Raw genomic sequence first — 71,579 nt, 5'->3', positions numbered from 1 at the left:
CATGTGGATATTTAAAAGTATTAACTAAGGTCAGATTTACTAACTCAGATTTCTGGCTTCACCACTGGTGCATTGTACAATATGCGGTTTTGACACTGTAAAACCATGCATACGTTGTATGGTCCATGTATTTTCCCCCTCTAGACTTGATTATAATTGTTAAAAGTATATATATCATTTAATACTTTATTAGGCGGTAATTCAAATATATCTTAAAATTATTAAAGCAAATCATTAACAATAAGAAAGCCATGAGTAAACTGATGCAAATAAATATTTAATAATAAAAATTCAAACATACACTGAAAGACATGAGTTCTGCTAAATTGTTGCAAACTATTTACAAGTTGAATTTAAACAAATTAAATTTAGTAACGTTCAACTTAATTTGTTTAAATTTAGCCCAAATAAATGGTTTATAACCCCTTAACATAAGAAATGAGTAAATCCAAGGAGTAGTGTGTGAATCCTTTTTTTTTCAGCGAATTTGGTTGATTTAAGGGTGAGTTGTATCAAGTGACATACCTCCAATCCTGACCTTGAATGTGAAAATAAATAAATGAGAAATGCAGACTTGAACTTTCTGAGAATATTCTCAGAAGTAGTAACCACTCTATAAACAAGGTTCATACAACATGACAAGGAGTAAATGAAGCATTTATCCAACGTTAATGCTCAATTAAGAAATATGACAAACGCAATCTCTGTTTACAAACACACTTCAGTTAGGAAGTTGAATCTGGTCAGACTGTTTAAATTGAAAGTTGATAACAGCAAACTGTCACGAAGTCAAAGCTTTATGTGACAAAGTCTGCAAGAGCCACTTGTGATTCAGAGAGAAACAAGGTGTGGTTAACAGACTGATAAACGTAAGACCTGAAGAATGTGAGAGGGGAAGTATTTCCAGCTGTATGAGTGCGAGTAAGAAAAGTGGGAGGGACACTGGATATAACTAGGAGGAGGTGTGCTCAGCTCAGTGTGTCACTCTACTGGATTTGGTTCAGTGTTAACACTCTGCCTCCTCAAATGATTAAACAGCAGCTAAAGAAGTCATCCCGAAATTTTCATTGGCAAAAGAGGAAGCTTTGATGGGAAGTCATGTGACATCTTTGTCATTGAACACTAGAACAACAGTTACTAAATAATCTTCAAGAATAGTTAGCAAAAATCTAGACTTAAGGTGAAGGTTACAAAACTTAAGGTTATTAAACAGCTTTGGATCTCTGGTGGGGCTGAGGAATTTCAGACACTTCTTCCCTCAAGATCAAGTCTGGGCGAGTCTGTAAGTACAGAGAGCTTCAGTTTCAACAACTGGCTCAAAATATCATGCTTTTCACCTCTTCCTTCAACATTATTGTCTTTCTCAGGGCAGACTGTACATTGCTGAGATTTTAGATTACGGTCTCATTGTGACAGTCTACTCCTGTATTTGTAATTCAGAAATTGGTAAAGATGTGGCTTTTCATACAGTTAAAATAAAAAGCAAAAGATAATAAAGCTTGGGGGGGGATTTAATTAACAGTGCAGTCTGTCATTACTCAATACGGTTGCCAGTTTCTGTCATAACATGACCATCTCTGTCCATACTAGTTTTTCAAGCTCCAAAACAATGAGAGATAATAGAAAGTCACTTCTCATGAAATTCTTTGAGGGGACTTCAGGAAATCCCTGTTCAGCCGTTTATTTATTTATTTTATTCGCACTCGTCATTATATATAAACGTCTTTCTTTTTTTACCTCGAATTAAAACTGAAAGTAAAAGGAATAAATCAGTGCTAAGAATCTGTTCATGTTACAAGCTCATCAAGTGTGTGTTAAACATTTGGTTAAGTTGAATTAAAGCACAAGTGGAACGATTTTTTAAATAGGAAGAAAATAAATACTCAATTTTATCTTAATTATTTAGCAAAAAGATTACATTTATAACAAAATGTGCTTTTTTACTATCACATTGTTTTAAATAAATAAGTACATAGAACTAAATAAATCACAATATAGTTTACATTGATTGCAAGATAACCAGTTATTAATATTTCACAAATAAGCTATTGAAATGTAAAGCACATACAAGCATTTAAAAAAAAAAATTATAAATTGCAAAACAAGACCATCGGTTGACCACCAATTAATCTGGAAGAGATCGCCTTTTGGAGACTGCTGCAGTGTAAAAAGCAATTAGTTGACTCTACTAAAAAAAAAAAAAAAAAAAAAAAGTGAGTAAACCCGTTGCCCTTAAATTCGTTAATGAGACAGTTCACCCTTAAATTTAAATTGTCAGAATTCTCACCCTTGACTTTTAAACATATTTATCTTTCTTTCTTCTGCTGAACTCAAAAGAAGATATTTCTGAAGAAAGCTGAAAACCTGTAACCATTGACTTCATGGTATCTGTTGTATGGAAGTCGACGGTTTCATGTTTTCAGCTTTCTTTAAAATATCTTCCTTTTGAGTTCAACAGATGAAAGAAACTCACAAAGGTTTGGAACCAATTGAGTGAGAAAATGGCAAGTAAACTATCCCTTTAAGTAAATGAACTGTGTGCAGAATAAAAAAATTTAAAAAGTCAATTTAATCATTCCAAGTTACAACAGGTTTACTCAATGTTTAAATTGAACTTGTTACTTTTAATGCAAAAGGTTTACTTATTTAAAATAAAATAACTAATCGCTTTTAACAGTGTGTATATATGGTGAAGTACACACACAAAAAATTATTACTTCCATGTCCATGTTCCAAGTCCCCTACATTCACTGCAAAAAGTGAAAACAAATTACTTTGACCTGTTAGAATTAAATGAATTAAGTTTGACAAACTTAATTTATGAGTTTTCAGTAATAAATTAATTTAGTTTTTTTTTTAGGTGTAACAACTTTTAGTAATTTATTTAAGAAAACAATAATAAAACAGTACATACAGTACAAATCATTCAATATATTATTGTTAATATAATAATAATAATAATAATAATAATAATAATACTTTTATTACAGTACAAACAAAAATACTTCTGTTTTGTGGCAAGTGCAAGTATTGCTCACTATTAATAGCGAAAAATACACTGTACAACCCAACAGTCAACTTTATCAAATGAAATGTGTAGTTAACTCAAAATTAATCCTACTCATTTAAAAAGAGTTTTGAACTCCGTGTTGAAGGTAATGAGTTCATTAAATACTTCATTACTTTAACTTAAATGGAGTAAGTTCACAGTACTCAAATAGATGAGGTTTTTTTTTTTACTCAAATAGTTTGTAGCATTCGGTTTCCTCAAACAGTTTGAGTTGCCTTAACCTATTGGGTTTTACAGTACTCAGTTGGTTTAAGTTGTCTTCATTTATTGGGTTTTACTGTGCTCAAATTGCTTCATTTACTCAAATTGATTAAGTTTAAAGTACTCATTAGGATTAGTTTTTGAATTAAATGGTTTGTTGCAAATGGTTTCCTCAAAACGGATTGAGTTACCTTAACATTGGGTTTTACAGTGTACTTATACTTGCCGTAAATATATTACTAAAACTTGTTGCACCTAAAATAAATAACTTAATTTATTAAGTTTGTCAAACTTAAATTATTTAATTGTAACAAGTCAAAGTAATTTGTTTAAGTTTTCACTTTTTACGGTTGGAAAAAAAAATGTTGGGTTCCACACAATCACTTTGTTGAGACAACTTGAAGGAATTAAGTTAACTTATTAGTTTTTACAAATTTAAGTGGATTGAATGTAAAACAATTACACTGTTCCCACCCCCCAAAAAAAATGCTCAATAATTGTGTTGTTTCATATCATATTAAATAAGAAGTTTGTATGAACTGACTTTGTATATTTTTATATTCTGAACAGAGATGACTGCAAACGCAGTAGAAAGAGGGGAGGTTGGCGGGCCTTTTATTAACCAGACTGAGGAGAGAACTGACACCTATCCTGGTCTGACAGCGATCTGTAAAGACACAGACCACCGCAAATTAGCAATATGCAGCATCATATGTGGCCTCTCCTGCTGTGGAATTATGTCCCTTATGTACTCTGTTAAGGTAACTATGGCTTAGTTATTACTGTAATGAAATATCAGTATTGTATCTTTGTATTGTAGCATTCCTATTGTTCATTATCTATTAATGTTGGATCTACAAGTTAAACTACATTTAATATATGCAATCTCACAAAAAATAGGAAGTATAGACAAAACACAAGTTATGCAATGAAAATAAACACTTTGTATATCTTTATAGCAAGTTTGTGCGAATCTAATTTAATTATGAACAGATTCTCATATATACAGTGCAGCTATCCAGTAAACTGATCTGTGTCCAATAGCAAAGATACTGTTGGTACAGACGAAACAAAAACGAACACCATGAAATTTTAGAAGTGTAGTCAGGGAAGAAAGAAATGTATAATGTAATCTAGCAATCTGAAAAACACCTTGAAACCTGACACTGCCTTTTCTCATTTTTTCAGGCTCGAGAGACGAGAAAAATGCTTCAACATGAAAGCAGCAGAGAAACACAAGCAAAGGCGGAAAAATACTCTGAAAAAGCTTGTAAATGGGGAATTGGGGCGATTGTAGCCTGGGTGTTTTTAATTCTCATCTTTCCATTTCTGGTGGTATGTTTTTCCTATTTTGTAACCTTCATAGATTGACTGTGAAACTGTTTACAGTTAATAAGAGTGTAGACTTTTAATGCATACACTGGATGTTACATCTAAATGACTCAAAAAAAGGGCCGTTTTTAGAGAGAGATGGTCATTATTTTAACTTACAGGGGGTGTTAAATGGTGCTCGCTGCCACATTCTGTAAATGTACAACATTTTAAATTTGTATACACTTGTATGGTTTTAACAGAAAATACTGGATGGTTTTGATAAGCAAAACCACACGTAAAGACTGGTAAATGACTTTTAAACCCACTACTGCAGAGCAGAAGGGCCAGTGCAGGTAGTTCAAAAGTGGTAAAGCAACTATCAGGAACTTGTTACATATATTAAAGCCAAACACACAAGAAACTAACAAACTATTTTTAATATCCAGCAAGCTGTTTTTATTTAGGCTCTTAGTGAAAACGAAACACTCACAGAGAGCATGGCAGTCAAATGTTGAATGCGGTTACATTATTATCATCATCATTCTGTTCTTGTAAATAAGTTATTTTGATATGTTGTGCTTTTGATGTTTTGTACAATGCGTGTCTTTCAGCCTTTGTAATAAAATGTGTAACAGTCAAAATATACCTGTTCATTATGAACTTCTTACAACAACTTGACAAAGCACTACATACAAAAAGAGCTCGATCATATACTAATAGAAATACAGAACCCACACGTCTATACATATCAAACAATTTTATACACAAACCATTCAACATACTCAAACGCCACGAGCGGGAGGCTATTACAAATCACTACATCAAAGAGAAGCAGAAGCCTATGAATTGAACGGACTATATTTGGAGTACCTGAGTAAAAGCACAGAATGCACCGAAACCTTTAAATCTTTTGTGTTTATAGTCGAGAAGCACAAAAACATCATTTAAAAGTGAACAATGCAAACTTTTGTCTTTCTGGTAACTCGGTGTTTTCAATGCTGCCACAATGACTTTGTAAAGGCCTTTTGTGCTGTTTGCTTTATGAATGAAACACATGGGCCATCCTGAGAGTATTAAGGCATTCATTTAAACCAATGAAATTTGAATGTGGATTAGATTGAGAGGAATGGTTTAATGTTCTTTGAGACAGAGATGTGGTAAGCAGGAATTAGAGAAATCTTACTCCACAGACTGATGTAAACAAGTGCTCTTCTTTTGATTGGTTATAAAAAGGAAAAAACAGAGCGCATCAACCCCTTTTCAAGGGTGTTTCTTGTTTATCGGTAGCACATTACCTTGCGAATTATATAAACAATGTGGTGCGTTTTAAAATCTTTACAGTACATTAGCAATCGAAACCAGATTTTATATATATCTGCGAATATTTATTGTTTCTTTAATAAATTTACAGTTAATTTTAACATAAAACACACAAAGGCTATTGTTTGGTACAGAACAAACAAGACCTCTGCTTTACCCTGTGACCTGCTGAAGTGCCATCCAGGTGTCCAGCTCCTCAAGCTTAGAGCAGAGCAACGACTCCAGTTCCTGCAAGGTGAGGCCCTCCTCCACTTTAGAGGAGCCCCCGACTCCTCGTCTGGTCCTACAGACCCCAGAGTTTCCTGCGGTCTTCCTCTGAGCTCCACCTCCTGCCACCAAACCAACTAGGGGCTTCTTGGGCTTCCTGGCAACGCCCAGTTCAGGGAACTCCACAAAGCGCTTCAACTTTTTTGGGCCCACAACAGCCTGAGAGCCATCACGGCGATTAAGGGGCACCTCAAATATTGTTTCCAGACGTCTGAAAAAGTTTGAGATAGTAGCTTCATTGACCAAATGGAGTAACCAAATCTCACAAAACAAACAGCATGCACTCTAGGTACATTCAAGTCCTGATATGTGCAACAGTAATTTGCATTTAAAGCACAGTACAATTTTTCAGAAAGATTAGCTGCATCCCAAATGCCACACTATACTCTTATCCACTATGTACTTATGCATGTACCCACTCAACAGCAGAGTATATGTATGTAGTGTCATCCCAAATGAAACACTAATGTTTTTTATTAAGCGAAAAATCAAACCGCTTATAAGATGGCTTTTAATGGTTGCCAAATTTATCGAAATAAATGACCTAACTACCAAATAACACCTACCATGAGTCAGGGTTCATACACACTTTACTACTAAAATTCCATGACTTTTCCAAAACTTTCAGGTAAATATTTATGATCTTGTTTCGTCTTAATGTAATGTCTACGCGTGGTAAATAAGAAACAAAATGCACGTTTAAATTTATTACAGCATATAAAGAAATATGTGACAATCCATGTATTTTATATTTATTTTTTCATCTGTAAAATAATTTTCAGAAAGTATTTTGCTGTCTGTGTGAAAATTTTAGAAAATGTTGGCTTGTGGTTTCACAAAACTTATAAGACTAGTACAAATGAGCCCTTTGCACCTCCAGTATTCTACATCTGCAGTAAGAGATTGTTTCTTGACACGATACTCAAAATGCATCTTGAACTACGGTGAAAGCGAGTGAAAGAGAGGCGAAGCTGAAACTGCTTTTGATTTTTTAAGTTACTGCTTTTGTAACTGAAGTTTGCAAAGTTTACCCCACACAGAGAACGCCACTTAAAGGGACAGACAGCTCAATTTCATTTTATTTAAAATGTACCCAATTTGATCATCTCAAATATATTCAAGTCCACAGATAATTGTTAAACAAATTTCAAGACTACTTTTCCAAAACATCTTGGGTTTATTTGTTTTTCCAAAACTTTTCCAGGCCTGATGAGTATAACTGCATTCACCTTCGGGATGTATAGTATAATCCAGTATAATAACTCCTGTAGGAGAATTTTGCTTTCACAATCCAAAATAAATAAAGTAATCCAGCATCATTGCCTAAAAGCTCAGCCACTTTCTCTACGTGAGCAAAGCAGCGGTTGGGTGTGCATGTCCATCATTCCACACTTATTTTTAATGATTTAATAAGTGCATCATCTGAGTATTTAAAGTGCACTTATTCTGTTTAGAGTTTTCAGTGTGAATGCACTACTTGCACTATTTCTACTACAAAATGGCGTAGAATAGTGCATAAGTACGTGATTTGGGATGCACCTTCTGTAAGCGTAGCAAATATTCACAGCTCATATCGCTATTAAGCTCTTATGAGAGAGAGAGTTAGAGAAGAGGGGGTCTGAGGCAATGTCTTCCTCTGTACATGTTTTTGGTGTGAAATTTCATGCGATTACTTCATACGTACCAGGTAATAAAATCCTGTTGTAGATCACCGCATCTGAATAATTTGCACACAAACCTACTTTTTGAAGTGTGCATGCACATAAAAGCATCAAAATTTGAACAGCTACACTCACTTTAAGGGTGTTTTGTGGGCATTGAGTGATTATCTGTGATATTTGGCATAACAAAAATAAACAGAAAAAAAATCTCATTCTTTAATACAAGGTTTTTATTCTGTCAAACGTACTGTAAAAACAGAACCAGTAGCTTTGAGTAAAGAAATTCTGAAAAATCAGTTAAAACTGCAACCAGCCTAAAGAGAGCCCTAACCACTGAAACATTTAGGACTCAAATGATACAAAACATTTCATTTTCATGTGTTTGAAACTTATTTTATATTTTGTGTTATCCACTGCAACTGCATGCATCCCCGTGTTAAGGTTAATGTTTTTCAAATACCCGGTTTCCACAGTAACTGGAAGCAGAAACTGAATAAATATGGCTTCATGGTGTAGACACTCAAATGCATTTAAACAAAAAAGGCACCTACTCTCTTCGTACTGACATAAAACATGATCACAATGGGACAGCTTGTGGGGAAAGTACACTAAAAGCAAGGTATTCATATTAACTGCTCAATACCAAAAACACAAATTGCAATGAATTGTGATCAGATGTGGTCTCTGGCTCAAAAGTCAATCAAGTTGTTGAGTGTTTTCTAAATTGACTTGAAATAGGAGTAATAATAAAAGTCTTACCTATCAGGAGGTTTGCAGAAGTTTTTGTTTGTGTAGATTTCCTCCAAGCTGAAATCCTTCTTCTTTATTCTGTAGAGCACAAACAAGAAACACTTTTTTTCTACAGATGCGCATAAGCTAGGGACAAATGAAAAAGGCATCTTCTGTATATATACACACACCTGATGACCTTAGGAAGTCCCATTGGGGTGAGATTATTCTGAGGCTTCGGAATATTTTTACGGATCCGAATGGAGGAGACCTTTCCTCTGTGACCGTCCTTTGTGTCTGTCTGCTTACAAAGAAAGCAAAGGCCCAGTGAAGATTAAATTAAACTATACATTTTACACCTCAAACTAAAGTCATGAGAAAATGAACACCTTGATTTCAGAGTCAGACAGAGCTTTCTCCTCTGAGATTGATGCAGAAAGCTTAAAGTCAAAGTCGGATCTCTCTTCTTCTTCAGCTATTGCCTCCTCACACTCCATCTGAAGCACATTGTCTCCCTCCAAAGAGCTTTGTGAAAACACACTTGAGAAGAACGAGAATGTTTATTACTGATTTTTGTCTATTTTGGAAAATGTCTGATCTTGTTAAAAATTATACATTATAAAAAAAAATGGGTAAATAATAAAAGGCAAGCATACTCGGTGAGGGAGGCTGGGAATCTGATAAATTACCTGCAGAGTGATGACACAGAGGCAGAAGGTGTCTCGGGGCTGGGAGTGATAACAGAGGATTGGCTGGTAAAAGCATGACAGGACGTGAGGGTGGAGGTAAAAGGGGAACTGAAGGACGGTGATGATGATGCTACAAAACTGGAGGCAGCTGAAATGCTGCCAGAGCTGGCATCGCTAGCATGGCTACGCCCTTGGCATGAGCTTTTAGACAAGAACGCTAAAGGACTCGACAAAAAACATGAGGCAAGGACTGTGAGAGAGGAGGAGGGAGAATAAGGGGATGAAGGGCACAACGGGCTACCCCGACTAGCAGGGTACACCTCCTTACGGAGACACAAAGGAGCAATCTCTCGCTCAATCTCCACACTGCAGACAGTGTGCCGACGAGTGCGCTTGGACGGTGAGTGATTGTGGATGGGAAGTGGAGCGGGTAAGCTCTTTCTGCTGCGTGAGGTAGTGCTGCTGTCATGTGTGTGGCACCGGGGTAAATGATAGTCATTGAATTCTATGGACGGGATTTCAGGGCAGGAGTAGCTGCGCTTGAGGTGGATGGAGCCGCTACCTGTCGACGACACTACTGGAACATCTTCTGTCGCCTTTTCTGGGCTCCCTGCATCAACCTCGCCCCTTATGGCACCATTCCTAGTTTGAACGAAAGTGTCTTTTCTGCTTGGACATTTTACATTCTTTGTAGGTTTCCTATGTTTTGTTTCAGGTGACAATAGTGGTTTTACTTTTTCTCTTGGTCCAAAATGAGATGCACCCTGCTCCTTAGCTGCAGAGTGTTCACTGGGCAGTAGTTTTCTTTTTGAAGGTTTACTTGGTCCTGCTGGATCAACCACTGAATTCATGCTGTAACCCTTACGGCTGGTCAATCGAAGGTTTCTCTTCTGTAAAACATCAGTTGAACTTCTAAGATATCGTCTTGTCTTTGGAGGTTCAATTGTCTTGTCTGGCTCTTTTGGGAGGACATGTTCCAATGATCCATTACTGGTACTGTCATTTTGTGTGCCGTTTTGTGAAGACACACTAACGGTGGCATGCCTTAAATTGATGGAACTCAATGATGGCTTACATTTTAGATTTTTTCTCAACCGACTTCTCATAATCTGCTCCTGTCTCATTTCCTCTGAAGCTTCTACAGAATTTCTCCTATCAACTTCTTCAGATTGACAAGTATCAACAGGCAAATTTGGGTCTTTGAGTGGTTGCATTGAAGAAACACTTTTTGTCTTTTTTCTATCCTGGTCATAAGTTTCATCCTGCTTGTTTACTTCCAGAGTGATGCCATTGTCTCTGTAATACTTATTCCCTACAGATCTTCCCACTCTAGCATTCGTCCTGTCACAGTCACTCTTTATCTGCAAGTCTTTCTTTGCCTGAGGAGCTTCTCTGCATCTCTTTGCTTTCTTTTGCGAGAGAGAAGTGTTCTTTGGGGGGTCTGATATTCCAGACAAGTAGTCTGCACGCTCTATGCTGTTTTCAGACCGTGATTCCTTCATCTCCACATCCAGAGTCTTTGATCTGGTTTCAAAATTTGCCAATTCGCCAGAAGCTGACACAGTAAACCCTGAGAAAAGTTTCTTTCGAGGGCTTTTCCTGGTGGCCATCCGTGAGTAGGCTGCGCGTGTTTCTTTATCTTTTATGTCAAAATCAGATGAGGTGCTAAAAGAGGGGGGTCCAGGATCAGGCTTGTTTGAGCAAGTTTTGTTTGTGCTACTGTTTGACTCTGACTTCAAAAGGACTGATCTCCTTCCTGAACCGCAGGACTCACATCTCTCACCTGACAGTGGATACAAAACAATTTTTGCATCTTGCAATGTTTGAACATTGATTTTACTAGACAAACGCCTGGCACTTGTAGAATCCAAAGGTTTGTCTATTGACAGATTTAGCCTACTCCTGAGGAATGGAGTCTGTGCTTTACAAGGACTTGTATCACATGTCTCATCTTGAAGGACGGCTTGTGACTGGCTTGAAGGACAGTTATTCTGATTTTCTTCATTTGATGCAACCTCACTGTGCATTTGAATATCATCTAATACTGCTTTGTGGTTGTTACTTATTGAAACTGTACAAAAATTCAGTCTTGGTGAAACTCTGTGGCGTTTCGGTGCAGTATTGCACTGTACCTTTTCCGAAGAAGGCCTTTTTGGAAACAGTCCATTTCTAAATGTTTCACTTTCAGTCTCAACCCCATGAGTACAGGTTGAATCCTCAATATTTGACTCAGTCATCAATGGTTCTTGATGGTCAGGAAGTGGAGCTGATGACAGAGGGTCACTGGGCTTAAAGAGCCGAACAGGGCTCATGACGATCTCCGTGAAGCTAGCCATCTTGGATTTGAACGACTGTAGAAGTGGACCAATCTCCCATCGTTTTATTGCTGAAAGGTTCTCTGGGGACTCCTTCTCCGCTGGCTTCTGATTATGGTTTGGCTTTTTTGCAGGGCTGCCACCTCCTAACTGTACAGTCACACAGGGTGCTGCCAGTTTGTGGCATTCATCCCTAAAACAAAGACACAAAAGACATATAAAACATGATTGCTGGCAAAGGATTTATTTTTATTGTCCGTTTGACTCAGAATCACTTACTCTGAATAATGCTCCTCCATCTCAGCTTCAACTGCAGAGCTTGTCTATATTAAGAAAAAAAAATGTAGAGAAAAAAAAAGACATTTAAAAGCGGTCCAATTATGCTTTTCCACTTTTGGATTTTAGTTAGTGTGTACAATTAGGCATGAAAATGTTACAAATCTCAATGTCCACCCCAGAGAAATATATATTTTTTTGAAATATAGTATAGTGTTAGTATAGTGTGCATACAGTCATAATAAAGTGATATAAACACAACAGGTCTCTCTTTTTTTCCTGACTTGATGATCGAAAAATAACACAAATTGTTGATAAACCTTTAATCAACAGATCTTTTTGAAAGTCGAGTGAGTAACTACAAGTAAATTTATTTGTTACTAGACCAAATGAGATAAACAGAGTTTCAGGGGATTCTCTGCCATCATGTAGAGAACAAAAATAACTGGAGTTAGGGCTGCACAATATGTTGTTTCAGCATCTATGTGAAAATGTGCCCACTGGCAATAAACACGTCACAGGATCTGGAATCTGGATTATAATTCATCATTTGCATGTGTTTTTGAGGCCTGTGACTGTATGAGGATCCTTAAAGCATTCCTGCATATGATAATGGTTTCTAACTTTAATAACTATTGGTTTATTTAATTATTTCTACAAAGATGACTATGCAGTGTTCGTTTACACTTTATTATTCAATTACTGTTTACCTGAATACTGTTAGACTCCTCAGAAAACAATCAAATGTTTATTTCATTTGTATCTTTTACTTTATCTATGCTAGTAAATTGTTTATTACAGTTTGTGCAAATGCACTTCTCTACAGAATCAAAGTTCAAATCTGTCTCAAAAAATTATATTTACAGAATTTAATTCATAAATACACAACACAATTTCTAAATTCAAAACAATTTACAAATGTGCAAATCCAAATCATAAATTCGAAACACTTAGTAAATTTACAAATATAATTCTTAAAATCCAAAACAATTTATAAATGGAAACATACAAATAATTTGAGGAAATTATCTATCTATCTATCTATCTATCTATCTATCTATCTATCTATCTATCTATATATATATATATGAATAAAATTTTGTTAATGTATTATTTTTGAGAGTGCTCTGGCTCCATACAAGTCATCTGCTGAAATTGTATTCATATTGCAATATATATTTAGCAGAACAACAAAATACTGCAATGTTAGACTTTTCTAATATCATGCAGCCCTAACTGGAGTCCTGTGATTCACAGAACCAGTGCGTCAACCAGAGGTAAAACTAACCCAAGCAAGATTACTACTGGCTTTTTGAGCAAACCTCACTGTCTACCTTTTTGCATTTTTTTTCTCTGAATGTCTCAAAAAGGTGTGTCCTGTCAGTTCTATTGTGTTTGTCTGACTCTTAAAACAGCAACACCAGAATATGAGTAATGCATTGGATGGTGTAGTAAACTGTATACTGCGAGCAACCCATTCTTTACTACTGCTGTGCAACATGTATCAGCTTGTGTAAATTCATTAAGACTTGCTTCTGAATTAATACAATAATTATGATTCAATGAAAAGTGAAAGACGTGCTGAAGAATGAAAAAAACAGCAGGACCTTACCATGTTTTTGTCTCTTGCATGGGAATGAACTCAAGTGTTGAGGCTGTGATGACTGAGTCTCATCTTTGAGTCTTTTTCTGGTTTCCTATAAAAAAATAAAGGTTGCTGCTTACATCCTATAATGTTGTAAATGATGTTCAGTTTCTTGCAAAGAACTTTATAAGACTTCAACGCATTGCAGTCATAAGTATTTATTTCTTTTGCCTGTATGTTTTTTGACTGCAGGTAGCCATTGACAGTTTATGAATCACTAAACACCAACTTTTACTCAGTTAAAATATTTTTATTATATCTGTAAATTAACAGTTTTCTGTATTTTGAGACTCATATTTTTATTTATTGTTTTATTATTTATGCTTTTGAAGCGCATTATGAGACCTTTCTTCTGACAACTTTTAACCTTAAAAAGTTAGAAAAAGTGACGTTTTATGAACATCTTTAATAGTTTAAAGTGCTATATTGTCTGGGTCGGTGTTGTATTTTATGCACCATAAACCTTGTAATAAGCTGCCAAAACATTTTCGGTTATTTTACAGATTTGTTTACATATTATACCTTATATTATTTCAAATTACTAAAATGTAAATAAGAGTCACTTTGTTAAACTGCAGAGTTGAATTTTCAACATCAAAAGTCGACAGAGCAGAGATCAAGGTCCCATAATGCAATTCACAACGGTAAATAAATGGAAAACACAAAATACAGAAACTTAATTAAGAGATTTTTATTACAGTTTACTGAATGTTCTCTTTTAGCTACAAAGCTATTATTTAATACTTAAATATGAACAAAACTGATGGTCTGATTAATTAGAGTTAAAAAAGGACATCCTTTTAAACTTAATTTAACAAACTTAAACTTAATAAACTAATAAGGTTGTGATCTTTTAGTAATTACATAGTGCAGTAACGGTCAAATCAAGTCCCTAGTAAGATGAAAGAAAGCCATTTTGCAAATTATCTTCATTTATTAACACCATACAGGACTGTAACAATATGAAGGTCTTAAATCGAGTCTCACACACACAAAACTCTGCAAAAAAACATTTAATCACATTTTGCTGCCCTTAAAGCTAGTTGTTACAGTTCACCGAAACCAATTAAACATATTGTAAATAACTGTTATTTTAAAATCAGTATGTCTCATTTTCCTTTAGTTTAACTTGACACATATAAACGCATTTAATTAATTTTAAACTATAAGCAAATTAGATATATATTTTTAAATAACATACACTCACACCCTTAAGATTAAAAATGAAAGAGAAGTCAAATCCAGAAGGGACATTGTACCAGAAACGTACATTTTCACTTGTAAAAAATGTGACAGAACCTAACTTAAGCTTGTCATCCTAAAAAAAATAATCATACAAAAACAAGCATAAAATCATACGATTCAATGACAGAACGCATCCTTGATCACTGTCAGCTTCTTCTCCATCAAATATTGTCACTTCCTTTGAGTCAAAGCCTTAAAGGTGTATTGCACTCATTGTACGTTAAATTTACTGCAAATGTGACAGGACTGACAGAAACATGGCGACAATTGTAAATTTATTTGTATTATATATTTGTACTGTTTATTTGTAGAATTTATGTATAATTTCAGGTTTTTGAACAATTGATGTGAATGATAACAACTTAAACTTGCTATTTCTTTAGTATTTTGCTTTAAATAACCGTTTTTAGCATAACAAAACTATTAAAGCTCTAGGTTCAATTTGGCTGAAGACAAGGACAATGCCAGAGTTTGTAAAGTGTTTAAAATAAAGAACAAAAATCTGAGAACCAAGTGAATGACATTCCTTCACAGAACAACTCAGAGAAATCATCAGTGCATTTTAGAAATTTGCGGGATGAAATACTTTTTATTCACTGTATTTATGTTTTTATTTCAGGGACAGATCATGTACGTTTCTGGTAGAATGTCCCAGATATTGATTATAACTAAACATGTACTTCAACGATAGTAAATTAACTATTAATTTAGGTAAAAAGGTTGGTGCTGTAATAAACGGTACTGATTCATTACCATCGTTCCTTCTGGACCACTGAATGGCATAAAAACAGATGAAAGCATATCATTCGGTGCAAGTATTTGAATCGCGTAATTTATTCACTTGCTGACTTGTCACTCAATGAGTCTCTCAATAATGAGCATCCAGACAAATTAGTAAACACATGTAGTAGAAAGGCAAATAAAGTGTTGTTTACACACAATATTAAAAACAGACCGAAAGAAAACAGAAACCCCTGGCTGCGTTTGATTAAAGTAAACAGTTCTGTTGTCATGGATTCGCGTTCAGTAGTACATCATATCAACATAGTTTATCAAGAGCCTTCGCATTATCGGTACAGCTGATATTCCCCTAATAATTAGCTTGCTATATGATAACTTAGTAACCATTAAGAAATATTTTAGATACAATGAAAACAAATGTAATCGTTTTTGCAACATGTAGGCTAATAGTTTGCTAATCGACCCGATATTGAGCACTTCTGTAACGCTACAGACAGAAGATCAAAAACAGCGGTCTCATATCGCCAAAATAGACTTCAGCAGAAAGATAAACCATAACTGCGGTTAAACGGATTCCCACCTGAAGTCTCAAAACGCTGAATATTGAAATATTTTAATTCCAGAGAGGTAACGGCACTGAAATGTGTTGCTCAGGCCCTTGTCTGGAAATATAAGTTTCCAGACACTGGTGTGGTTTTGTGTACGTCGTCGACGTAAATTGCGGCGGCTAACAGAGCTAAGCTGCTATCTACGCATAAACCAGTAAAAACATATTGCGTTAATATTTCATTTTACTCCCTCGCACTTTACACACAGACACATGATGTAAATAAACTACATACAAACCTAAAATCGTATGAGGGGAAACGTGCAGTGAAGCGGCGTAAACATCTCCTTTACGCGTTGTTTCCAAAACACCGATGTTTGTGTGACATTTCCATGCCGGACGGCGCCCGAGTTTCACCATTGCACCGAGAGTTCAGACCTATCATTCGGTGCGACCGTGTTCCCGGTCTGTCGAAGAACCAATCACAACCTCGCGTAGTATGTGCACGACCCGCCCGTCTGATAAAGTCTAAATTGACAGCAAATTACAAACGCGCAGCCACAACGTTCTGGCCAATCGAGATTCAGGAGGGAGAAATGCAACCAATAGCAATCCGCCAAACAGTCGTCTTTGTCCTGAAATGAACTGTAGTGTTTCCATTGGCTCATGTATATGCAGAGAGTCCGCGCGGTTTGCATATTGAATGCCACTGCTTAGTAAAATTGTAAACTGTAAAATCCACTGTACGTGTTATAAGTGCATGATTCAGAATAACTATATGGCATTGAACAACACACCAGATTGGATCCAGCCAGAAAAGACTTTATTTTAAAACACATCATCATGTATAAACACAGGTGCACATACTAATGTATGTGGGCACACAAGTCAATTATTGCAGAGTAAACAATTGCTCAGAAAAGCGGTCTCAAAAGGGCTGAAGAAATCAAATAAAACCAGTAAAAGTATTCATAGACAGTTCACATGTAAAGATCAAAGTCTATCCTCTTAGAGTTGTAGAATGGAGCGCCTTCTTGGTCAATCCTCCTACAGTAGACTCCATCATTGAAGTAGCCCTCATCCACCCAGTCCTGGAATAAAACAGAGCAAGGCTGCCAAATTAGATCAGCTTTCATAACCACTCTGCCTGTCTAATTATGATGATTATGCCATTGTTTTAACTAAATATTCTGTGCCAGACCATTTCATAATCAGAGAAATACAGAATCTGACACATTTGGTTACAGTTTGGTGGTAGTCAATTTTATCCATTAAATACCTTATCTCTTACAACACATACGAACACATAACATACATAACCCCCCCGTGTATATGTATGCGTGTGTGTGTGTGTGTGTGTATATATATATATATATATATATATATATATATATATATATATATATATATATATATATACACATATACATATACACACACACACACCATACATACATACATATACATGGGGGGGGGGTTATATATACATACATTTTGTCTTCAAAAACACGCAACATATAAGCCATATATATATATACACACACACACACATACACACATATATATATACACACACGTTTAATATATATATATATATATATATATATATATATATATATATATATATATATATATATATATATATATATATATATATACACACACACACACCATACATACATATACATGGGGGGGGGGTTATATATACATATATATACATACATTTTGTCTTCAAAAACACGCAACATATAAGCCAGAGTAACCTCTTATCTGTATCTTTAATCTTCACCAGCACATGTGACCTACATTAGAAAGTTATTACGTCATTCTGAGTTCATAATAGTCCAAAAGGTGATGATAATAGTTAAACATGGCAGTTTGTTCATGTTTTAGGTTGCTGAGAGAATTATTTGCTCCTTTGTTTTTTCCGGATTCTCCTTTGTTTTGTCGCGCGTCAGTCTCTGAAAGGATTGGATGTCAGAAGCACTTCAATAATCACGTGCACATTATTATCATCAGCTCAAAAAATTAGTTATTTCTCACCATAGACGCGCACGAGAAAGCGAAACCGCTCACGCTTTAGACAGCCTTGTAAATAACAACAGTGCACTGGGTAGATTCTGCTCTTCTTCTTGGTTTGTGGCTGTTCATCATGACTTGGGTTGACCATGGCTCGTTGTTATATGTATATATTATTATGGTGTAATGTCTCGGCTGTTTTTAAAAATGGCGGTTCCATTGTTTTCCTGGCCACGAGTTGTCTCTGATCTCTTACCTGCATTTGTTGGCTGCTGAAGGGTCCGTAGAGCTCAGAGTTTTCCTTATTTTCCCACTTGTACTCCCACATGACCTCATCACTCACTGGAAACAAACGCATACATTTTACAGAATTAGCCAGGAATCAAATAATCATAAAAAAAGAGTTTGCAACTGAACTGACTAGATTAACTGTTAGGTTTAAACCACAAAAACAATCAATGATGCAATATCCATTTAAAATATACCCAAACACGACGCTGTGAAAAACCAAACCTTCATCCAGTCCCTCACCTCTCCTGCTGTCTTTATCCTCATTCTTTTCTGCACCATGCTTCTCATCAAAGTCATCACCAAACATGTCAAGCTCATCTTTATCCTCCTCTTCATCCCCTAGTGTTTTGGCTGCTTTTCCTCTAGTCATCCCCTTCAGCTGGTAGGCCAGTTTTTCATACGTCTGCTGATAAATTTCAAACTCTCCAATGCCCACCAATCTATCTGCCAATGCTGTCAGTTTGTCTAGTTTATCGGCGTCTCTGTTTGAAGTCTCCTTTTTCTCTTCCTCTCCGTCTCTTTGTCTCCCTTTCTTCTTCTGTCTTCCAAGACCACCAAGTCTTCTTAGAGCGGCAGACACGGTTTCTCCGGGCAGCAGCAGCTCAATGATGGCTTCTGTGAGTTGATAATGGCTGTATGCAGCCAGAGGGTCTTCTGCTGGCTCTTTCTCTTTCTCTTCCTCCTCATCTTCACTGTCATTCCTCTGCTCCTCTCGTTTTATCTCCTCCTCAGCCTCATCTTCATCACCAACTCTTCTCTTCCGCTTAGCCGCAAGACCTTTCTTCTTTTTTACAGGCTGCTCTTTTACCTTAACCTGTGTGAGGACATAAAGAGCAATCAAGCTACTTCAATTTTAAGAAAAATGCACTTTAATTCCCCCCCTAATCAACAAAAACTCTTTAAATTTATTAATTTTCAGACCAAAAAGGAATGAAAGACAGAAGAACAAAACAAACAGAAGTTTCTGTGACATTCACTATTAACAACATTTAGTTTACCCATCAAGCTTAAACAATGCTATACAAATAATTACATGCTTCTCGTTTGGTGCAAAGCAAAATGTGTGCACTTTACACCTTTTGATTGCTTGTAACATAAGTCCTTTGGGAATTTAAGTCACAGAACATATTAACTGATAAAAATTCTTGCAATAAAATGTACCCAGTCAATGTTATCCAGCCAGTTGTCCCTGATATCTTTCTCTTTGTTGACAAAATAGTTTCCCTCTGAATCAAAGTGTCCCTCCTGCATTTCCTCATCAAGGTTAAAAGGGGTGATGCGCACACCCTCATCATAGTCAATGGTCGCCACTTCCTGACCTGCAAAAAATAAAATAAAAAAAGACCAATTTTATTTTCAATGATATACATACAGTTGAAGTCAGAATTATTAGCCCCCCCCTGTTAATTTTTCCCCCCAATTTCTGTTTAGGGGAGAGCAGATTTTTTCAACACATTTCTAAACATAATAGTTTAAGTAGATTTATTTAATCTTTGCCATGATGACAGTAAATAATATTTTACTAGATACTTCTATACTTTCAAGACACTTCTATACAGTTTAAAGTGCCATTTAAAGGCTTAACTAGGTTATTAGGTTAACTAGGCAGGTTTGGGTAATTAGGCAAGTTATTGTATAACGATGGTTTGTTCTGTAGACTGTCGAAAAAACTTAGCTTAAAAGAGCTAATAATTTTGACCTTAAAATGGATTTAAAAAAAATTTAAACTGCTTTTATTCTAGCCGAATATATATATTTGTAATTCAGCTTTTATTTCCAAAAATGAAAATATACAATTTTTAAAATCAGATTATATATCTTAAAATATTATAATATTTTAAACGCTATTACCCCATACATATTCTCAATTCCCCCACCCCATTATATGTACATCAGGAAACAAAGGATAACTCTAGTTTAGACCAAGCAAGCAAATAAATTACATTAAGTTTAAATTTCATATTATCATTTGATGGTTAAGTGTCTAAGATTTGTCACATACAAAGATTTTTCCACACCGTCAAAATGTCCAGTTTAGGATGGTTGATTTGTGCTGATGACAGTTCTAGGTACAGTATTTACAATAGTGAATGCAACCAGTGCTTAACAGCGAGATCATGAGGGGGTTTCTACCTCTGTACCAACATATTCTTTGTAGCAGTCGAAGCAGCTAACCACAATTTACGAACCTTTGCATTTAATGGAAATTGAGAGTTATCATTCAACAATAACAGTACAGGATCTTTGGGATTTTTGTAACTTTAAATAAAATGTCCAGCACAAAATCCCAAAGTTTTTGCACCTCCGGACATTCCCACATCATATGTAAAAATGTATCTGGATGCTCTGGTTCACAGAACTTACAATAAGGATGTGGAGATAAACCGTAGTTAATTATGCCCCAGTAATAATTTTCAAAATAACAGAATCAAAGCACTTTATTTAAGGCCCCAATATTCTTCAAGTGAAATTGTTACAAAAGTTCAAAGCAACTTGTCCAAGCAAAATTTCCAGGTCGCTTCATCTGGTCAACACCTTCATACTATCATTGTTACATATTTGGCAGTTGTGGCTCTGTATTTCTTTGACTTAAAAAAAACTCTGTTAAGTTTCTATATAAATTACTTCTCTATATATAAATTTTTAACATTATATAGAAATAATAAATATTATTATTTGGTCATTATTTTAGTTTTACATTTATTTTGTTAACAAGAGAAAAACACCCAACACATATGTTCATATTCCCAGTATACTGGGGTCTTTACAAACAAAACAAAAAAGGCATTACAAACCTATAGAAATAAAGGAAAAGAATGTGAAATAACCATTCAGTAACATGCAATAATTTCATAAACAACATGAGACTGTTTTATTTTTTCACTGACCTTCCACATCATCGCTGGCCAGGATGTCATATTTACTGCTATTGTCTACATCCTCTGCTTCATCTTCCTCATCACTGTCCAAAGAGTGTTTTTCCTTAAATCTGGATCCTGGGCCAGTCAAACCATCAACCATCTTTGCATAGTCATTGAATAAAGCCATGTGAAATGAGCATGTGAAATGTATATTAGCAAAACACAAACAACATATACCTAGATATATAGAGTTACATAGCACCAACCTTTTTCTTCGGAGCCTCTTCTTCCAAAGTAATCTCACTATCTCCATCCTGAAACGTCACTTTCCTTTTCGACATGCTAAGAGACACCATGAGCCAACATAGTTATGTTATGTGAACACATAGATAGTATAACTTGCACAGTACACAAACATTTAGTACTCTCACCATGATGCTACTAAATAATTGCAGACTGAAACACAGGAATAATTCTGACTTGAGGTCATTTAACTGCGTACCTACAGAGTTTGCTATGTACGATCAAATGTGCAGAAATAATAGGCCTAATTTGATTACATATAATACGTAGGGTACATGTTTTGGCAGTTGGTCAATGAGGGATTCATACAGACATGTTGGTCAAGTATCACATTTATTTGTTGAACAATTTCAGCAGTGCTAGAGACCGAGCTAATGTGAGCGTACGTGTGTCGCCTGTGGCAGTTAGTTAATGTACACAAAAGCTATACAAAACTAACTTTAGCTCGACCTAGACACCGTTCTTATACACTGCTCGGATATAATTCAGTGCTAATAAGTAAAACACATGGTGGAAAGAGGCAGCAAGTTACCTTTATGTTATTCTCCCCGCTGCGCCATTCAAGCAAAACTACAACCGGAACGACGTCATTCCTGTAAATCTAACAAATCCTCTATCGCCACCTAGAGGAGAACAAAGAGAATGACGTCCGACGCTTCTGTGACCTCACGTCCATCACTTGATCTGCTAGAAAATGCTGAAAATACTGTAGTACAGACATCTTCCTGATTTACGTCTCCAAATGTCTGTCTTGGTATTTTTAAACTAATTTTATTCTTATGCTTCACTTTAGACTTTGAGAGTGAAGCATTTCATTATAAAATACCATGCAAATATGAAATGCAGGAAACTACATTAAAGATGTAGGGCAAAACAACCTTCCAGCAGCCTCCACTAAGCAAATGCACTGTTGTCTGATATGATCTGTCCAGTAAATATTTGATCAGAGCCTAAATTAGAAACATTTATAAATGATGTACAGAGTATCTCTATTTATCCATAATTATTTACTTCCCTCTTATTTTAATTCATTATATCTGTTGTTAAACGCGCACATGTCTCTGTCGTTTCATCATGAAGTCTGAAGAGAATAGGGGATCGGCTTTTGTTACCAGGAAGTGGGTCGCGTTATTTATATTTCAACACTTGTGAGACCGGCGTGAGCGCGCGCGCTGGTAATACGAAACTTAGAATATCATCCTGTTCTTCATGCCATGATGAGCGGGACTGGGGCGCTTGACCCGAATTGATGTGTGTGCCACTAAGGTTGTATGGATACCAGGATTAAATCAACAGAAAGACACTGACAGAAGTAAGTTGGTGCACCTGACAAATATTGAGACGGTCTGTCACTGTTCCGGGTCGTCATTATTTGCCAGTTTTCTTGTCTGTCATTTTAGAAAGCATGCACAGATGTTTTGGTGGGATGCACACTATTTACGTGCCTATCTGACAGACTGCGTGAACCGGATAGACCGGTTTTTTTATGCATAGTCATAATTAGATTTATGTTTTGCTTTTGCTTAAAACTAAATATCTCGAATATATATTTAATTTTCATCTTAAATGATATATAAAACTATTAAAATGAGACTTGTATATCCTATAGTTGAATGTATGTTTCAACTCGCGTCCCTGTGCTTGCGCTAGGACACGGCTGCTCGCCAGGTGGCGGTGTAATGAAGATCCATAAGAAGATTCTAACCCATTACCTGTCCTGCACTTCACCTGTAGTTAAGGAGGGATACCTCTACAAAAAGGTAAGGAGCTGTTTACCCAGATCTTGGGTACATATATGAACAGATAATTTAAGGGCACTATTGTCATATGAAGTCGTCTGGAATACACGGGGCGAAGAAGTCAACGAAAGACGACTTATTTACTCGTTATCTTTACCTGCCACGATACCGTGACATGGCATGACGGCTGTGATTGATTGCTGTTATTATGTTGCAAATAAACCTACATTGCACGCGTGTATTATGATTAAAAAGATTTGTGTGTATATATTTTCTTCTCTGCGGTGTGTATAAAACTTATCTCCTCGTTTAGCTGTAAAAAGTGTCTTTCTATAGGCTATTAAACGCATTTCGCTCTTAAACTATCTTGAAAGGGATAACAATATACATGAATCGCGGACTTCATTCGGGTCAAATAACCTTAACCTTCATGAAGAGATTAAAATGTTTACTTTCATTTTATCCATATTGTCTATTGACATTCGTTAAGAAAATGGCTTCTTGTCTCTTTAACTGCATGCCAAAGTGTCACATTTTTGGCTAAAGGTTGCAGGTTTGCCTTCAACAGGCTGTGTACTTGATAATTAAAGACAGGTGTGTTTGTTCAGGGCTGGAACTAAACTTTGCAGGTTGGTAGATCTCCAGGAACAGGACTGAACATCCTCAATACGTTTAAAGCAGGCATGTCCAAGCTCGGTCCTGGAGGGCCGGTGTCCTGCAAAGTTTAGTTCCAACCCCAATCAGACACACCTGTGCTAGCTAATCAAGCACTTACTAGGCTTTCTAGAAACATCCGTGCAGGTGTGTTGAGGCAAGTTGGAGCTAAAATCTGCAGGACACCAGCCCTCCAGGACCGAGTTTGGACACCCCTGGTTTAAAGGGTACCTGAAGGGCCACTTTCTTTCAGAGTTTAGCTCCCTCTTATTCACACCTGTCGGTAATTTGAGCAAATCTGAAGACATTGGTTTTGTTTTTCTGGTATTTTTAATAAGGAATGAAGCTAAACTTTGCAGGACAGGAGCCTAGCCCTGCTCCAGAGCTTTAAATGAATAAAGGGGGGTTGGCAGGAGGAACATTGTACATTGGATTGGTTTCTATGTCATCTGTATCAAACAAGCATAAAGAAAAACAGGAGGGAAAAGTGTATTTCACTTACACTCACTGGTCACTTTATTAGGTACACCTAGTACCAGGTTGGACCCCCTTTTGCCTTCAAAACTGCCTTAATCCTTCGTGGCATGGATTCAACAAGGTACTGGAAATATTCCTCAGAGACTTTGGTTCAAATTGACATGATAGCATCAAGCAGTTGCTGCAGATTTGTCATCTGCACATCCTTCCTTCGTACCTCGCTTAATTGATTTAAGATGATTTGGCAGATCCTGGATCTGTTAATCTTGATAACTGATCTCAGGCTAATTTGGTTTTTAAATCAAGTTCTCGATTCAGATTAAAATGTCTCTATAAACTGATCTGAGATCGCTGTGTGTGTTGTGAAGGACAGATCTATCGATCCTCGAAATCATGATCAGCAATGCAATGATTGGCTGATGGTACAGCAGTGTAATGATATCATCCGATTAATATTCAATTATTCATGTGAGCAAAATTACATAAAAGTTGCAGTAAACAGATTGTTAAATGTGATGCGCAATAACTTTCCACATTTGTTTTGAGCTGCAGACTTTACACTTTCATGTGTCAAGAATATTTAGCGATTTTATTTATTTACATTTTAGAGCGGATTTTCTTTATTAGAGTAGCCTAGGCATATTTTAGTTTCTTAATCAGTGAATTTAATTTTGATATCGGTAAAGGTGTCTGCAACTTCTGTAAAGCATCCAATCACTGTCAAATTAGCTGTCAAAACATGTGCATGACTGCATAAATTATTATTCCTTTAAAAAACAAACAAATGAAAAACAGTCGAATATTGTGCATGTTGTCTATTATCGTACACAAATTGTAAAGCTGGGTTGGTACCTTAAAATAGTACGCGTTTCTATCTAAAAAATCAATGTTAATAAATGTTCTCAAGGATCCCCTTGTACTTTTATTCAGAGTGCAGATTACATAAGTTTTATTTATATATATATATTTTAAAACTTGTATGTATGTATATAAACATAAATATTATTAATTATTTAATAATAAATATTACTAATTATTATTCATTATAAATGTGTAAATATCTACTTTTTTTACTATTTTCCTGAGTGTATTTAACCTATAGGTTACTACTGTAAGAAAATATCAGCATTCAGTACATATTTTCAGTATTATCTTTGCTTGAACTGACCCGATCTAATCCTGTTTATATTAAATAAACCTGCTCCCGAGCAGGTTTGAGCTACCGGACCTGTTGCTATGACAACAACTCTCAGATGAGTTTTGAAGAACGAAACGATCCTGGATGGTGTTAAATCGTCAATAACCAAATCCAACTAATTAAGTAATCCACGTATGAAGAGCCGACCCCTGTTGTCTTCACAATGTATTTCAGGTTTCACTTACTATACTGCTCATACAGAACTCAAAAACTCAAATAGAAAAGCTATAGGTGTTAGATAGCTTTTAAAAATATTTATCTGTTCAATAAATTATGGTCTTTACAGTAGTGCAGTGCAAGTGTATGCAAAGCAAAACTAAACTACCCCAGTGTGACAGTAAATGCAGAACTTAAGATAATGGTGGTCAGCAAGACTACACGAACCTATAAGGAAATATCATAGCTGTAACTTATCTTGAATAAAAATCTCTTCAGTAATTCAGAACAGGTTTAAAATAAACCAGCCACCTTATCTGTAAATGGTACCACTGGAGAAACAGGGCCGTTACACTTTTCATTTAATATGTGCTTGTATATATTGCATCATTAAAAATACCCCCTCACCTCCTCAGTGCTACTTTGTCCTATACACGCTGTAGTCCATTTCTCTATCATTTAAATCAGAGGTGTCCATACTCGATCCTGGAGGGCCAGTGTCTAGCAGATTTCAGCTCCAACTTGCCACAACACATCTGCAAGGATGTTTCTAGAAAGAGCTTGATTAGCTAGCCCAGGTGTGTCTAATTGGGGTTGAAACTAAACTTTGCAGGACAGCGGCCCTCCAGGATCAAGTTTAAACAACCCTGGTTTAAATAATCATATCAAAAACAAATCTCTTTAAACATCATAATGGAGATGACTGTGTTTTACTTTCCTGCAGAGAGAGAGGAACACCACATACCTGCGCCGCTGGTTTGTGCTGAAGGGGAATCTGCTGTTTTATCAGGAGCGTCCGGGTGATCGCAACCTGCTGGGTGTGATTGTGCTGGAGGGCTGCATGGTGCAGGCATGTGAGACAGACGGTCAGTTCTGTTTCTCTCTGGTGTTCACTGGACCAGGCCTACGCACCTATAGACTAGCTGCTGATGACCATCTCAGCCAGGAGAGCTGGATCGCTGCTCTGTTCTGCGCTAGTCACATCTACCTCTCCATGATAGTAAGAGACCTGGAGAGACGATACAAAGGTATGTTTACATGCTCATAAAGGTTGTTTAATGCTTTTTCATAATCGTTAGAAGCCAAAATCGAAACCAAATTTTTGATTAACTGCACAGCCGTACTCAAGCATAGTTCAACTCTTATAAATAAAAACAACTAAACAGAAATTCATTAATAAATGCCTCTGGCCTAATTTTACCTAGAGGCTATTTTAGTAAATGGCAATTGCTTTTTTTCATTCATATATTTCTAAAAATGTACGAACTTAATATGTTTTGTTTCCCAGTGAGGGGTTTCAGCTGGAAGGGCATCCGCTGTGTAAAACATATGCTGGATAAGTTGCCGGTTCATTCTGCTGTGGCGACCCCAGATTAATAACGGGACAAAGCCGAAAAGAAAATGAATAAATGAATAATACATTTTGTCATTGTCCTCTTGTATGCTAGTACCATGGAAAACGTTTTAAGGAATTTTTGTTGACCTTTGGTGTGGCACGTATATTAAAAAGGAGTACGTTTACATGGACGCCAATAATCCATTTTTAATATGATTAAGACAATACTCTGGTTAAGAGTCTACCAGCAATTTTTTATTAATTTAATCCTACTAAAGTCTTAATCGAACTCAACAGGAATCGGATAAAGACATGTGTAGTATGCTGATTTTACATGTAAACACATTAATCATATCATTGTCTTATTCAGATTAAGGCAAGTAATTTGATTACTGATGTCCATGTAAACGTAGTCAATGTCCAACAAGCAGACAGGTCATGGAAAAAAGATTATTCATAATTTCATATAAAATAAATAGCAGTATATGGATATAAGTGTGCAACAATGAAGATAAATCGCTCGTACACTATCTGTATATGATTAAGAGTTCATTTTTGCTGTCGCACCGTATGACGTATTTTAGGTACAGTCCAAAAAATGTAAAAAATTAAATAAATAAATAAATTTAATTAGGTTAATAAAGTTAGTGACCCCTTATATTTGATCACAGACTTCAAACCAAACTACATAAACACACAATCTTTAAAGAAAATATATATTTTACAAAAAACAAAAAGCATTTTTACTCCCTATTTGTCAACTACCCATAGGTGTTTGGTGTGTGTATTGCTGGTTTCCATTGTAAGCATGTCTTTTTTCATGCTCCCAATAAAACAGAAGCCAAAAGAGACAAAGGCCTTTGTGTTTCCATCCAGACCTCTGAAGTGACTTCTGCACCCAACACGATAATGGCTTCTTGGTACACAGGACAACCGTATTTCATACAAGGGACTTCCATAGCGCCCAGAGATGGGCGGAGCTACAGCACCAGTTCAATAGCGCCTACATATGTGCCGAACAGGCCCAGCAACTACAGTCTTCATGCCCCTCCAGCTCAGTTCAAAGCTACTAACAAGAGATCTCCAAAGCTCTGGCCAAAGAGAAATGCTCACGTCACACCTTTAAATGGTCCGGCACCATCTTATAGTGAGTGGCCAATGATGGGCTTCGATCCTTTGGAGGAATTCAGCAAACTGCATGAACACTATGGAAATGAGGTTAAGCAGCTAAGAGCTGATTGGCTGAAGAAGAAGCGCAAGGAAACTGGATACGTAGAGGAGGACCTCATTGATCTTGGCTAGAGTGATCTCTGATTTGAGCTTCTTGTCTAAATAGTCGTTCCTGTAAACAGATTAATGAATGTATTATGAATGTGACCATATAATAGCATAATGTTCAGGCATTAGCACTGGTTTCTAATTTTGGTGGCATTTCTGATAAAAGATTTCTCATTTCCTCTCTGTGGGTAGGCTACTGCACATCTCAGCCTAGTTCCTTCTTGCCTGAATTGTCAAAAAACAACAACACCCAAACCACTGGTAGTTTTACACCCATATATGTGCAGACCTTTACTATGCAAAAGTCATTAATCATCCTTAACCGCTTGCTGGTCAGGGTATATACTTGGTTCAAGTTGTAATAATTATTACTGTTTTCTTTATTATAATAATTTTTCCACAATATAATTATTATTTAATAATTATAGTAATAATTTATTATTAATTTCTTGTTAAATCATCTCAATATAAACTGAACGAAAGCAACTGTGCAATTGAATAGGTTGGGATTTGTGCTTAAAAGGACAGTTCACCCAAATGGTCTAACTCTGTGGTCATTTACTCACCCTTAACTTGAGCTTCGTTCTTTTATTGAACAGAAAAACAAGCGTTTTTTTTTTTTTTGTTTTTTTTGATGAATGTTGAAAACTTGTAGCCACTGATTACTGCTGTATCATTTCTACTATAGATTCAGTGGCTACAGGTTTCAAACGTTCGTTAACCCTTGTCTATTGTTCAAATTGACTACCTTTTAATAATGTTAGTGGCTGTTGTTAGTGACAACATTTTTTGATTAGAAAGCTTTGACACCATATAGTCATGCATTCTTGATTGTTGATGGTTTGTCCTGTTGGGAAGAGGGAAAACTTTTATTTTTTACTGTTGATCCACTATTTACTTTTTAGATAGGCCTGTGCAAAAGCATTTTGGTTTTTATATGGAGTTCTATGGAGTATAACAGCAGTTTATAGTGTGTGTGAATAAATACACTTAATATTTTTACTGTGTTCTGAGAGCTGAGGTGCTTTTTTCTTTCTCAAAAACACCAAGGTAAGTGTACAAAGGTCTCTATTACACACATACACTCAATATAAAAGACAGAAACTAAGATTTTTTTGCGCTGTAACTGATCATCAACAATAAAATTTACAAATGTTACCCCCTTTCGTACAAGGAAATCAAGAATGCATGATTATTTGGAGTCATTATTTTGCAATCAAAAAATGTTGTTATAATGGACGTAAAATGGGGCAAAACAGCCACCAACAAAATGAAAAGGTAGTAAATTTCCCAAAATATGAATGAAAATAAGATTTGTCACCAAAAATCATTCCATTTGCACAAACACAGAGAAATTTGTTGCCAAATTAAACCTCAAAATCACCTCAGAGTGATGAAAACATTCCCTACGCCACACAAGGGTTAAAATATCACTTTAAGACACTTTTGGGCAGGGCTTCAGTAAAATGTTTGGGTATGTCATGTGTCACACTAATGTGATTTAGATCTGCCTTACGAAACTAGTTTAGCACAGTTCAGGCGGTTTCACAAACAAACTGAAACGCACACCCTGTCTGCTCTTCCTCTTTCACAGCACCTCAGTTCTTTGGGTATTTAGACATGCCTTTTTCCTGAAGTTTCTAGATCACTTTACAGTTCTGGAGTGCTAAACACAGTTAAAAGCAATAGTATTTATAGGTGCGACAGTCTTATCAGTAAACGCTGAACTGTACTGTTTGTATTAAGAGGTGCAGCTCCTTATGGGCTCACTAGAGGGCAGTGCACCTCACTAACAGTGCTACTTTATTCAGCCATGATTCAGACACCCAGGGCACTAGTGACTTCACAACTGATATTGTATCCAGGGTTTGTATGGGTGCAGGAATTTTAATGTGGTGTTTGAAAAGTGCTTCTGTTTTTGCATAAATTGCTTGAAAATATAATTATGTTGCTTTTATAATTACTTATCTTATTAAATAGGAATTAATGAACTATTTAAATTACAAAAAATAAACGTTTTGCATTTGCATAAGATAAAAAGTCTTTGCATGTGCTGACGGTGGTGATGTTGATCTGTGCTCTTTGATTAAGCAGTGAATGAAGACAATGCATTGAGATTACAGTTTCACCAGTGAACAATGCACAATATTAAAAAAGATGACATTTAAGATGAGTAAATGACAGTAATTCAGTGTTGTGCTTAGGGCAAATATGCTATCAAAATGTTCATAAAGAGCTTAAATTTGACTTTGGAAAAGGTTTAAGAAACCTTGTTTATCATATAAAGCCCTGAATTGTATAAGATATTTTATTGAATGTTTTATCAGTTTCTGTATCTAGCATGCTCAACGTGTTTTCTTAAACATAGATCTGTTTTGTTTCATAATAAATTTGATTTGATGGATTTTCATATTGATAATCATTCGGTATTTCGATATTGCAATGCAGCAAGGACATTATAATCAGTGTTGGTACTTTTTTTGTGCTTTCCTCAGCTTGTATCAATCAAATTATAATAAAAGTCCTAATAAACTGTTCTGTACATATTTATGTTTGTATGTGATCTACTGAAGTTCAAACATAGCATTAGAATGGGTTAGAAAAATGCTTTAGGTGACCTTAAATATGGCTTGTTTGTTGGTGCCGGCTGGGCTGAGTATTTCAGAAACTGCTGATCTACTGGGAATTCCACACACAGGCACCTGTAGGGTTTACAGAAACAAATAGAACGTATTCGAGGCAGATTTGTGGTCAGAAATGTCTTGCTGATACTAAAGCTCAAAGCTGATAGAATGGAAATAATAACACTTATTACAACTGAGGTCTACAGAATCTCTAAATGCAAACATTGAAGCAACAGCAGAACACACTGGTGGACTCTCATGACAGCTGAGAACAAGAAAATGAGACCAAAAAGGTTGTGTATTCTGACCTGTCTTCTTTTGTGCTGCAACATTCGGATGGTATTGTGGTCAGAATATGACTCATTAACCACACCTCTACAGATTTAGCTTCATAACAGATACATGACCTTTAATGTTAGATGCTACAAAGTTCCTCATTTCAACCATTACCTCTACACTAGTGGACGTGAGGTGTCAAACCCCTATAGTGATGGTGGTGTGGCCTTTTTCACCTCATCCGGATTCCAGTCATCTCTACCGTGATAAACAGCATTGCCAAAATATGTTAGACTATAGATCATGTTTCATGTAGCGTTCTGTATGTACAGACATTTACACTTTGAGAGTCCAGAAGCAAATATGATTGACACAGTGGCCTAGAAGTTTGCCACTGAAGATATCATACACAATTTGAGCAATCATGAGCTGAGCATGAAATATTTTTTAGATAGCACTTATAATACCTCAAATGAAGGCCCAAACTTCTGTTTACCCCCTCCCTTTCTCTTTCTCTCATGGACTCTTTGACTGCTGTTCCACCATATATAGTTAGAAGGAGTGTGTTAATATAGCATAGGCTATAGCATCTCATCTAAATTAAGAAAATGCGCGGTCATTAAGCTGCTCCTTTTTCTTTGAGAATTATCAACCTTCATGAAAACGATGCATTCCTCCAACAAATTTTTGCCCAAATGTGAGTTAATCCTGATAAAATCTCTCAAAACAAGCAGTGTAAAAAGCTTGCTAAGATGAGCTAATATTCATGGTTGGACTTAGTTAAGAGATTAAAATGCAGGGAAGTGTTCTCTGCTTATCTTAATTCTCTAAAAATAATGAAAAAGTATTCTCTAAAAATGTTAAATGACAAAATATTTTCAAACCAATCAACATTTGGAATAGCTAATGTTGACTAATACTAATCCAGATACCATTCAAGTAATGTTCTGAAGACAAATATTGAGTAAACAAATATCTATGCAACTATGTACTAATTGATGATTAGTTGAAACAGCATTTTTTTTACAATATAGGGTATATACTACGATGTAATAACGATATAAATTGTGAGCATGTACCAAAGCACTTAACAATTCCTCCATTAAATATCACTCCATATATACAGTGCTTAGCATATATAAGTATACACCTCACAAATCTGTCTTCATTCATTCATTCATTCATTTTCTTTTCAGCTTAGTCCCTTTATTAATCAGGGGTCGCCACAGCGGAATGAACCGCCAACATATCCAGCATATGTTTTACGCAGCGGATGCCTTTCCAGCCACAACCCATTACTGGGAAACACCCAAATCTCTCTTTTACATTCATATTTTTAATAGGAAGCTATACAATATTATATTTGTGCATATACATTAGATTAGTCAGTCCTGAAGCCAAATCTGGAGCTTACCTAACAAAATAACTTATGATAACAGACTAAAAACTAGTACACCCAAATTTATATGTTATAGAAAAATATTAAAAACTAATTTAAAAGGGGACGAATCAAGAGAAGCAAAATAATTGAAAAATTTAGCTGAAATTTTGTAGGTTATTATTTTTTTGCTTGAATTTAATTTTTATCTTTGAATTTCTAAATATGTTTGGTGACTAAAATATAATTTTAATAAATTTATTTGTTTAATAAATCTGTTTTTAAATGCACCAAAATACAAATATTTATTTTCAAAATGGGGTGGACTCAATTAAGCTGAGCACTGTAATGATCTGTTTTTGTAGGTAAAATAATGCTAACCTTAAACAATTTTGGAAGAGAAGGAACAAAACAAGTCAACAAACTCACAGGATATCAAATTAATCTAAAGAAAGAAGGGAATGCACAACAAACTCAAGGGGGACAAAACAGTGACTGATGAATTAGTCAAGAAAAGGAGAGAGCAAGGAGTGCTCAAGATTGTTTTTCTATTCTGGTCACTCTCAGCTGTTCCTTACGCCTGCCTTCTCCAAAAAAAAACTGTCTTAAGCCTCAAATTTCCCTTCATGAGGGTCCAACATCCACCACTCAGAGTGCTGTAGTGTGCTGACCATCTAAAATCTGGAAAAAGGGGTAATTACGTGCATGTCCACAGGGCAGCTTCCCACAAATGGCACCTCACAGTGACTGAAGTGACCGGGTGAGGTCATAGGTCGATTGGCAGAGAGAGAAAGAGAGAGAGTGTGTGCTGAATATGGGCATGGCCATGTGGACGGGTGAGGTGGGGGAACTTGAACCCAAATCTTACAGCATCACTATACTAGGAAAAGCATTAAATCCTATTTTCGATTAGGGCTGATTTGAAGTAAGGGTTAAGATACCAGAACGTCCTCTTATATATCAGCCGGGGGCGTGAACATATATGAACAACATAATCATTGGCTCAAGAAATCTCTGGATTGAAATCAGCCAAGATCTATCACTGCAACCCTCCCCATCCAACAAGTAATCCTATAAGAAAAGCCAGTATTGATCTGCTGCTAATCTAACTTTAGGGGAGGGAGCTGCGTCCCCTTTAGTCTGTGGTTACAGCTCATTCATTTCAAATTGAGTTATGTGATTGTATGAAGCTCAAACAGTCCCTTACGTCCCCATGTCCTTATTAGTCAACGCGAGACACGCAGGCCGCTGCCATCAGTATCAGATTCATCCCATTCCAAGACTCTAATAGCTATTTCTGAGCACTGTAAGATGATAGTGCATCCCAGCCGGTGTCCCTCCATCACTTTCCCCCTACCTCATAGTTTCCCCTCTTTCTCTCTCGGTCTGCTATTTCCCAAACCTCACTTAAGGTTGGGTCTATAATTAGCAAGGGGCCTTCGTCAGTATATAAGCCCCTCAAGTACAGGACACTACGCGGCTTCAGACTTCTCTTCTTGATCTTCTTAGACTTCACACATACCGTCTCGACATGGTGAGTAACCTGTACCTTACCTGTTACCTGGCCACACCATCTAGATGGACACATAGGAACCAAGGACATAATGCCTCACTCTAAGCAGGGTCACATGGAAGAGAGCTCGCACTTTGAGTCAGCATCAGATTTTTGGATAATTAAACTGTGGATTTTTAATACCTTAAACAGGATAATATTAATTGGACATTTTAATCTGAACCTGTGTTTTTGGAAGCAAGTTAGATCTTTGTTAGTTAGATCATTGATTAGTTTTGCCTTCACTTCCCATTAAAAACATATTTATTACATTTAACAATAATTAAAAATTAAGTTTGTTATAATAGCAGAAGTATTAGTTTTGATTCATAAAAAAAATCCAAAATTCACTAGAACATTAATTAATGAACCAATACGAACTAAATTATGCATATAAAATGCAATAAAAAACGGTATGTCTTTAATACTTAATTTCCAAACTGCTTTACAAAGATCTTTATTTGCATGTATATCAAGCATTAATGTTATTTTATGAAGATATGTAAGCCTTTTACCTGAACATGATTTTATTTGATCAAAAACAGAGGGCAAAATGTCCATTATATGTGTATGTATGTGCTAAATTATGAAAAAATGCCTTTTCTTGCCTATCTAGGCACCCAAGAAGGCCAAGAGGAGGGCAGGAGGAGGAGAGGGTTCCTCCAACGTCTTCTCCATGTTTGAGCAGAGCCAGATTCAGGAGTACAAAGAGGTAAATATTTCCAGATCTTATAATGAATACAACAGAATACGCAGCATGTACTGTCACGATATAATGTCATATTTTGATACGTTTTAGAAGTCAATTTTCTTCAATTTACTGTGAATTAACTAATCTGAATACATTTGGTTTGGGTAAATGTTAGCAGAAACCAGTTCAAACCAATAAATTACCACTGTGATTTGGCGCAGAGGTGGCTTCTGAAGCAGCAGGTTTATGCTAATGTGACACAATCCTGTTATTATGAGGAATAGGGTCTTTTTTTATCCCCCAAAGAGAGGAAGGTTGAACAGTATCTATATTAAGGCTTGTTTTATGGTCAGAACGGCAGCTGGGGTTGGTCAACAGAATAACTTAATCTATTCTTTTTATCTCATCTGCTAAAGTCAAAACCCACCTGTCAGACACTCCTGTTCTGATCCCAACGGGAGAGCAGCTGAAGATCACAGCACATGCCAGAGAAACAGAGAGATAATTAAATGTATGATGGTCATACTCGAGATAAAACAGAACATCACTGAACAGGTCTCAAACTTGGAAGTGTGATTAAAATATTTAAGATATTAAAATGACAAAAAAAAGGTTAATGATGTTTTATTGTAGGGCCCTAGGAGAAAGTGGTCCCAAAAAAGTGATACAACCAAAGTTTTGGAAAAAAAAGAGGGATTACCAGTAGTCACCCCTCTATATGATCCTCAAATATCACGATTAATCTGAATTAGCGTCATTATCTCAGACACCAAGTAAAAGAGCATGTGCACACATGTTGAAAGGGTGAGGCGACTGAATTTAGCATCAGGCTAGTGCGCTACTGAGCCAAGTAAGGATGTGAATGGTTTGGTAATACAGTCTTCTCAAGTGCCTCTTCAGGAATGTCTGACAGTACAGTTGGGTTTGACTTAACACATCTCCCAGATGGAAAGAAGGATCAGCAAGGGTCTCTGTGGGGGTCAGATAGGAGCCAGCAGCTGCCGTTGTGTAAATTAAACCCCTCTCTTTGAGTTTCATGAGATTGAAAAGGGCACTTCGCTTCATTGCTGTCAGGATAGAGATAAACACTGGAATTTTATATGATGAATTACTTTCCAGGAGTCTCATTGGTCTTTTTTTCTGTCTTGCACACAATAGGCTTTCACAATCATTGACCAGAACAGAGACGGTATCATCAGCAAAGACGACCTTAGGGACGTGTTGGCCTCAATGGGTGCGTCTTTTATCAATTGTGTCCTTCGCAAATATATCCATAATCCCATGTTGACCGTCCTCATCTGTCTACAGGCCAGCTGAATGTGAAGAATGAGGAGCTGGAGGCCATGATCAAGGAAGCCAGCGGCCCAATCAACTTCACCGTTTTCCTCACCATGTTCGGAGAGAAGTTGAAGGGTGTGCAAACGTCACTTTTTCTCTTTTATTCCTTTTGGTTTTCGGTTGGTAACCTGCGCTCTGTTTCTCTCAAAGGTGCTGACCCCGAAGACGTCATCGTGTCTGCCTTCAAGGTGCTGGACCCTGAGGCCACTGGATCCATCAAGAAAGAGTTGTAAGCCTATATATTCAATGACTCTTTTTTTTCCCATGCACACACAACACAATCAAGGTTTCCATGTCTGAGCACTGCTCTTTCTCTCTCTTTCAGCCTTGAGGAGCTTTTGACCACTCAGTGCGACAGGTTCACCGCAGAGGAGGTAAGATCAGATTAATGTCATCATGATTAGTGCATGTATTTATCTTATTGTGAACAATCCATCCATGCAGATTTAATTTCAGTTTTTTAATCTCCTAATTTTTAATCAAAATGTCAACTCCACTCTGGTGATGTACACCAGACCAGGGGCGGATTTTGTGATTTGGAGGTCCTAAGCAATACCAGCCATGGGGCCCAACAGTTCTAAAATAAACCCTTTCTACTTTTATTTGATTTTTATCAGAGCTTCAAAATAGGTCAATGTAATTATGAATCAACTCAATGTAATTAATGTGAATTATTATGTTATTTTCCCTACAAAACAAAGCATAATCTCAGAGATTATTTCTCTGCTGAAATATATTATAGGCACATAAAACATCTTTTCTGTGTTCTATTTAATGCAATCTCTACTTTTTAAATGATTAGTTTTCTTAAAATTATTATTTTAAATGTTTTAAAATAAGCTTCTCCTGCTCACCAAAGCTGCATTTATTTAATAATTTTGTTATTGTTAATGTCATTGCACTATAAAATAACTGCTCAAAAGTAGTTCATCATTTAATTTAATCATTTATTCCAGTAATTTTAACAGTGAATTTTCAGCTTCATTGCATCCAGTCTTCAGAGTCACATGATCCTTCAGAAAACAATCTAACATTAATTATTATTATTATTATTAACTCTAATAGTAATAAAATCAAATGACTGGACTAATAAATATTTAACAATAACATTTTTTTTTTTACATTTAATAAATGCCGCCTTCATGAACAGAATCATTTTCTTAAAAAAAAACATGAAAAAAAAACCCAACCCGTAGTATATATATTCTTATAAAGTTGACTGCTGGACTGCTCTATGATTGGGGTGGAGAACAAATTTGTCCACATGTAATGTTAATAATAATAATATTTTATTTTATGATATTATTATTATTACAGTTCTGTGTTGGGATGCAGCTGGAAGGGCATCCGCTGTGTACAACATATGCGGGATAAGTTAGCGGTTCATTCAGCTGTAGTGCCCCCTGATGAATAAATAAAATCAATGAATGAATACTACATAACATTAAATTATTCTAATAATATTATATTTTAATTTTTAATTTATTAGTTTGACTCTCACCATATAAAATATGACAGAAAACAATGTTATATATAGTTTATAAGAATAAATTATTCTTCTAGATATTTATTGGGAGCCTCAGATTTCCTGGGGCCCTAAGCAGCTGCTTACCTCACTTATTGGTTAAATCCGCCCCTGCACCAGACTTTTCTAAACATTTGGTTAGCAATAGCCCGTCCCTTTCTTCTAATCAGCTGTAAGCTTGCATTCACATCTACATCTATCCAACCAACAATGTATTGAGCCAACCACCCTCTACAATTATTATAGATAATCCATTTTACTTTATTTTCTTTTCCACTTCTGTTGAATGTACAGTTGAAGTCAGAATTATTAGCCCCCCGAATTATTAGCCCCCCTGTTTATTTTTTTCCCCAATTTCTGTTTAACGAAGAGCAGATTTTTTTTTCCAACACATTTCTAATCAATAGTTTTAATAACTCATCTCTAATAACTGATTTATTTTATCTTTGTCATGATGACAGTAAATAATATTTGACTAGAAATTTTTCAAGACTCTTCTATACAGCTTAAAGTGACATTTAAAGGCTTAACTAGGTTAATTAGGTTAACTAGGCAGGTTAGGGTAATTAGGTAAGTTAATGTATAATGATGGTTTGTTCTGTAGACAGTAAACAAATATATAGCTTAAAGGGGCTAAAAACATTGACCTTAAAATGGTTTTAAAAACATTTAAAACTGCTTTTATTCTAGCCGAAATAAAACAAATAAGACTTTCTCCAGAAGATAAAATATTATCAGACATACTGTGAAAATGTCCTTGCTCTGTTAAACATCATTTAGGAAATATTTAAAAAAGAAAAAAAAGTAAAAGGGGGGCTAATAACTAACTTCAACTGTATATTCATCTAACTTCATTCTTCCACCTTTAGATGAAGAATCTGTGGGCCGCCTTCCCCCCAGATGTGGCTGGCAATGTTGACTACAAGAACATCTGCTACGTCATCACACACGGAGAGGAGAAGGAGGAGTAAACAACCTTGGAATCAAGACAGAAAACGAAGAGAAGAACATGCATCCCTCACCGCTTTATCCTCCCAGTCTGTTGTCTGGCCTTCTCTAACTTTTGTTTTTCTTCCTCCCTTTCTTGCTTTCTACCATCGTTGTTACTCCAAGCACTTACACTCTCCATCTTACCAAAGACTTGTCTCGCAGGGGACTGAATTGGGAGGGTGGAGAGGAACACGACCACAGTGTCTGTCGAGTGGGGACATGGGATTGTTTTCAATAAAATGAACATCATTTCTGTATCTCTCACATACTCTCTTTCTCTCTGTTTCTCACTCATTACCTGCGACCACCTCTTTCATTTCAGTCAAGCTTGCATGTAAGTCGCTGCTTCTTCTGCTGCCGTCTTAAGAGTTGAAACGAAGGCATCTATAGTTTGGGGCTGAAACATCTCTCTAGATAAATGTGGAAGAGTGCTCACTCTGAGGGGGAAAGAAGCACGATGGAGTGATCTCGCTCTATAATAGAGGAACCAGTCATCATTCTCATTTCCTCCTCTGGTGGTTGACTAAGAAGAGAAAGAGAAAATGAGGGTTTTGTACTGAGTGAGTTTAGCCTCCTAAAAGCGATGCCGAGCTCATCACAGAGGGAGTGAGAGGGACAGACCATCCTAGGAAGAGAGGAGAGCAGGGACTGAAAGAAAACATAAGCTCTTCACTCCCCCTCTCCCCTCCTCTTCACTATTTCTCTGTCCATTTCTTTTTTCTTTTTCTTTTTTTTTTGCTTTCTGCATCTGGGCCTGCTTTGCTCTGCCAAACCTCTTCTGTAACCAATAAAAAGACACAAACTGTGAATAAAACATCTTTTTGTACTGCAGTGTCTGCTGGCTGTGTGTGATAGGCGAGTTGAAACTCTCTTGTCTCAGAAGTAATTACAGAGCTTATAGGTGGTAATGTAAAGGCGGGGAAGGGTTGCATAAGACTGCGGATCTACAATGCAGTAAATCACAAATATGACGGTGCATGTGAACAGCGCTATCTGCTGGATACTGATAGTACTACCATACTACAAACAATAGCAGAGCTGCTAACATCCAACCCACCTCAAGCTATTCTATAGGATTTAACTTACGTGTTTAATATGTCCACTTTCTAATCACGTGAACTAATAAATATTCACAAACATTAAAAAAAATCTCTGAAAAACACTTAAAACCGAAATGACCTATCAAAAAAAATTACAAATGTATATAATATTAATTAAAAACAGTTTATGCCCAACAAAGGTCGAGTATAATTATATAGGCTATTTATTCTAATAGTCATCATAGTAATAGTAGGCTGAGTGTAAAGTGCGGAATAATACAGTAACAGTCCGAATGACGATATCTCAAAATTACATATAACAAATAAATCTGTACTTAAGATTGTACGTCTTACCCTCATTTGGATGAAACTTTCATCGACATTCCCCCCCAAAAAAGACGAAATACGAGTCTTGAAAATTCCCACCTCAAAACTTCGCGCCATTTCTACTGGTCAAGGCGCCTTTATCAGGTCGCTAAGCAAACGTATTTTGGCACATTGCCATATAAGGTTAATATTCACATTAAAATAATAATAATAATAATAATAATAATAATAATAATAATAGCCCTACTAAATGTGTTTTATTCAACAGTCCCCTTACGAAATCCCAAGAAAAAAGTTTGAACGTTAATCGTGAAATACCCCAGATGGCAAGCCGACGTTAAATTAATAAACATTGATTCAATGTCAAAAGAAAAGTTGATCTTTGGTTGAAATTATGTAATTTTGCTATTTGGGACTTTTGGCTACCAATCATATAATGGCATAAAACTACACATTTGAATTCAAGTAACATTAAATGCAGCCCTGGATGGTGGATTTAGTGATTTGGGGGCCCTAAACAATTTGAGCCAATGGGGCCCAACAGTTTTTCCTTAAATCACTCAATCTATTTTTCTATATTTTATCTTAATGTTAAATAAAAATGACACGTAAAACATCTAAAAAATATATTTAAAAATATTAAACATCTGAAAATAATAAATGAACTCTTTCGTTTTTTTTACTTAATCTTTACAGATTTACAGACACATTTGCACAGATTTAATAATGACATTCAAATAATATTTTTATACCCTCCCCCTACAAACTATGATAGAAAACGATGTTATATATAATTGATAGGTATAATTTACACTTCTAGGTATTTATTTTGTGGCCCTCAGATTCCCTAAGCAGGCCCTTACCTTGTTGGGTAATCCGCCCCTGGTTAAATGACAATTTTGATTATTGCTGCTTCAGTGTAGCACAATAATTCCATGGCACTTAAAATACTTCATTAACAGAAAAAACACACTCTTGATGGAGCTTTTAATATATTATGATTTATTATTCATCACAACTGTAATTATTAAATACACTGTGAACTTCCTCTTCTGCAGTTTTAGAACAACTGTCTATGAATTATTTTATTCTCAACTGTAAAATAGTTTCATGTAAACTTAAAAACAAGCATGAGACATACAAAGAACAGGATGAGAGTGCTAACCTAAACAAACAGTAAAATGCAAAACTTAAATTATTTAAAATTAATTTTACAGCAATCCTACAACATACATTGGGGCATATTTACCAATGCAGAAATTCGCAAGACAAGTCAAGCTATTTTACACCCTGTCCCAGCTGTCTCAGAGTATTAGTAAACCAACACTGGATGGCCTAGCATTAATTATTGGTGAGCACAGCGTCCAAACATTTTAAGTCCACCTGTTGTACTCTTGGTTGGCGATACAAACAAGATGGAAGGTGTTAGTGAAGATGGCCTGACAGGTACAAAATCAGGTTTATGCTAGTGCTTGGAACTTAAAACGATTCTTCAGGTTATTAAATCTAGATCATCTTGGTGATCTGGATCTAACCATTTACATCCCACTCCACTTTTCCTTTAACAGTTCCTGCGTTTCAGTCAACAGTGAAGGTAGTTTGAGCCCCCTGCTGGCCACAACATTAATGATAATCGTTGTGCGGAAAGTTAAAAACAAAGTTTGCATAGACATAATTTGCTTGCTTTCCTTTTGAACAGTGGTGCCTTTAGAGGAAGCAATGACCATTGAGGTCAGTTAGGGCACCACTGACAGGTCAGGAGGAAAACGGACTTCCTGCAGTTGAGACTGAATGATGCAACAAGTCCAGAAAACACAGGAGACACCATTACAATATTAACATTGAGTATTTGGCTACTGTATTGTAACCCAGACACTACTTCAGATCTATTCTGCCTTGACAGAAAACACTATATGCTGAAAGTCCTAATAGCATGGTCCAATCACCTGGTGAATGCATCATATAATTCATAATACTGAGGGGTCAGCGGATTACAGTTCAATCGGTGTTCACTTCAAACAAGGAGTAACACTGTTTGGGTGGAGGTTTTGTTAAGGACGATATTTGATAAACACAAAGTTATTTCTCTCACAACTCTTTGGGCTAATTTCCCCCTTCAACGGGACACAATAATCATAACACACTCGAAAAAATAAAATAAAATAAACAATAATCAGTATTAAACCACCATCTCCCACACCACAAATACTGCAGACAAGCGAGTGATTATAAAACGTCTAAATAAATAATAACTGCTTAGATTTGTTCTCCAGGATGTTGAGAGAAGAAAAGTGCAAAAATAATTTTCAGCGCTTTTTAAAATAACAGAAATATCAATCCTGGGATTAAATACAACACTCTCGTAAAACAAAGCTCACTGCCATTCCAGTCTACCAGGCCTCCTGTGTAGAAAAATAAAAAATCTAATCCAAAAACAAGACAGCTGTAATAGATATTATATGGTTCCATTCGATTAAATTACGTTTTTACAAGTCAAAACATTACAACCTGAAGCAAAGGGCTTCAGAGGTCAAAGGGTAATGCTACAATGCTGCACCAAAACCTTCCCATTGAACAAGGTGCAGACTTAAGGAGTCGTGTGAGCTGGATTAGAGAGTGCCTACATTAATGAACCGATCAGTGGTGAAAATCAACAGGCCTCAGTGCATAAATTTGATAAGATCCTAGTCTGAACTGACACCCATATCAACATTAAGATAATTAACATCAAACCACACAGATACCTGGAGTGATCTACACGCTCGGCACATATTTTTAAAACATTTACTGCGGTTTATGTAATGCCATTAGTTCGGAAAAGAAAAAAAGACTTCGGAGTGAATTTCTGGACAGGCTGATATCCATTTTATGGTTTTGGGGTCTCTGAGTGGAGATAGACAAGTTTATTTTGATCTTTTATTTCTTAGGTTAACTGGGATATTTCAACTTTTGAAACTGATAGCTAAAAGTGTCTGTTTCCACTGTTAAGAAGAACGTACCTTTCCCACGCTGTTCAACCACTCCCAAAAACATACAAATCCTCCAATAGAGTGAGATTGGAAGGACTGGAGAGGTGGCGAGACCCGTCTGCAGCATGAGAATGTGACACGATTCACTACACTGCCAAGGCACAGACATACAAGAACACACAAACACACTAACAATCAACAGTACGATGAATAAATAGGTCCTCCAGAACACTCACAGATTATTAAGTTATTACTAGTCACCGCCGCCAGTGTCATGCAGCAGAAATGTTTTATTCAGGTATTCTGGTTTCGAGAACCCTCTCGGGTGAATGATGGACAGCAGGTGATTGAGGGGGGCAGGACTGGCACAGATGGCGCTAGAGGTCTCTGTATACCATGGCACCCAGTACTCTAGAAAGAACTAATCATACAGCTGATCTCATCAAGCAGGCATCCACCTTCGAAAACCATTTAATAACCCCTTCCTGTTTCGGCACTGGGTGAAAGCACTGTGCAGATGAGACGATGAGGGACGCAGGGCAGATGCAGTGATCTAGTTATCTTTGTGAAATGAGTTCTTGAGATGAAATGGATGTTACAGGAGATTGTTCATTTTCCCTCTCTGTTTCTCTCTCTTGGCCTGAAGACATTTAGATTCCTTGTCCTCCTTTGTCTTGCATTCTCCTGTTCTTATTCTTCTTCTTCTTGCTGAAGGAATGGCAAGAATTAGGCCAAATCTTTCGCTGCTGCGGCTCCATTCTTCTCTTCAGTCTCTCCCCCTGCTCCACTTTTGTCCTTTTTCTTACCCCCCTTCTCTTTTTTCTTCTCCTTCTCTGCCTTTTCCTTCTCCTTCTTCAGCCTTTCCTTCTCGTTCTTCTCCTTCTCTTTCTTCTCCCGTGATTTCTGCTTCTCCTCCTCTTTCTCCCGCTTCTTGTCCTCCTTGGTTTTCTTCTTCTTTTTCCCGTCTTCCTCCACTGCCGTTTTTGTGATCTCTGGGCAGGGTGGTAATGGTGCGTTGTTTGCAGTGGGTGATGGGATTGTGGGGGTGATGTGCTCAGACACAACTTTAGGTGAGGGCTGGAGCATGTGCGCAGTGGACGCATGTGCGGTTGGAGCGGGTGGTGTGGTAGTAGATGATGTCGTAGCTAGCGGACTAGGCCCATGTGGAGCTGGGGGACGCACACTGGCTCCCGTGTTAGTGGCATGTGGCATTGGAGGTTTTGAGGCCACTGTGCTGGTGCCACCACCAAGGGGCTGCAGTGGGACGATATCCTGACCCAAACTGCCAGAGATGGAGCCCTTCTTATTCTGTGAATGAAATGGCGTCTTGGACTTTCTAAGTCCAGGAAGCGACAGGAGGCTTGAAGAAGCACGTAAAGGCCCAGGTGGAGGGACATGAGCGCCCAGGAATGACAGGCTCCCACCTGAGCTGATTGCAGCAGCCCGCTGTTTCTGCTCATAGATGGCCCTTGTGCCATGCAAACGACGAACAGGCTGGTGAGTCAACTCTCCACGAGATTCCCGCCATTTACGCACCTGAATACTGCACTCCCTCTCGATGAGGGCCTCAGTCACAGACAGAGAGATCACCTGAAAACAGAAGAGAGAGTATGAGAAAGGATATTGCGGATACTACCACTGCTTCTCATACAGTAAATGAGTGTTAGTGCACACACCTCTTGCACCAGTATGTCCTCCTTGATAGATTCGGGCGGGATGTTCCTCAGACGCTCCATGGTCTCGTACATGCCCTGCAGTTCCCGGAGCTTATCCACAGACCCCAGCATCTGCTTGAGGAGCACCAAACCCACCCTAAACACGATCTTCACTCCTGACAGACAACACAAATATATGCCTTTAAACTTTCTATTTGGCACATAATGCTAAAACAAATCCATCAAAAATATTAAGCAGTTTCCAACACTGATAATAATACAGTTTTCCTGAGAAAATGACAACTTGTAAATTCAGCTATGCCATCAGAGGAATACATGGAAATTTAGGATACGTTCAAATGTTCAACGCAAATTTCTAATCAGCCAATCACATGGGAGAAACTCAATGCATTTAGGCATGTAGACATGCTCAACACGATTTTCTGCAGTTCAAACTGAGCATCAGAATGGGGAAGAAAGGTGATTTAAGTGACTTTGAACGCGGCATGATTGTTGGTGCCATGGTCTGCTGGTCTGAGTATTTCAGAAACTGCTGATCTACTGGGATTTTCAACCATCTTTGGGGTTTACAGAGAATGGTACTAAAAACAGAAAATATCTAGTGAGCGGCAGTTCTTTGGGTGCAAATGCCTTGTTGTTGCAAGAGGTCAGAGGAGAATGGCCAGACTGGTTCAAGCTAATGGAAAGGCAACAGTAACTCAAATAACCACTCGTTACAACTGAGGTATGCAGAAAAGCATCTCAGAACACACAACACATCCAACCTTGAGGCGGATGGGCTACAGCAGCAAAAGCCACTCCTGTCAGCTGAGAACAGGAAACTGAGGCTACAATTCGCACAGGTTCACCAAAATTAGATAATAAAAGATTGAAAAAACGTTGCCTGATGAGTCTCGATTTCTGCTGCGACCATCCTGCATCCTTCATTGTATCAATAGTTCAGGCTGGTGCTGGTGGTGTAATGGTGTGGGGGATATTTTCTTGCCACTCTTTCGGCCCATTAGTAGCAATTGAGCATCATGTCAACACCACAGCCTACCAGATTATTGTTGCTGACCATGTCCATCCCTTTATGCCCACAGTGTACCCCTCTTCTGATAGACCCCTTCCAGCAGGATAATGCGTCATGTCATCGTGAATCATCTCAGACTGATTTCTTGAAATTGACAATGAGTTCAATGTACTCAAATGGCCTCCACAGTCACCAGATCTCAATCTAATAGAGCACCTTTGGGATGTGGTGGAACAAGAGATTTGCATCATGAATGTGCAGCCGACAAATCTACAGCAACAGCGTGATGCTATCATGTCAATATGGCCCAAAGTCTCTGAGGAATATGTCCAGTACCTTGTTGAATCTATGCCACGAAGGATTAACGCAGTGTTGAAGGCAAAAGGGCGTCCAACCTGGTACTAGTAAGGTGTACCTAATAAAGTGACCAGTGAGTGTATATATGATATAATAATAATAATAATAATTCCTTACATTTATATAGTGCTTTTCTGGGCACTCTACAGGCGCTTTACACATAGGGGGGAATCTCCTCATCCACCAGCAGTGTGCAGCATCCACCTGGATAACGTGACGGCAGCCATTTTGCGCCAGACCGCACACCACACACCAGCTGATTGGTGGAGAGGATACAGAGTGATGAAGCCAATTATGATATGGGGAGGGTTAGGAGGCCATGATGGGCAGATTTGGCCAGGATGCCGTGGTTAAACCCCTACTTTATTCGAAGGACTTCCTGGGATTCTTATTGACCACAGAGAGTCGGGACCTCGGTTTTAACGTCTCATCTGAGAGACGGCATACACTGAGCAGTATAGAGTCCCTGTCACTATACTGGGGCATTAGGACCCACACAGAATGCAGGTTGAGTGCCCCCTGCTGGCCTCACTAACACCACTTCCGGCAGCAACCTAGCTTTCCCATGTGGTCTCCCATCCAGGTACTGAGTGGGCACAACCCTGCTTAGCTTCAGTGGGCGACCATGTGAGAGTTGCAGAGAGCTACCTGCCGATATACATTATATAGATATATGTTATGGATATATATTCTTGTTTTTTCCAGTATATTTCATGAATAAACGCCACCTTGGTGAGAGGTGATGCTCAAACTTAAGAAAATTATAGCAATCCTTTGAGCAGTGAACTCATGTTGAGTACAGTAGAGGATAAAGTAATTCAGCTTATATTATATCTTTAACCTTTATTCAGATATAGTGATGTTATATTGATGTTTTTGATCATTTACTAATGTGCTTAGAGACAATAACAATTTTAAATATGCTTCATGTTTTAGTTGTTTCATTATGAATAATGCAAGTAATCATGTTTATTGAGAAATGAGCAGGAGAATTACAGCTAACCAAATACAAGTGAACTAATAAAATATTAATAAGTGAATGTAAATATATACTTTATTTACATGTGAGCTTTTTTAAAATCTTTTTTTGCACAATAAAATAAAACCCATGTTCTGTGCTAAGCATATATTTTCTGATAAAAATACTTGTCAATGGGAGCCAGCTACCAGAACTGTTTTCTAAATATCTTCTGTGTTACTTCAACAGCAGAAAAATAAACCTCAAAAATGGCTTTGATAAAGTAAAGATTAAGTAAACAGTGGCAGAACTTTCATTTTTGAGTGAACTATCCCTTTAATCATGTTTATTAATTTTTAATTACAATTCTTCATATTCATGATGTCATTAATCATGTTCCATTAAAAGTAAATGTTAAATGTTTCATCCAGAGATCACTAATAGTGACTGCTGCACATTTAGACACATTTTAATTTGAACTAACTTGACTCAAAAGCTGCTTCGTTCTCAAAAGTATGACTAACCTTCACAGAAGAACATGTCCCAGACCCGCAGAACACAAGACCAAGGCAGCGTGCGGGAGAAAATGCACATGAACCACTCCGTCATGTATAGTATAGGGTCAATCTTAAATTTCTTCAGGTGACGGTAGGCCATGGGACACACTCTCCTCAGAAGAGAGAAAAAAATCTCTCCATCCAGCTGAATCGCTTCCTGCGAGACAGAAGTGGAGAAAAAAAGTTAATAATAATAAGAATAACCACTACTCTGTGGTCACTTTGAGCTGCAGTTTACTTACCAAACCAGCACTGTAGTAGCCAGGCAAAAATTTCTCACAGATTTGCACAAGACACCAGAAGGCTTGCTAAAAAAAAATAAGGAAGAGGGTGACTGGTTCATATTTTGTGATATTTCTCTAGTCATAGATTTTTTCTTCTGCTGCTTGTTTAACTCTCTTACTTCAGCAGGCATGTGCATGAGCAGCACTGCAGCCACTGGAGCCTGAGCCTGACAGTAGCCCTCATCTGGCCGATAGACAGTGTAGGCCTTCAGTATACGGTACAGGTCTTGCTGCCTGAACACACAAAAAGAGAGGTATACAGATATGAGTAAAAAATAAGGATGGAAATGAAGATTGAAGTTTTGGACAATAGACACCATTGATTTTTACTTTATGTGGTAAGGAAAATTTAGGACTGAACTAGGGCTATGCAACATTGAAACAAAGTGACATAGCAATATTTTTGTCTGCAATATATATTGCGATATGAATGTAATTTCACAAGATGGCTATTTAAAAATAAATCATAATTTTACATTAATTGTGATGAATTTGCTGGAGATTGCATCTGAATAAAATATACAAAAATATACTAAATAAAATAAACAATATAAAGCACAGATGAAAACAAAGTAAACTGTGCTTTATGGTTTTTAGTGGAATCTAACAGTATCGAGGTACAGATATTCAATGTTTAAATCTAAAAAAAAACCTGTTTAGTCATATAGTTGCATAAATAAATATAAATAATCTTTGCTAACCTATAATGTCTTGTGCTTAAATGGTTTAAATTCAGTCACAGCCCTCAGAAACATATACGAATGTAAAGAAAAATCTTTCAAATAATTAGATTTAAGTTAAACTTGATAATGACTCTAAAACCAGGTGTTCTGAACTGTGGCTCAACACTGCAGATGCTGCGATGTGACTATTGCAGATTCACACATTGCGATATTGATGCTGAAATTATATATCATGCAGCCCCTGACCTGAATCTTCATTTGCCTCACAATCTGATTTGATCTTTTAATCCAAATAACTTTAAAATTACTCTGATACCGACAAAACAGTCATCTACTGGTTCTTTAATAACAAAGATAGAGCAAGATATAAGACAGAAGAAGGTCTATTATGATAAAGACGTAGCAAAGTTAGATTTATTCACCCTACTTCTTATGTTCACTTAAGACATAACTGAATGTTTACATTACTATAGCTCATTCATTCATGTTCTTTTCAGCTTAGTCCCTTTATTAATCTGGGGTCGCCACAGCGGAATGAACCGCCACTATAGCTATCATGATATACACCAGGGGTGGGCAAACTCAGTCCTGGAGGGCCGGTGTCCTGCACAGTTTAGCTTCAACTCTAATCAAACACACCTGCTTATGGATTTCTAGATCTTGAAGACACTGATTAGCTTGTTCAGGTGTGTTTGATTAGTGTTGGAGCTAAACTGTGCAGGACACCGGCCCTCCAGGACCGAGTTTGCCCACCCCTGATATACACTGTGAACATCAGCTACGCTAATTATTTTCTTTATTCTCCATTTCCACCTGGGGATACTCTTCCCGAGGTCCTCAGACTATGCAGAGTCACTGATTCGATCCAAGACCAACGACGAGATGATCCCAAGGTTTCCATATCCTGGACCAGGCCGAATCCTGAACAGCTACTGTGATGGTCATGGAAGAGTGGAGAACATGAGACTGATTCCTGTGACGCTCCAGAGACAGACGAGTCTTCGCTGAGGCCAGCTTCCAGCCTCCGCCACTGAGACTGCAGCTCTGCACAAGACGTTTGGCCAGCGGAGAAATTAAAATGGTCGTGCCCAACTGAGTCTGGTTTCTCTCAAGGTTTTTTTTCTTCACTTCCGCCATTAGTGAAGTTTTTTTTCCCTCTCCGCTGTCGCCACTGGCTTGCATGGTTCGGGATCTGTAGAGCTGCGCATCGTTGGATTTGCCCTTCAATATTTGGACTCTCAGTGGTGATTTCAAACCACACTGAACTGAACTTAAACACTACAAACTGAACTACACTGTTCCTATTTACTGTGACCTTTTATGTGAAGCTGCTTTGACACAATCTACATTGTACAAGCGCTATACAAATAAAGGTGAATTGAATTGAATTGAATGATATAATTTGATTGTATCTGACAGTTCAAGCACAAGAACTTAATTCAGGATTGCAAGCTGTCTGAGAGTGGCGCCCGTCTCTCCACACAATTCAGATTTATAGCGAGTAACAACGCTTTATCATGGCTTACTGCACTTGCTAACTCTTTTTAACATCAAGCATGATCTATTTTTTTATTAAATTTCTTAAAAAAAAAATGACAGTAATTTTTTTGTCATTTCCTTTCACAGAGCATACACAAAACAGATGCATATGTACTTAAGAAAAGTATTTGTCTAATTTCATCATTTTTTAAAGACTGTTATACAATAATTGTACTTTCTTTACAATAAACAGAACATTACAGTTTTTCTCAGTCACTTTGGTGCATTTCTCTCAACACTATTTACATTTGCACAACAGTTAATTTATTTCTTAAAACAATTAGTCATTTGTGCACATCATAGTAGCAGTTTCTCAGTCTTTCCAACAAATTGTAAATGCTTTTGGACATGCATCAATTGCTTTCATAAAACTCTCTGCTGTTTATAACATTAGCGTTTACTTATGTCATGTCAGTCAAAATCAACTAAACTTATGAACGCTGAATAGTCATTCCATATAAAACTAATAGTCCTCATCTCATCACTTGAGTCAAATGTTGAACTAGTTGTCAAAATCTGTCAAGCTAATTTTATAAAATTGTAAAAAAAAAAAAAATTCCTGAAAATGTCTTGTAAATTGAACAATTTCATGAATGATTTACAGGCCTGTTTATGTTGTAGGTTCAGTTCCAAAATGTACTGCAACATTGTTTACAGTTGTGCACAGCTCTACCCAAAAGAAGTTTATGTTTGTTGTAAATAAGGGTGTATTTATTCTCAGATACCTCACTAAATGCAGTGATGTCTAACTTTACTGTAGTTTTCAAATGGCTGTGCAAATAGTAAATATTGCTGTCTTGAGCATTTTTAGGACGTGTCACCAAAATCTGACCTTATTGCATTGGAAAAAAATGTACAGAGTAAACTGTCATAACGAAAACATGACATTTGACTATCTTGTTCACAAACAGTGGTGTCCATCATCCATCAACCATCCACTTTCATCTTGATAACACTGACACTTTCATTGACATGAATACTTGCTTTTGAGGAATGAGCTATCCATTTTGAGAAAGTGACATGCTTTTGCAGGTTATCAACTAGGTTTTGTAGTTTGAAATAGTTGTTTTAAGAAATGCATTAACTGTTGTGCTAATGTAAATAGTGTTGTGAGAAATGCACCAAAGCCACTGAGAAAAACTGTAACATGGATGATGTTAAATGACATTTAAAAAAAACAGATTATTTTGTTTTAAATAGATAACTATTCACAGCAGTAGCATGATAAGCAGAGAAACAAATCTTTTTCAGAGCAAAAATGGGATGAAATCTTCTTTAAGACTAATTAATGTATAGTTTTAATATATATACGGACAGACAGACAGACAGACAGACAGACAGACAGACAGACAGACAGACAGTCAGACAGACAGACAGACAGACAGACAGACAGACAGACAGACAGACAGACAGACAGACAGACAGACAGACAGACAGTCAGACAGACAGACAGTCAGACAGACAGACAGACTTTAAAGTGTACTGTTAATTTACGATTTATAAATATTTTGTATGCTGGAAATATTCCACCTAATTTAACAGATGAAACAACACCCTGAGCAGAGGAGGAAAGTGAGAAAGCGTGGGGGAAGAACAAAACTGAGAGGATCAGTGCTGGTATCAATAAACAAAAGCTAACAGACTAAAAACAGAAAGGAGGAAAAAAATAGATTTTGTAATGATCTAAATAAAAGCCCTACATTAACCTTCCCTTGATAAATCATTCCTTTGTACTTACCCATGTCCTCCGCGAGCAGCAAACATCTCATGAAATGGGAACTGCCTGTGCAAGTCTTTCTCTATGATGTCCAACCACTTGGGATCCCCCTGCTCCTGCTCCAACTCCTGACACACACACACACACACACAAAGAAACTTTAACAGATGTCTACGATAACAAAAAGAATCATGTGTCAAGCAGTTAAAGTAAGATTTAAGACTGTTCATAAGAACAGTGTGCTCCAATTTGCCACCAGGAAGATATTTTCTTAGTAATGACAGACTTCCTGTAAGAAGTGAACTGACACAAAATATGCAATATGAATAGCAGTTGTAATAAAAGACTTAATACAATAAAATCTTCACATATAATCGGTTCTTGCCTTTTAAATGTTTTTGACAGTCAGAAGGTGTAATAAATCAATCACCCTAAATTTAACAACAGACAGAAGCTGATTTAGGGTCAGCTTTAAGACCAAAAGATTCCAAAAGATTGTAGATATAACATGAAGGCTCACTTGTATTAAAATGCCTACATCTACATTAATGCGGATAGATTTGAAAATGACCCATTTATCAATGCTCCATGTCTACACTTTTGTTTTCAATTCTTTCCGTCATCGACGCTAAAATGACTGAAAATGCTTCCGCTGACGTAAGACACTTTTACCTGCGTTCTATCCAACTGGCATTTATTTACTTTCCGTCTCTATGAAATATTGCGGAAACTGTTGCAACTGTAGTCTGGTTTTGCAGTAAACAATTGCTCCCAGTAAACATTCCATGTCCTTTGAAGGTAATATGGAGCACGTACAAACTGACATTAATCTATCATAAAGCTGTCAAAATGGACAGCATACAAAATATCTTTACAAGGTTTTCTACAATGTTAGCTGAATTGGTCACATGACTGCGTTGGCTGAAAAGTGGCATCGTTTTCGAATGCCTACAGTTTTGCAGTCTACACTGCAAGATATAAACAACACTTTCAAATTGATCCATTTTGACAGAGTTTCCAAAAATATGTTTCTTTACTTAAAAACGCTCTCATTGTGGACGGACAGGCAAACCCATAAGAAAAATATGTGTTTATAAACGAAAATGTATTAAAGTGGACATATGAATGGGAGCCCATGAATGGGAGAAACAACAATGGACAATATGGCAGAATATACCCTAACCCATGTGTCTCAAACTGGATTCCTGGAGGGCCGCAGCTCTGCAGTTTTGCTCCAACCCTAATCAAACACAGCTGATCCAACTAATCAAGGTGTTCAAAACTACTAGTGACTAATAAGCAGGAGGTGTAAGTTGGAGGTGGTTGGAGCTAAGAGCTGTGGCCCTCCACGAATTGAGTTTGAGACCACTGCCCTAAAAATCTGCACTGCAGTGTAAACTGAACCAAAACTAACTAACATGCTTTTACAGTCCACTTCTAGTGCCTATTTGAAAAATGTCATTCAAATAGGAGTTTGTCAAGGATTTGGAGATTTCACTAATACCTCCATTCGAATAGTTAAGAGTTTGTACATTTAAAATAGCTGCCATGAGAAGTTCCAAATACGGCCTCTTAGCAGGTTCCTTAAAGGAGACTTTCTCCAAAGACTATAGATATACAAAGTCGGCTCACTAACATTAGTATGAATGGGGATTCATTACTATGATTGGCCACCAGAATAAAGGAAGTCCCACCTTCCGGTTGAAATACCCAATCGTTTATAAACGTATCAATCGTACTGAAATAGCAAGTAGCTGGAGCAAACAGGAAATTACACGCTTTAATATATTTAGAACTTAAGCAACAACGTAATGTTTTTTTTTATTTAATGCCATGTGAGCAACCAAGGCTATTGTCATGGCAAGAAAATTTCAATAATAAATGTACAATTAAATCAACAAACAAATGGATGCATCAATTAAATACAATTTTTAGCACTAATGCATGATAAAAATTCTAAAATAACTTCAGCAACAACAGTAATGGGACAGGTCACTTCAGATTTTGTTGCTGATTTGAAATCTGTAATTTAATTGTGAGTTCAGCAGGCAGTTTTCAAGATTTCAGGGTTTCTCCATTCAGTTAGGACTTTTAGAATTAGCTCTTCTGCGAATTTGGGCCGCAGAGTGAACTGACTTTCCTTGAAAGGAGCTTTGCTTTCTCATACCTCAAACTTCCCGGGATTGGACTCGAGGAGCTCCTGGCTGTTGGAGAGCAGCTGCCAGGCTTTAGATCTGAGCGATGAGGGGATTCCTTTCCTGCAGCGCATTTTTACCTGCATCAGAAACAACACATAACTCACCACTGTATCAACAATAATAAGCAAAGTATTTTGGAGTGCATTCTGTAAGCTTTTAAGTGAGAAACAGACCTTTTGAAAGCGTCGGGATACCCATTTGTCCCAGTTTCTGAACATGTCGAGCCATTTCATCTCTCTCTGTCTGGCCACAGCTACAGCAAGCTCCGCCTCACTACAACGCAGAGGTCACAAGTACATAAACCACACAAAACTTTAACTTTATTTTGATGGTCCATTTGAGTATTAGTAGACTGTCTGCTTTATATCAGTTGTTACTGCTGCTTCAACAGAAATTTTACTGAATATAAGAAACTTTGCAAGTACATGTCAACTTACACTTACCCTAAGCCCAACTTAACAGTCTACTTATAATCTAATGAGAATTAGTTGGCATGTAGATGCAATGTAACTTAAATTCAACAAACGGACCATCAAAATAAAGTGTGACAAGCTCCCACCTCTGAGCGAAGGACAATCCTTAGACAAAAGAGTTTATAATTGAGCTTACATGTAGCTCAAGCAGTAAAGCATGGCACTAACAATGGCAAGGTAGATGGTTGGCAAGAAATGTCAAAATGTGCACCTTCAATTGGATATATATCATATGGATTTGATATAGATGCATCACTGCCAATGTATGTATACAATAAATCTCTCAAAATGAATGAAGTGTTGTTGCTAAAGTAATAATGACTTATTAAAAAAAGAAAAACTGTATTCACAAAGCGAATAACACACAAAAGCAGACACTCTAGTGTGAGCTCTGAACATGAATCTTACCTTATTTGCTTGTATAATCTGAAAATTGCAGTGACTTTTATTGCAAGGTGATTTACATAATGCAGTTCATCTAAAACAAGCGAAACACACAAAAAGCTTGCACACATTTAAACGGCTGTTGAATGAGAGAGTATTTGATTATATTTACATAACAATATTTCAATAGCACATTTTCCACATGTCTCTAGTTTAAGTTTGACATCAAATAAGCTAGTTCAGCCTTGACGTTTACGCAAAAAACAATTGCTCATGGAGAACACCACTGTATGCTCTGCTTGTTTTATAATTGTGTTCAATTAATTTTTTTGTTTTGAATACCGTTGAAATGAAATGACTTGCTGTATACTGAGGGGAACAAATTTGATTATAATGCTAGTAAACATTGTTTTATTCAGGGCCTATCAGTATATATCAGTAGCCTATTTTACATTATTTACAAAATGTGACTTTCAGCTTATCTGTATTTTCCTATTTCTCTAAAAAAAAATGATTTTGACCGAATTATTTTCTAGAAAACATGGTTTTAAAATAATAATAATAATTCCTATATAGCGCTTTTCTAGACACTCAAATCGCTTTAGACATTTGCCTACATCCACCACCAGTGTGCAGCATCCACTTGGATGACGTGATGGCAGCCAGATTGCGCCAGACCACACACCAGCTGATTGGTGGAGAGAAGACAGAGTGAAGAAGCGGTTAGGAGGCCATGATGGACAGAGGCCAGTGGGCAAATTTGGCCAGGATGCCGGGGTTAAACCCCTACTCTTTTTCAAAGGACATACTGAGATTTTTAACGACCACAGAGAGTCAGGACCTCAGTTTAATGTCTCATCCTTAAGACGGCGCTCATTAAGCAGTATAGAGTCCCCTTCACTATACTGGGGCATTAGGACCCACACAGACCGCAGGTTGAGCGCCGCCTGCTGGCCTCACTAACACCACTTCCAACAGCATCCTAGCTTTCCAATATGGTCTCCCATTCAGATACTGACTGGGTGCAGCCTTGCTTAGCTTCAGTGGGCGACCATGTGAGAGTTGCAGAGAGCTAGCTGCCGACAAAACTACAAGGTGTGGATTTTTTTTGTACAAAAAACAGAAAATGAAAAACAGGGTTTTTTTTTTTCTTCACTTTCGCCAATTAGTGAAGGTTTTTTCCCTCTCCGCTGTCGCCACTGGCTTGCATGGTTCGGGATCTGTTGAGCTGCGCATCGTTGGATTTGCTCTTCAGTGTTTGGACTCTCAGTAGTGATTTTTAAACCACACTGAACTGAGCTAAACTGAACTGAACTTAAACACTGAAACTGAACTACACTGTTCCAATTTACTATGACCTTTTATGTGAAGCTGCTTTGACACAATCTACATTGTAAAAGCGCTATACAAATAAAGGTGAATTGAATTGAATTGAAATGACCAGGCAAAGAATGCTTAGTCACGCTAAGCACTTGCTAGCAGCAAAAGGCCAATATTTACACTTTCTGACTCATTTCTATATTAAACTTAAAATATATAAAATCAAAACAAAAATAGCTGTGATCTAAATCTGACTGGCAGCACGCTGACCATATGAGAAAACCTAATTTAAGGTTCTCTCACGCTGACAATTTTTAAATAGCTGGACATGTGGTGGTTAATGCATTAATGCCGAACAAGAATAAAAAAAGGAAATGTTCAAATGCAAAGGACAGAGCGATTGCCCATTTTAGCACAATTAGTCAGTACTAGAGGCACAGCAGAGACAATCGAGGGAAGAGAGAGACTAAAAGTGAGACAGTCAGTGCTCTCTGACTCAGATGAGACCTCTCAGCACAATCTGAGTCACTCACAACAAACACATGAAGGACACAGAAAAAGAGCGAGCAACACTGACACAGGAAAGCAGCCCCAACTGTTCAGCCCGCTCTCAAGTCGTAGGTGTGAATTATTCATTTCCTAGCAGCACACATCACACATCAGGGGCCTGGTAATTAACCCATCATTCACTTTCGTTTTAAATCAACCTGCTCTGATTTATCAAACCAACATTTGAGTCATAGAGATGAATGTGAATATAGATTTTTTTTTAATGTTCTGTTTCAATATTATGTTTACTCCTGACAATTTCAATATAAATGTTGATTCATTTGTTCCTGAATATCTTAAAGAAACACTACTTTAAAAATAATCAATTCCTGCTACTCCAAATGTTTTGCCCTATATTAAAAATTACAATTTAACAGTATTAACACATCTTTGTAAACCACTTAAAATCAAACACATGAGAATGCATTAATTTCATTTGAGCTTTGAAGATGAATTTTGCAATAACATGAGGGTGAGTAATTAAATAATCATCAGAATAATCATTTTTGGGTGAACTAACTCTTAAATGATTAAAACTTGACTGAAACCAAATAGATATGTTTCCAGGGTCCCCCTGAAATCTTTTAATGAACCCGCTAGTTATCAGGTTATCAACTCGTACAGAAGAAGTCTTTTTTGAATAAACTGATCATGATTTGAATAAATATAAAACGAACACAACAGATCACAAAGCGAAGAGAGATTCAGGATAAATCTCTATGACATAAGCCGGTAGACCGTCAGCGAATCAATCAGGAAGCAGGCAGAGAGCGTTCAGATAGAGCTGCGCAGGAGAGATTTTTTTTACCTAATTAGATTTGGTCCCAATCCCGCACAATGTCTGTGTAAAAATGCACATATACACATGACCTTGTTGATTGTAACTATATCAAGATTCAGAGAATTAACAATCTGATAATGCTGGCAAAATACAACACAACATCACAAATGGTTAATAGCTGCACCGTTCTGTTTCTCCAAGCACAATATTGGAGAGTTTGTATTAAACTCGTTTGTGCTCAATGCATGAATCTCAAAACTACTCATATTAATCACATCCATGCTTAATTGACCTATAGCCCTGTCGACAATTTAATCATCGATTAATACATACTCATGACCATTGAGCTACTTGAAAATGAATATTGAAAAATTATCAAATAAAAAATGTAATGGTTACTTTATGTCTAGGCCAGGGATGGGCAAACTCGATCCTGGAGGGCCGGTGTCCCTGCATAGTTTTGCTCCAACCCTAATCAAAAACACCTGCTTGTAGCTTTCTAGTGATCTTAAAGACACTAATTAGGGTGTTCAGGTGTGTTTGATTAGTGTTGGAGCAAAACTCTGCAGGGACACCGGCCCTCGAGGATCAAGTTTGCCCATGCCTGGTCTAGGCCATACAACCACCCTTGGTTTGCATCCTCTTCTAATTATTCAATCCCTTTTATCGAGTCTTTTTTACTTGCGTAACTAATACAGAGTCCAAACTGCATGATTTTAGCCGACAGGTTTTGAGAAAATAACTGTCCAAAGACATGCGGTAAAGGTGAATTGGGTAGGCTAAATTGTCCGTAGTGTTCGAGTGTGAACGAGTGTGTATGGGTGTTTCCCACTGATGGGTTGCAGCTGGAAGGGCATCCACTGCGTAAAACATATGCTGGACAAGTTGGCGGTTCATTCCGCTGTGAATTTGTTAATAATACAGTTAGTAAAGTAATATTTTCTGCCTTTTAGTAGATATATTATATGTGAGACTAAAAGGTAATATTTTTAAATTTAATATATTAATTTCTGTTACGATGCTCCCAAAAATCATTCCACATAAATCCGCAGATTTTTACAAAATTCCGCGCAGAAATAGCAAAAAAAAATGTCTGCAGCTTCTGTCTGGCCCTACTTATAAAGAAACCACGAAAAGAAGATGTAAGAAAATAGCTTTGTGTCTTCAATTCACACACACACTCAGACACACACACACACACTCACTTGCTCTCGCTGTACTGCGCTCCTCCCAGGAAGCCGTATTTATCAGTTTTCCTCACTGGACCGTTGATCTCAGAGTCTGAGCCAATGGAGCTGCCATCCTCGCCGAGCCCCGACAGAGACTCCAGCGTGCCCGACATGAGGCTAGCAGACTCCAGGTAGCTGAGCGTGTCTGGGGCCGGTCGTCTGTAAGCAGAGGGGAGCCCCAATGACCCAGCAGACTCCTGCACCAGTACTGCAGGAGGCTCGGCTCTGGAGGGTGTGCAGGGGAGTTCAGGGGTCATTATGGTGGTGCTGGGAGTGTTTGGTTCGGGCTCAGGGACTGCTTGTGCTTCTGTTTGCCTGGAGTCTTGCGAAGAGGGAGCCGGGTTGGAGTTGAGAACAGGAGGAGGTGTAGATTGAGGAGGAATGTGTATGGGGGGAGTGGGACTGGAAGTCTGGCTGACTTGAACATTGGGATAGAGATTAGGACTGGGATTAAGTTCAGGCGATGGCGGCATCTGTTGCTCCTGCTCTAAACTCTGTGCTTCAGCGGGCTGCTCAACTAAATCATTTTTCCCATTAGTTTCTCCTTCTGTAGCAGCAAGTACCTCTGCTGGTGGACCAGCAGCACTCTTAGTTTCCACTGAAGAGGAGGTGGTACTGTTGTGGCCAGGTGTGCTCTCCCAAGATGAAGAATTTCTTCCACTTGTCTGTAATGTAGGGTTTCCCATCACAGCTCGATCACCGTAGAGAGAGGATTTCGGGATGGGAGTTTCTGAGGGGAGAGGCTGTGGGCTGGAGGGAGCAGGCACTGGTTGTTCACCCATACCAGGAGGGGAGGGAGTGATGGTGGTGATTTCAGCCATAGCTTTTGCTCCTCAGTGATACGGCTGATCAAAAGAAGGAAAAAACAGAACAATAATGAGCCTGACATTAAACTTTCCTTTTAATTAAAATGAATGGGGGAAAATATATTGAAGTGTATGCATGTAGTGGGAGACATTGCATTAATCTAAATCCTAAAAGGCAAGAAAGAAAATCTATTTTATGTCACTTTTATTAGGAAAACGATACTAAAAATGGTTAACAAAATGTACTTGCATTAGAGGTCTACTGAGCAACAGTCTACACATTTCTTATTTGCTAACAGAAACTGTGACAAGTTTAAATATGCAATTTTAATTTAGCAAAAAATCCCATATGATCCCTTGGGCTACCTTTATATGTCGTTTTAGGAAACACTATCAAAGTTCCAAATAACAGTTTTGACTTTTAATATACATTTTAACTAAGTAATAATGCATCCTTCCAATTGCATTTCTTACTGTAAAACAATGTCAAAATAAACTGAATGCATCTTTGCTGAATATGTCAAATAAGTATTAATACATTTTGTTTAAGTAATAACTAAATATTCCTTTTTAAAAATAGATTTAAAAAACATACTAGCTCTAAACTTTTCAATACGCCACTGTTTCATAGGTAAGATGTTTTCTATACATATTTTATGCATATATACATAAAAAAACAACATGCATATATTTAAATAATTTGTCTAACCCTGAACTGATTTTTACAAACTATATATATATATCTTATCATATGCATTCATCATATTTCATTTGTAAATGTGAACTAGGGCTGCAAAATATATCTGTTTAGCATTGATATCGCAATGTGTATGTCTGCAATAGTCACATCGAAGGATATGCAATGTTAAGTTGGGATTATAGCTGATCAATACTTGAGAATACATGAGATTTGTGAAGTCATTGAAAAGTATAACCATAACACTGAATCTTTGTCATTTGCATGTGTTATAAAGGCTTTTCAAGATCGTTAAAAGCATTCAGGTACAATAACGCACAACATTTGTGACTTTAATGAAGAAAACATTTACAGAATTATTACAATGATTATTTTATTATTCAATTTCTGTAGATGAATAACGCTTCACTCTCTGGAAAACCATTATGCACTGTTTCTTTTACTTGTTTACTTGCTCTATTGTAATTATTCTTGCTTGAATTTTATTTTATTTTTTTTCATGATTCACACCCTTACAAAATCAATCAATTCAATCTAAATGAATGTTTTTTTCCCACCCAATCAGAGGTACTCAAGCTTTCTGGTGAAACTGTATTTATGTCGCAATATGTAATCGCAGAAAAACAAAATATCACAATGTCAGATTTTTCCAATATCATGCAGCCCTAATGTGAACTCAAAAGGTATGGTGACAGTTAAGGGTCTAAACTGTTCAATTTGACAACCAAACGATGAGTGATGCTTTCTTACGATTCTCTTTTCAGTCTAGGCAACATGATGACATACAAAATAACTTATGCTTGGTTTTAACAAACGTTACAAACATTTACCCTTTGTACAAAAAAAAATATTAATTACTATACAGCTATTTTAATGACAAGATTCAAAATTCTCTCTTCAAATTAGCAATTGCAATAAGTAAAAGTTAGTAACATCTGGCATGATGCACTGCCTATAAACATATCCTAAAGGGTAGGATACATTCAGACTAGAGGACCTTTGTACTGCTTGGTTAACACAAGGTTGAACTTGTTTGACAAAGCCATAAATTAGATGCAATCAAATTTCAATTACTTGTCTTAAGTGCAAGGCAACACTAGCCAATGCAGGTCCAGTTTAGGTAGAGAGTAAAGGAACAAGGTATCACTATTTCCTCTTATACTAAAATCTGACTCTTCTTCTTCCGCATGATCTATATATAAATGTGTCCGAGTACACATGCTGGCAGGACATAAAAAGGAAGTGGTTCCTTCACAAAAGCATTGTGGTGGCTAAATATCTGACACGCCTGTGAAGGCCAAATGCTATCCAAGCAGAATGCTTACTAGGTTTTGACACAGCCCATGTGCTGTCAAACTGGGATGTCTTTAAACTGATGAAACGCTAGCAATATATTAAAATGTAAGGGTGGGTAATAAAGCATTAATTAATGCATCTTCAAAGAAACAAAAGAAGAAAAATTCATAAAAGTTCTGAAACACAAGTGTGAGTAAATGAAGAGGACATTTTAATTTTGGGGTGAGCTGTCGCTTTAAATCATGGGTTTCAAACTCAATTTCGGGGGGCCGCAGCTCTGGACAGTTTTGCTCCAACCCTAATAACACACACCTGATTTAGTAGTGTCTAGTAGTCTTGTACACCTTGATTAGTTGTATCACCTGTGTTTGATTTGCGGCCCTCAAGGAATTGAATTTGAGACCCATGATTAAAATTATAGTACATAAATTAGGGCTGGGTGATATGGAAAAAAATGCAATCTCAATAATTATTTTCCATATTGAACGATGACAATCTATATTTTGATATCAGTTGTTAATGCTTCCAGATTTAAAAGAGTACCACAACAATGACTGAAGCCACAAAAATTTGAGGGTCTATTAAATAGCATAACATATATTTTCGGCCAATAAATTTTCAGTAAAATTCAGTACATCTCTATTATCAACACACTTCTCAATTCCCACTGTTGCATTTTTCTGCTGTTTGATTGGCTCTTAGATCATTATAGAGTAAAAAAGTTCAGCGCTTACCATAGTTATTGTCATAAATTTTATCACGATGCGACATAATATCATTTATCGGCCCGGCCCTACTATAAAGTATTCACTTATGGATACAGTGATGGTATAATTCATTTGGTAAATATAAATAGAAATAACTAAATAGAAATAACTTGTATTATATTTATATTATATAAATGATATTATATTTAAACCTAAATATAAAGAACTATTTATGTAAAACATCACAACAAATAAAACAATACAACAAAACCATACTAAAACTCATTAACATCTCTTGGTTCGAAATAAATCATCACAAGATTTTAACAAAATGCCATTTATCAACTTTTACGTGATCAAATTTGTGATGATAAAAATCTCTTATGTGTATAAATGAGCCTATTCTGTACTTCTAAAATACCCAACCTCAGTATTGTGACATATTTCCCTGTTTGTACACAATATATCCACTGTTTTCTTCAGTGTTTTAGTTAAATATGTACAAGTAGTGTGTTCAAATATTAAACTAAATTTTAAAAGTCAGTTTATGCCTTTATTTAACAAAAAAAACCTTCATGCAATTAAGGGTGTGGCTTTCAGACTCAGACGACTAGCAAAACTCTTTAAGGATGAATGAGTACAAAGTGTGCAAGTGCACAGTGTGAATAGAGGGCGTTGTTTTATTTCAGCACTCCTCCTCAACATCTCTTACTCACAGAAATCTATTGGTTGGGTTGAGTTGAGCTAACTTTCTGGGACCTGTAAGTAGATTCTTTTTGCAACAAAGTTTGGCAGATAAATCACACATAAACACATATAAAAGTATCTTATAAAATATTACAATTTATTCAGAGCGATAATAGATGATTGGATAAAGCTATTATTCCTGTAACGTTTTGTCCTACTAAAAAGCATCTGAAACCTTCGACCCAAAGGGAGCAGGATAAACTCCTCAGACAGAGGATGAGAGCTACAGCTACTAATATTCTGGGCAATCCGTAAAAGCTGCCTACCATACAGTGATTCAATACTCAGATGTGATTCACCAATCAACCTGCTGGATCATCTAATAACCTGGCTCAGTCTATTCCTGTTTTTAAAGGACAGACTTCAAAACCATGCCACCAGAGCGAAGGATAGATTAGACTCAATAAAAGCAGCTGAATAATTAAAGCCAAGACGTCTTCAAAGTGTGAATGCCATTCCAGAGTGATTTCATGAGGTCTTTAAAGTAATATATTACTCATTCCGACAAGAAAAAGCTCTACATAATTACTTTATAGCCAGTTCAATCAGTCAGTGAACTGCTGACTCGCAAATGTTTGAACCAATTAAAATCTCAAATCATTCTAGCTGATTTTGTGAATCGGTTTAACGAATCAGTTAAAAGATCCGACTCAAGTGAACAATACGTCCAGGAATCGGACAATGCCAGTTTGTGGGACTCCACCCATACACATAAACTGTGCTCGTTCCCGGTGAGGGGACCAAGACTTTTATCCTATAATATCCGTAGTGTGGACATGAAAGAGATGTAAACAAACGACACATGCGAACAGCCAATGTTAGGTTTTAAAAAGGCATGTGTGAAAACGTGAGAGCTGTCAACTGTTGTGATCGACCACATGTGAAATAATTGGGCATTACACTGCTGAATACCGGGAACAATTTATTTATAACAGTACAAGACAACTATACAAATTAGATCACTCTTTTAAACACAAGGTTGAAGTCAAAAAAACAACCTAGCAAGGTCAAAAAGTGAGCAGACACCACCTGAGGCTTCTTAACCCACAGGAGACGCTGGATTTGTGACTGCCAAGTTTAACCTAAAGCTGTTAATCGTGCTGTCCGATCTGTCATGCAACAGCCCCTTAACAACACAAATGTGACTTTATTATACTGAGGATTAGCATTCAGTCCATGGCCCATAAGGTGATTAGAAAACGGGGATGCTTGTAACTGTGATGTCCTCTTTTGGCAGGTGAAACTGGCCTGCTAACACGCTAGCTCATGCCTACAGCACCCAGTGCGGCCGATGAGCTCAACTTCCCGGTTTACGGCGGAAGAAAATTGTGTTGTTTAGTGTGTTCGTCGGTTTCATCGCTTTTGACAAGTCTGCGAGAAGATAACAGAGAGTGTGCAGACTCACCGCAGGCTGAGGGATCTGTCCGTCCAAGCCGGGGGGGCTCCTGTCCGCTCCGGTTATCGTGACCCCCCCGCCGCCACCGATGAACGGATGTAAGAAGCGAGGGAGGCAGGCCGCTGGTAAGCCTCTGGGACGATGAAGAAGTTGGAATGATAAACCTAAAAGTGCGGTTAGGGGTCTGTGTGTGGCGGGTGGTGTGTTGCTGAGCTAACGCCGTTAGCTAAACACTGCCGCTCCGCACTGGCTTCCCTCTCATCCGCGCGCAAACAGATCCGTTTCACTGTTGGCATTGAGTACACTTTTGCAGTGCGTTTGAAAAGGTCAAGGAACCTCCATGAAATATGAATTGGGCCGCATCACTGGAAGAGATAAACACGGCCCTACATCTCGCCGTGTCCGCATTTCCTACAACCAACTGAGTGACAGCGACGTGCGCGCCCCCGACTCAACACGCAGTACGTCAGTGTCGACCGACGTAATGACGTACAGTCTATCCAGCCATGGCTTTTGTATGGAGTTTTAAATTTTGCCTAAAATATAGATTTGCAATTATTTTACCATATTAATTACTCATAATTACATGATTTAATTCGGATTTTTATACAAATATACAGTAAGCATTCCAACATTCTTTGAAATGAATAGACTGTCACATACTTATGAAAGCTCAAAGAATGCTGTTGTTATTATTAACAACATGCTTTGTATGGAACCAGATGAGTCTCAAAAATAATACATTTGCAGAAATAAATCTTATACATGCACAGCACAATTCACATGTACAAAATCCAATTCGTAAATTAAAAAAACTGTTCAAAAATACACAAATACGATTCGTAAATTCAAACCACAATTTGTGAATTGAATTCACAATAAAAATCATAAATTTTTTTGCAAATGAATTGGCGTGTGCATGTATGAATTGTGTTTTTAATTTACAAATTGGAGTTGTGTATTTACAAACTGAGATTTTCAATTTACGAGTTAAATTTTGTAAATGTTAATAGTAAATTTAATATTTTTGAGACTGATCTGGTGCCATAGCTTTGCAGATCTTGGAGAGCACTGAATATGTATTTAACAAATAATTGTGTAAAATAATGGGTCCTGAAAAAGATTTGAGGTTTTTGAACCTAAAGTGCTTTCAGTCTTCAGGTTTAGGTTTTTGACCTTGAAGTCTCCTCATCCAGGCCCGTAGCCAGGGGTGGTTTGAAAGACCCACCCCTCACTGACAAGGGTCTACAATTTGTCTCATACATGAGCTTTTTTACAAGAGAGGCTTTACATTATTATTATTAAGTTTTAATTTTATTTATTCGATTTGCCAAATTCTGACTGAGGAAAGTTGACTGTGCTGGCCAGTTAATAATTGACAATAGGCTACAGTTTTTAATATAAAACTTTAAATTATAATTGAATTTAAAACAGATTCCTATTTTCCCAGTCTTGGGTTGCAGCTGGAAGGGCATCCGCTGCGTAAAACATGTGCTGGATCAGTTGGCGGTTCAGTCGGCTGTGGCGACCTCAGATTAATAAACGGACTAAACCAAAAAGAAAATGAATGAATGAACAGATTTCAATTTTTTTTCTAAAGATATGCAGTTGAAGACAGAATTATTGGCCACCCTGTTTATTTTTTTCCCCAATTTCTGTCTAATGAAGAGAAGATTAACACATTTCTAATTATAATAGTTTTAATACATTTCTATACAGCTTAAAGTGACATTTAAAGGCTTAACTAGGTTAATTAGGTTAACTAGGCAAGTTAGGGTAGTTAGGCAAGTTATTGTATAATGATGGTTTGTTCTGTAGACTATCAAAAAATATATAGCTTAAAGGGGCTAATAATTTTGACCTTAAATTTGTTTTTTAAAAAATTAAAACTGCTTTTATTCTAGCCAAAATAAAACAAAAATGACTTTCTCTAGAAGGAAAAAATATTATCAGACATACTGTGAAAATTTCCTTGCTCTGGTAAATATCATTTGGCAAATATTTTAAAAAGAAAAATAAATTCAATGGGGGGCTAATAATTCTGACTTCAACAGTCTGATGTAATAAATTTATTTAAAAAAGGTATTTATTCATATTTCTTTATTTTAAATCTTTAGAAAATATTTTTAGTACCAGAGACAAAGCCGAAGGAGAATGAATGAATGAATATTTTTTGTACATTTTAGTATCTAATAAGCTAATCCAGCTAATAAATTGTGCTAAAATGTCACTAAAATGCAATATTTAAACCTCATGATTAAATAGAAAATGAGGCGAATAACTGCAAAAGGTTCCCTTTTTGAGGAAAAAAGAGCCACCCCTTTAAGCAGGCTGGCTACGGGCCTGTCATCAAGTTGCCTTCACATCCTCAAAAAGAGGATGGCTTTAGACCATTTTAAGGGGTATATACAAAAACAATGGTCCCAACGTATTTCCTGATTTGCATTTATAATTTCTATAGCTTCAGAGAAACCAAAAAGAGCCACATATTGATAAAAACTTTTTTATTATAGGCGTTTTAACATTAAGTTATGATTGAATTGCTTCTTGTTACAGTTATGAAATAGTTTGATAACAAGCAGGAAATGTTCATGGGCCAATGACATGGCCACACTGAAATAGTCTATATTAACACATATAGGTCTAATAAAGTGTTTTATGGTTTGTCAATTACTTTAAAAAAATAAACTGAATGCACTCTTGCTATGTAAGCAAATGGTATTAATTAAAAAGTCAACCCTGAATGTTAACCATTGTTGTCAAAATAATTGCAACAGTTGTACTATATACCTAAACTGAAGTGAGACAGAAAACCCAGTGTTAGTGCAGTATTAGTTTAGACTAAATGACAGAATAAATGATATCATGTATATTTAAATGTGATTTTTATTATCTTTGGTACATACCAGCTAACACAAAACTGACACCTGTTTTACTACAAATGCTCAGAGCTCACATTAAGTTGTGTATTAAATTACATCAATAAAACAGTTATGAGTACTCTCTGTATATTGTGATCTCACAAGCATTTCAGAGGTGAAAAGAGAGAAAAAACCTTAATAGAATTTGTAGCTAAAGGTTTTGATAAAATTGTTTAGCCTTCTTGATTTAATGGAAACTGCAAAGATTCATATTGGTCTCTACCACCAGATCCTAATGGAATACGCTCCAAAACTCTAAAACCATGATTGACTGCTGGTGTGTAATGTTTTCAACTGGCTATAGTCAAAACTATTAGAATCTTTGCGATGGTTTATATTGTGATTTAATATTTTAGTGGGGAAGTTTTTAATAATGACGCTTGAATTGCCTCATTAATCATCTTCACTGTTCATCTACTGAAGCTATAACTTTCATTAGTTTGCATTAAAATGTACACTGTATTTTAACTGTAATTTTAAAAATGAGTAGAGTACACAACAAACACTAAAATAAAGTGTTAGCATTCTTGGCATCTGATGCAATAAAAATAAATAAGAATAATAAATCAAATAAATGAGCCTAATACATATGGATAAGTATCCAAAATGTACAAGTGAAATTTGTAATGTAATGTAATGTGTATTTTTATATAGCGCATTTATTATGTATGGCCATACACCCAAAGCACTTCACAATCATAAGGTGGGTCTCTCCACACCACCACCAGTGTGCAGCATCCACTTGGATAATGTGGCGGCAGCTCACCACACACCAGCTATAGGTGGAGTGGAGAGAGTGATACAGCCAATTCGGTGGATGGAGATGATTGGGAGGCCAGGATGGTAAGGGCCAATGGTGGAAATATAGCCAGGTTACACCCCTACTCTTTATGAGAAGTGCCATGGGATTTTTTAATGACCACAGAGAGTCAGGAGTTTAATGTCTCATCCAAAAGATGGCGCTCACTGACAGTATAGTGTCCCCTTCCCTATATTGGGGCATTGAGACTCACACAGGCCTCAGGCTGGCTTCACTAACACCACTTCCAACAACCAACATAGTTTTCCCATGAGGTCTCCCATCCAGGCATTGACCAGGCTCAACCCTTCTTAGCTTCAAGAGTAACCGGTCTTCACAATTTTCCAACACAAAATATGTTCTTTTACATAAAGGAATTATAAGGAATTATACATGAAAAAATGCTAAATACTAATAGAAATGAGTTATGACATACAAAATAACCTTGAATGCACAACTCAAGAAAAATACAAATGTTAGATATAATGTCACCAGAAACATGCCTGCTATTTCTTGTTCAGAGACTGTCTGTAGCAGCTCTTATGTAGCATAAGAGTGTTTAAACCATTAATTGGATAGTTCTCCCAAAAATGAAATCAACTCACATTTTTTCACCCTCCACTTGTTTCAAACCTGTTTGAGATTCTTTCTTCTGTTGAACACAAAAATAGAATGTAGCAAACCAGCAGCCATTAACATCCGTAGTAGGAGCAAAACATATTATGGAAGTCGTTGCCGTTGCTTTCCAACATAAATATCTTATTTGTATTCAACAGAAGAAATAAACTCATACATGTTTGGAACAAGTCAGGAGGAGGATGACAGAATTTTCATTTTGAGGTAAACAATCTCTTTAATTGGTCTTCACTTCACCTGCCTCAATAATGTCGCATCTTTCTCACAGCCCCACAAGATGGCGCAGGTCACCAAAAGTTTGGATATGTAACTGCTTACTCTTTCCAATCAGGGAAAAGGAAAAAAAAATACTGTTGCGAGCAGCTGTTCAGCCAGAATTTCCACTCATCAGTCACATAAGAATAAATATTGTGAAGGTCACTATGGAAGCTCTGTTATGAGGGACTCCCATAGTCATACTGCAAGTCATTTTAAGGGAATGCCTTTGAACCGACGCCAGTTGGGAACACCCTAATGATTTTTTTCTACTCTTTCAGTTTCTATTTTCCTGTTTCTAACCACACACAAAGCTATATTTCATCGGAAAACTAAGATACTGTCATTTACTCACCCATATGTTGTGCAAAAGCTGCATGACTCCTGACTGGCACACTCAAAAACAAAAATCATTTTCTGTCGCCAATTAAGGTAAAGCAGCAATAAAGGGATAGTTCACCCAACAATTAAACTTCTGTCATCATTGTACAGGACCCAAAATGTAAGAATACTTCATTTATTATCCACTTTATTAGCATCTTTCTACTGTTGACACACAAAAGAAGATATTTTGTAAAATACTGGTTGCTGGCACCCATTGACCTGCATAGTAATTTTGTTTTTCTACTACTAAAGTCAATGGGTGCCAGAAACCAGCATTCAAAATATCTTCTTTTGATTTAAACAGAAGAAATAAGTGAATAAAGTTGATAAAAATGATCAATGATTCTTAATTTCTGGGTCCTGTACAATTCAAATATTCTTTATCGTGTTAAACAGGAATCTACTCTCTATGTATGTTCAGGAATCTACTATGCCTAGGAATCTACTATGTCTATGTACGTTCTCCTTGCAAAAATGCTGGCTACTATGCCTCTAAAGCAATAGAGGCTAATGTGGAAAATATTGGCACACATTGTTAAACTTGTGCTGTTTCTTGTTCAGGCAGAGGAATATATGAGTCTCCTGAAGGCTGAGGGTGGTTGTTGTGCGTCAGTGTTTCAGTGTTATAGCTCTTATGGACAGCAAAAAAAAAAAAAAAAAAAAAGGTATACAAGAAATATAGGTACTAAATTAAAGTGATTTTAAAAAATAATGAAGATCACATTTAAACATTTATTTTTGTTTAGATTTATATAATTTATAACCCAAACTAATACCTATTTTCATGCTAGTACCTTTTTTACTTATAATTTACTCACTATTTACTCACCCTCACGTGGTTCCAAACCTTTATGAGTTTCTTTATTCTGTGGAACACAAAAGAAAATATTTTGAAGTAAGCCTGAAACCGGTAACCACTGACTCATAGGAAAAAAACAAATATAGAAGTCAATGGTTACTGGTTTTCAACTTGTTTCAAAATATCCTCTTTTGTGTTCAGCAGAAGAGAGAATCTCAAACAGGTTTGGTACAAGTAAATGGAGTAAACGATGACTGAATTTTCAGTTTTGAGTGGAGCTATCCTCTTAAATACTCATACCCATTCATTAACCACTACTGCTCATTTTTAGGTACCTTTTTAAAAGTTAATAGTAAGTAACATTTATTATTATTAGATAAAAGTTCAGATTTATTAATTCACTTCAATTCATCTTTATATAGCACTGTGGATTGTGTTAAAGCAGCTTAAAACAGAGGTTAGAGTAAATTGAAATATCATTCATTAGTGACTCGTTACTATCCTATTGCTACTAGTAAATGTATTAAGATACTAGTAATGACGAAGCACTATTTACTATCTAACGAGTATTTTTTTTCTAATACAAAAAACTAGTATGTTGTGTATAAACACAAACATTTAGAAATGTATTAATTTAAGTACCTAAAGATACTTGTATTTAAAAATAGATACTAGTAGCATAAAAATAGTGACTTTATTTTATAGATCAAAATTGCTTGCTATATTATATTGTATTATCTCATGTAAATTTGCATAATGAGACTGTTTTTGTGTTTAATTAATCAGAAGAGTGAATAATTTTAACAAAATACATGAACGCATAAATCGTTGCAATAACATCAACTGAAATATAATACAATTCATGTTGAGACATTAAACAATTTTTTAAAATAGGTATTGGAATTCATGAGATCAATTGTAGCTACTGTAAATTTTCTGTCAGCCAACAGTTTTGTTCTCCTCAAGCTTAAACGGAGGGCAGAAAAACTATAAAATGCACAGTCAGGTCCATAAATATTAGGATATCCACACAATTCTTGCATTTTTGGCTCTTTACACCAACACAAATTTAAAAAGCATTGAGATGTGCTTTAACACAGACTGTCAGCTTTAATATGAGGGTATTTACATCCAAAGTGAACACTGTAGGAATTACAACAGTTTGCATATGTGCCTCCAACTTGTTAAGAGACCAAAGTAATGGGACAATGGCTTCTCAGCTGTTCTATGGCCAGTTGTGTGTTATTCCCTTATTATTATATTGCTATTTGCATTTGGAATCTGTTACTGTGAACTATCAGTCAAGCAAGCCATCATTAGGCTGAAAAAACAAAACAAACCCATCAGAGAGATAGCAAAAACATTAGGCATGGTCAA

The 71,579-nt window shown here is 36.7% G+C and overlaps 5 protein-coding genes and 1 long non-coding RNA gene across 8 annotated transcripts; 3 read left to right on the top strand and 3 right to left on the bottom strand.

The window, feature by feature from the left end:
• Nucleotides 1-973: 973 nt before the first annotated feature.
• Nucleotides 974-5,226, top strand: LOC130221311 (uncharacterized). Its single transcript, XR_008836275.1, has 3 exons — nucleotides 974-1,282; nucleotides 3,842-4,032; nucleotides 4,460-5,226. It is a non-coding gene; the product is annotated as an uncharacterized LOC130221311 (long non-coding RNA).
• Nucleotides 5,018-16,458, bottom strand: prr14 (proline rich 14). 2 transcript variants are annotated; one of them, XM_056453727.1, is made up of 8 exons: nucleotides 16,320-16,458; nucleotides 13,455-13,539; nucleotides 11,846-11,889; nucleotides 9,252-11,759; nucleotides 8,952-9,102; nucleotides 8,754-8,866; nucleotides 8,593-8,661; nucleotides 5,018-6,383 (listed from the first exon to the last, which is right to left on the bottom strand). In XM_056453727.1, exons 2-8 carry the CDS (start codon nucleotides 13,455-13,457, stop codon nucleotides 6,059-6,061), a joined length of 3,213 nt encoding a protein of 1,070 aa, XP_056309702.1. In that variant the 5' UTR covers nucleotides 13,458-13,539; nucleotides 16,320-16,458; the 3' UTR covers nucleotides 5,018-6,058. The 2 variants fall into 2 exon arrangements, with proteins under 2 accessions (XP_056309702.1, XP_056309703.1); XM_056453728.1 differs by having other exon boundaries at nucleotides 8,754-8,863; nucleotides 16,320-16,457.
• Nucleotides 16,459-16,821: 363 nt separating this feature from the next.
• Nucleotides 16,822-22,117, bottom strand: cd2bp2 (CD2 (cytoplasmic tail) binding protein 2). Its single transcript, XM_056451396.1, has 7 exons — nucleotides 22,027-22,117; nucleotides 21,458-21,533; nucleotides 21,219-21,351; nucleotides 19,492-19,649; nucleotides 18,571-19,144; nucleotides 18,296-18,381; nucleotides 16,822-17,111 (listed from the first exon to the last, which is right to left on the bottom strand). The coding sequence occupies exons 2-7, from the start codon at nucleotides 21,530-21,532 to the stop codon at nucleotides 17,001-17,003; spliced, it is 1,137 nt and encodes a 378-aa protein (XP_056307371.1). The 5' UTR covers nucleotide 21,533; nucleotides 22,027-22,117; the 3' UTR covers nucleotides 16,822-17,000.
• A 525-nt stretch (nucleotides 22,118-22,642) lies between these two features.
• pheta2 (PH domain containing endocytic trafficking adaptor 2) lies at nucleotides 22,643-28,508 on the top strand. The gene is made up of 4 exons (XM_056451385.1): nucleotides 22,643-22,806; nucleotides 23,145-23,254; nucleotides 26,443-26,746; nucleotides 27,893-28,508. Exons 2-4 carry the CDS (start codon nucleotides 23,174-23,176, stop codon nucleotides 28,354-28,356), a joined length of 849 nt encoding a protein of 282 aa, XP_056307360.1. The 5' UTR covers nucleotides 22,643-22,806; nucleotides 23,145-23,173; the 3' UTR covers nucleotides 28,357-28,508.
• A 5,526-nt stretch (nucleotides 28,509-34,034) lies between these two features.
• On the top strand, nucleotides 34,035-39,532 carry mylpfa (myosin light chain, phosphorylatable, fast skeletal muscle a). Its single transcript, XM_056453726.1, has 7 exons — nucleotides 34,035-34,144; nucleotides 34,779-34,874; nucleotides 36,012-36,087; nucleotides 36,162-36,266; nucleotides 36,342-36,420; nucleotides 36,517-36,565; nucleotides 38,586-39,532. The coding sequence occupies exons 1-7, from the start codon at nucleotides 34,142-34,144 to the stop codon at nucleotides 38,685-38,687; spliced, it is 510 nt and encodes a 169-aa protein (XP_056309701.1). The 5' UTR covers nucleotides 34,035-34,141; the 3' UTR covers nucleotides 38,688-39,532.
• Nucleotides 39,533-41,054: 1,522 nt separating this feature from the next.
• LOC130221307 (TBC1 domain family member 10A-like) lies at nucleotides 41,055-64,852 on the bottom strand. Of its 2 annotated transcripts, XM_056453724.1 has the most exons (11): nucleotides 64,418-64,852; nucleotides 58,736-59,604; nucleotides 57,558-57,590; nucleotides 54,197-54,296; nucleotides 53,993-54,100; nucleotides 51,847-51,953; nucleotides 48,006-48,120; nucleotides 47,845-47,910; nucleotides 47,570-47,759; nucleotides 44,719-44,873; nucleotides 41,055-44,632 (listed from the first exon to the last, which is right to left on the bottom strand). In XM_056453724.1, exons 2-11 carry the CDS (start codon nucleotides 59,578-59,580, stop codon nucleotides 43,769-43,771), a joined length of 2,583 nt encoding a protein of 860 aa, XP_056309699.1. In that variant the 5' UTR covers nucleotides 59,581-59,604; nucleotides 64,418-64,852; the 3' UTR covers nucleotides 41,055-43,768. The 2 variants fall into 2 exon arrangements, with proteins under 2 accessions (XP_056309699.1, XP_056309700.1); XM_056453725.1 differs by lacking the exon at nucleotides 57,558-57,590.
• Nucleotides 64,853-71,579: the final 6,727 nt, after the last annotated feature.

Source organism: Danio aesculapii, chromosome 3 (assembly GCF_903798145.1).
Source record: "Danio aesculapii chromosome 3, fDanAes4.1, whole genome shotgun sequence".
Classification (NCBI taxonomy): Eukaryota; Metazoa; Chordata; class Actinopteri; order Cypriniformes; family Danionidae; genus Danio; species Danio aesculapii.
The sequence above is the reverse complement of the archived record's forward strand: the minus strand, read 5'-3'. Positions and strand labels throughout refer to the sequence as shown.

What these genes read in the sequence shown, in the direction of transcription:
- LOC130221307 (XM_056453724.1), bottom strand. Translation starts at nt 59,580, where the DNA reads ATGGCTGAAATCACCACCATCACTCCCTCCCCTCCTGGTATGGGTGAA. An exon ending in GCTGCTCGCGGAGGACATGG is followed by an intron (nt 48,121 to 51,846) that starts GTAAGTACAAAG and finishes TTGTGTGTTCAG; the next exon opens with GCAGCAAGACCTGTACCGTA. An exon ending in GGACATGTTCTTCTGTGAAG is followed by an intron (nt 44,874 to 47,569) that starts GTTAGTCATACT and finishes GTTGTCTGTCAG; the next exon opens with GAGTGAAGATCGTGTTTAGG.
- cd2bp2 (XM_056451396.1), bottom strand. Translation starts at nt 21,532, where the DNA reads ATGTCGAAAAGGAAAGTGACGTTTCAGGATGGAGATAGTGAGATTACT. An exon ending in GGCCAGCGATGATGTGGAAG is followed by an intron (nt 19,650 to 21,218) that starts GTCAGTGAAAAA and finishes TATTTTTTGCAG; the next exon opens with GTCAGGAAGTGGCGACCATT. An exon ending in GGCTGGATAACATTGACTGG is followed by an intron (nt 19,145 to 19,491) that starts GTACATTTTATT and finishes GTCCTCACACAG; the next exon opens with GTTAAGGTAAAAGAGCAGCC.
- prr14 (XM_056453727.1), bottom strand. An exon ending in TGTCTGACTCTGAAATCAAG is followed by an intron (nt 8,867 to 8,951) that starts GTGTTCATTTTC and finishes TTTCTTTGTAAG; the next exon opens with CAGACAGACACAAAGGACGG. An exon ending in TTCTGCAAACCTCCTGATAG is followed by an intron (nt 6,384 to 8,592) that starts GTAAGACTTTTA and finishes AAACTTTTTCAG; the next exon opens with ACGTCTGGAAACAATATTTG.
- mylpfa (XM_056453726.1), top strand. An exon ending in GTTCGGAGAGAAGTTGAAGG is followed by an intron (nt 36,267 to 36,341) that starts GTGTGCAAACGT and finishes TTTCTCTCAAAG; the next exon opens with GTGCTGACCCCGAAGACGTC. An exon ending in ACAGGTTCACCGCAGAGGAG is followed by an intron (nt 36,566 to 38,585) that starts GTAAGATCAGAT and finishes TTCCACCTTTAG; the next exon opens with ATGAAGAATCTGTGGGCCGC.
- pheta2 (XM_056451385.1), top strand. Translation starts at nt 23,174, where the DNA reads ATGAAGATCCATAAGAAGATTCTAACCCATTACCTGTCCTGCACTTCA. An exon ending in AGGGATACCTCTACAAAAAG is followed by an intron (nt 23,255 to 26,442) that starts GTAAGGAGCTGT and finishes ACTTTCCTGCAG; the next exon opens with AGAGAGAGGAACACCACATA. An exon ending in CCTGGAGAGACGATACAAAG is followed by an intron (nt 26,747 to 27,892) that starts GTATGTTTACAT and finishes CCAATAAAACAG; the next exon opens with AAGCCAAAAGAGACAAAGGC.